Here is a 72,089-nt window from a genome sequence, read left to right as displayed (position 1 = left end):
TTTACAGTTAGACTAATTACAACTAGTTTAACCAAGTCAAACTGAACACAACTCCATCAACTCCACAATCAACTCCACCAAACTCAACTGCTTGAGTTCTAACTGAAGTCTGCATGCAACAACTCAACTAACCCACAAAGAAAGCGTATTTCCTTATGACAGCTGCATGTGCCACATCTGTAGCTCAAACTGAAGTGCTCTAAGAGGATAAGATAAAGTTTATAGTCCAAATATTATTATGATACGATAATATTAGACTTTTCTATTTTTGACTAGCAATCTAAAAATAGACTTTGATCACTCCTGCTGTGATCAAAAAATAGAAGTCCATCTATTTTTCCCAACATGACCAATCATCCATAAACAACATTCTGCAGCTCATAGACCATGATCCATATGTCTAAAAATAGACATAGTCTAAAAATAGACTTTGCGCCATAATTTGCCTGCGGGCCCACTTAGTGAAGGCGACTCCTTTCCACTAAGCTCCATCATCTTGTTGCATTCTCAACACATAAATATATCATTTTATTTGATTTAAAGGCATCGACATTATCTGTAATAATTTTCTATGGGAAACTAGATTTGGACAAAACATTACCTTCCAAGAACTGAACAATCACTGTGTCTGTAGCTTGTCTAGTTCGAAATTCCTCGATCCACTTGGTGAAATAATCTGTCGCATTTAGTATTCATTTGTGTTGTCCAGATGAAGTATGATGAATTTTAGCAACAAAATCGAGTCCCCATTGCTGAAATGGTGACTCGAATGCTATGGGTTTCAGGGGCAGTGAGAGCAATTTATTCCTTCCTTCAAATATTTGACATTCCCGATAGGTAGCAAGTTTTTTATACACATCAAAAAACAAGGTCGTCCAATAAAATCTAGCCCTTAGGATTTTTTTTGTTGTGCTCTTCCAAAACAAGTGCCCACCACAATCCCATTTGTGAAACTCCTCCATTGTCCTTTAAGCTTCATCTTCCAAAAAAAAAATTAACAACATTTCGTCGGGATCCTTCCAGTACAGAAATTGATCTATGATGAAAATTTTTACTTCTTTCAACTTGATAAAATGAGCTTTGGTTTTAGGCAAATTTGGAGGTGCTTGTAGATGCTATAAGACATATAGAATATCAACATACCACTTAGAGGTAGCAAATTTTTCTGGAAGTTGTTGAGTTGAACTTGAGTTATCTTCTTCCGTCAGGACAACTAAGAAATTAATTTGAAGTGAGTGCATATTTGATTCAACCATCATCCTATCCAATCCTTGTCATTTAATCAACCTTGTGGGTTTGATTTTGATATCATACTCCACAATGGAGGGAATCCACTTACCCCTCTTCCCATCAGGATCATTCTAAGTCAGAATATCTTTGACTGCGGTACTTGGTACATAAGAAACAATATGTGAGTGCATAACATAAACTCGAAAATCCTTCAAAGCTTTCATGAGAGAGAAGGCTTGCTTTTTCATAATATAATATTTAAGATCAACATCTCTGAGGGTTCTGCTAAAAAATGAAATTGGTTGTTCCACTCCTTGCTGATTTTTCCTCATTAAAACAACATCAATATTGTGCTCTAGAGCAAAAGAAAAGATGATAAATTCACGTGTGTAATCTGGACTAACAAGTGTAGGAGGATGGGACAATTTAGATTTAACTTCATCAAAATATTTAATACTTTCTTGATTCCATTTCACTTCAATGTCCTTCTTTAACATGTCCGCAATTTTCCCTAAATTTTCTACCAGATTGGGAATAAATCTTCTTAAAAAACTTATCCTGCCAAGAAAAGATTGAATCTCCTTACTTCTATGGATATCCATTTTCTGAATGGGTGAAATTCTGCTCAGATTAATCTTGATGTCATCTTTCAAAATTATATCCTTCATCTAGACCAAACAAATAGTTTTTGGGATTTAATGAAATTCCATATTTTCTACAATTTTCGAGAACTTCCCTCAAGTGTTACAAATGGTCCTCGTCTGACTACGAATAGGCAATAATATCATCAAGATATATTACTAGAAACTCTTCCTTCTCCTCTGCAAAAGCTATATCCATAGCTCGTGTAAATGTCGCTCCCACGTTCATCAAACCAAATGGCATCTTGGCATATTTGAAGGTCCCCCAAGGTGTAGTGAATGCAGTCTTATCTTTGTCTTCCAGATGAACCAAAGTATGGATACACCCTGAAAAACCATCCATAAGTGAAATTATCCTTGCACCCACCAGTTTCTAAAGGATTTCATGCATTTTTGGAAATTGATAGTTGTCCTTGAGTGACACCTTGTTCAAGTTTCTAAAATCTACACATAATCTGATTCCTCCTGTCTTTTTTTTTACTAGTACCAAGTTAGATAGCCTTTTAGAAAATCTGAGAGGTACTATAGTGTTGGCATCAAATAATTTTCTTACTTCCTTGTTGATAAAGGAAACATAACTGGGTTTGTCCTTCGTATCTTCTGTTTGAAATTATTTTGATATTCTTTGATTGGTATCATGTGTTGGATGATGTCCTTATGATACACTCTCAAATCTTCATATCCCGAGGAAAATATATCAAAAAATTCTGTCAATAAGTCCAAATATTTCTGCTTCATTTCCAGACTCAAAGTCTTGGACAACTTTATCATCTTTGGTTTATTTGTGGTGCCTATGTTGCATTCTTCCACTACATCCCCATTAGGCACCAACTTTGGCCTCTTGGCCACATCATTCTAATGAAAAATCTCTTCCAAAGGTACTAGCCCTCGTGGAATGACATTTTATTTTAGCTGCAACACTTTCAATTCTATCCCTTTCTTGTCCAATTCTTCTTTCATCTGATTTATAAAGCTCTTCTTATCAACATATTCCCATCTGTAGTCCTTTTCCAACCTCATCTTGGCGAATTATTCCTTCATCAACACGAAATTTTCCAATTGCTTATAATTCTCAAAGACTTGCCAATACTTCATGTTATCTAGGATAGTGGGTATGTATTTTACTTCTACATTGTACTTTCCCCTAATACTATTGTAAATTTCAAAATTAGAGGCCAATGTAGCCAATGCATCTACAACAACATTCTCTTTTCTAGGAACAACTGAAAAATTATATTCAGAAAAATTCTGCAAGTAATCTAGGACAACATTCCGGTAAGCATGCATATGGGGATGTTTTGTATGGTACTCAACTTTAACTTTCTTGACAACTAACTCTGAAGCCCCATAGATAACTAAGGTCGCCAGATTGGTACACTAGGTACATCGCTCTAATGAGTGAGCTATTTGAGACAGAACCATCCTCATTCGAGGAAGCAATTGAAAAGCTAGTGTGGGTTGATGCCATGGTAGAGGAATATGATTCCATATTTAGAAACAATGTTTGGGAAGTTTTCCCAAGACTAGAGAATACATGAATGGTAGGTTCCAGGTGGATCTACAAGGTGAAGCAAGCAGCAGATGGAAGCATCGAGAAGCACAAGGCCAGATTTGTGGCCAAGGAGTTCTCTCAGGAGGAGGGAATTTATTACAAGGAGACCTTTGCTCTAGTAGCAAGGTACTCTTCTATCATATCAATTCTAGCACTTGTAGCACAGATGGGATGGAAGATACATTAGATGGATGTGAAGACAACATTCCTCAATAGAGTGATTGAGGAAGAGGTGTACATTGAGCATCCAGAAGGATTTGAGACCTTTGATAGAGAGTCACATTTGTGCAGACTCAAGCAAGTGTTGTATGGATTGAAACAAGCACCCTGTGCTTGGTACACTAAGATCGATAAATAATTCACTAGGTCGGGATTCACCAAAAGTGAAGTAGATGCAAACCTTTACCATATAGTGGTTGAAGGAAAATTATTGATTATAGTATTATTTCAATGATTTAATTCTAAAGGTGATGAGAAGTTGGTCAAATCTTGCAAAGAGGATCTTGCAAGAGAATTCAAGATGAAGGACCTGGGGCACATGCATTATTTCCTCAGTATGGAAGTATGGTAAGAAGATGGGGAACCATTTGTCTCTCAGGGAAAGTATGCCAACGAGATATTGAAGAAGTTCCACATAAATAGAAACAAACCCATGGCAACTCCTCTAGCAGGGAATTGGAGGAAGGAAGATGTTACTTCAGGTGAAGTAGTGGAGGCTACTATTTACAAGCAGCTTTTGGATTCACTTATGTATTTCGTGAACAAACGAACAAATGACCAAACATGTGTTATGCAGTTAACCAACCTAGTCAAGAAATGGTTAAGCCAACCAAACTTTATTGGAAGGCAACTAAACATGTGTTGAGATACCTCATAGGCACCACTTAGTTTGGTATTTGGTACAAGAGGATAGAGGGAGTGAAGCTGCAAGGCTTTAAAGATGAACATTAGACAGGTAGTCCATCAAACATGAAGAGCACATCAGGAGGCATCTTCAGTATTGGGTCAACAACAATTTCTTGGTACAGTAGGAAGCATAGTACATGGCTACAAGTCAAGAAACTTGTGAAGCTATATGGATGAGGAAGATTCTTGTTGGGTTATTTGGTCAAAGATGGATCATATAATGATTTACTATGAAAACTAAAGTTGTATCAAACTCTCTGAGAATCGAGTTTTTCATGATTGATCCAAGCATATCGACATCTGGTATTTCCATCTACGAGATTGTGTGCAGAGGATAATCACGTTGTTGGAGTACATTCCTATAAAGGAACAAGATGTAGATATTTTGGAAAAATCATTGTCAAAATGCAAATTCGAGTTCTATAGAGGTAGGATCGGGGTAGCAGATAATCCCTTTCTTGTTGAGAGGGAGTGCTGAAAATGGCAACAAGAAAATCCTAATTTAATTTTCCCTTGAATTAAATTAGGAGAAAAATGTAATTCCACACCACAAGACAACAAGAATGAGTTAACTAAGTTAATTTCACTTCGTTGGCTCAGTTAATTTGAGTTGAGGGCTTAACTTGAGTCATGTAGAGTGGTTCCTAAATTTTAGGAGCCTAGGTTGGGTTTAATTTGAGTTGTAATAGTTTAATTCAATTAAACTTAGTTAATGTCAATTAAACTAGTTCCAACTATTAGAGGAAATAGTAGAAGTCTAATAGTGGGGTGCAACTTCATGTGTTCAACTAGTTAACTGATAAATCAGCCATAATTAATTCACACATCCATGAAATTCAAGTTACTCAGTTGATATTGGAGTTCAAGGGAAGTGTACTATCAATTGTATAATTTTCCGAGTTATACAGGTGGTGCATGCAGTCAGAGAAGGGCCTATAGGGATTGCATAATTCAGGATGGTATTTCCCTAATTAATAGGGTGATAATTTCTTGAGAAACAACGCAAGGAAATATGAGCTTGGCATGCATCAGAATTGGCTAAGTATTGGCCAAAGTCAGCTTATGAGGTAATGAGATAGATTGTACTTGTGCAGAGATTGTTCAGGTTGAACATACATTGTATTTTCTTCTCTATTATTCTAATCTAATGCAATATACAAATAGGAAGGGGTTTTGAGCAGCAAGTTTTCCTCTTAGATAAATATCTAAGCATATGTGATTAAAATTTTGCTGAAACAAATTACATAAGTAGTTTGAATCTACAAGGAATTTCTACATCTCCAAGTTGGGAAAAAAGGGTTTGGGATACTATCCATAAGCAACTCTCGATTAAAAAGATCCTTAAAATAATCAGCAAGAGGGTCCATCCTGACCTTTTGACCCCAACATTCTTTGGCTTCCATGATTAAATTCAATTACCCACAACAATAATGTGTTGTATATCCAAAATGACACATCCATTGATTCTATCCCAAAAGGCTTTCTTGTTGTTGTATGGGGTATAAATATTCAAGATACGAACCCTAAAACTTGTTCCTATACAATATCCTGATAAAATGATGCCTACATAGGTCATGTAGGCTTTGAAATTACATCTTTTGGGATTCCACATGACAGTGAGTCCACCTGATATACCAAAGGCAGTGATGGCACAAGTAATCCACGAGGAACACAATTTCAGTAATACATCCCAATATTTCTCCTTTATGCACATGGTTTTCTATAATATAATAAGGTTAGGGTCCTTTAGTAGTATATTTTAGTTTGGGGATCTTATCATTTAGGGAGATCCAAACCCCATAATGTTTAGAGACAATATCTTCATTAGGAAGTTGAAGACCCGAGAGACTCTGCCCTAAGATCCAAAAGTTTTCCTTTCCCTAGTGTGGCTCTGTCTTCATTGGATGGTCTGAGGTCAATGGGCGGGAATAACAACTCCTCAATGGCCTCAAAGAAACATTCATTCAACACAGATTTGACTCCCCCACATAGAGAGATATTTTTGAACTTGACTTCCTTTTTCTTTCTTCATCTTTAAAGTTGTTATTCTGTCATGGTTGGATACTAGTGCTTTGATTGGACCTCTGAAAGAGAGGTATTTATTTGTTTAAGCAAGGATTTTGAAACCCTTAGCAACAGTTTTTATTTAAACCCCTTATCCTGATGCTTTGGCACAATTCCCTAGCTAGGAATTATCTTCAAAGGAAAACAAATTCCAAGAATCACTTTATATTTAAACTACAACACACATTTTCAAAGCAATGGTCAATGAGACAGACAAGACTTGAAATAGAAAAATCACAAAAAAAGAAAAAGAAAAATCGAAAGTACTTCTTATAAACATACATTTTTCTATTATTCTAAAAATAATAAAAAGATAACCGCTTTTAGAAAGTATTATTCTAAAGAATAAAAAATAAATACTATTAATATAATTACTTCTCATACATATTAATAGAGTTTTTTTTTTTTTGTTTGTAAGAAAGATTAAGAAAATTAATGACACCGAATCATGTTGTCTGAAACATTCTAGTAGGGATGTCCAAAAAATACATGGGGATATAGTTAAAGAAGTAAGAACTAGTGAGTCATAAAAATAGCGATCCATACAAAAATGTGCATCAAATGGATGTAACATTTTTTTAATAATGTGTAATTAGAGAGTTTATTGCATAAAATGCTAATTTAAATTATTTTGTTTTCATAGAAAAGAAACAACTTGAATGATTTGAAATTAAAAACTTGAAGGTTTTTTGAAAAAGTTTGCAAGCTAGTTTTCTGTCTTGTGGACAATGCATAAATTTGCAAAAGCACATACAATTATTTATTTTAGTTAAATTTAGAAGATATAGCAAAAGAAAAATACACAATATGTAGCATCACACAAGCAACTATTTGATGACAGAGAGACCCAAGGGTTAGCTTAGTTGGTCAAAGTCAGTGCCTCGCCATCGGGAGGTCACAGGGTCCAATCTCCCCGAAGCCCTTGGGGTCAGGCCTTGCTAGTGGGCCGCGGGGCTAGATTCCCTTTGGGGTCGATCAACCCATATGTTTCTGTAGACGTAGCACCACCGGTTGACCAGGGTGTCCATGAACCACAACCTAAGAAAAAAAAACACTATTTGATGATAGAGTTCACCCCTCCTGGATTATGCCTTCAAGGTCCAACTTCCAATGTTGGCCCTTTATATTATATGCTCAAAATGTAAATTGAATCAACATACAATGCTCAAATCACAAAAATAATGCTGCCATTGTGTCCAGAACACCCAAAAACCCTTATGTAGGTTCTTCTTGGGCTCAAAAAGGCTAAAGAATGACCAAGTTAGGCCTCCTTTTGCATTTCTCTGCTATTTGTCTTGCAAAATGACCAAGCTGGCTAACTAGACAACGAAACCAGCCTTTGGCAGGTTCGCTAGGTGACAATTTCACTCGGGATAGACGCTGATTCTCCCACCAACGGTGAAAATTGTTGGATGAATAAATGCGTCAATAAGGCCTGCTCTTGTTGCCTTTGGCTCTAGGTCATATGGTTAATAATATGATTGGGGGTTGGGCGCAAAAGGGTACCACATGCCTACCCTTGCCTGAATCTCTGCCAAAGGTCCTATGGTGGTCATATAACCCTGGGTTAGTTGTGGACCAAGTGCCACATGACCCGCCCTTTCATCTTGGCTCTCAATCATGAGTTTCACCATGTGGCTTGGGGCTGGGCCATGCGCCTGCCCCTACCTCCTTGTCATTTGGTCATGTGGTGCCATGAAACCTAGGGTGAGACCACATGCCCCACCCCATCCCCCAACTGCCAAACTCATATTAACTTAAAAATAAAATGCCAACATATATTTAATAAGAACCATGTTTGGCACAATGGTAGGACGGGTGCTTTGTAACTGACAGGTCATGGGGTCGAATCCAATGAAGGACGGTTAATCAACCAATTCAAATTTTGGCACAATTCTTGAGGTCCACATGTTGCCCTCTCATTGGGCCACGTGGCACCTCGTGATTAGTCCACCTCAAAATGTAACAACCAATCACAATTCACCAAATGTCCTCGTACGACTGGGCCACATGTCAGCACACGATTGGCCCACTTCTCTACTGTACCTTCATGGTCACCTGCTGACGTCAACGCCACATAACCTGCCTAGTTAGCAGCCCAATCAACCCTGCAAGTTGACTTTTTAGCTATTTTCCAAAAACTTTAGAATGCGATAACTTTCACATACTGTGTCAGATTGAGGCGATTCAAGCATCGTTGAAATAATAATGATGAGATCTATGATTTGGCACTAGTTTCAAGTGATTTTGAGTACTTTTTGAGCATATTTTTGATTCCCTGGATCAGTGAAAGCCTTTGAACACATAAGATGGGATGACAAGGAAGAATAGGTCTGACAATAGAATTTGTGAGGACTTCTTCTCTTTTCTTACTTGACATTTCATATTTGTAGTGATTATTATTCATTAATTTATAATTTGACAATGGACGTTTTCTATTAGGTGTTCATGTTCAAAGAAAATCTCGACACTACATTACATAAGTATCCAGGGTTAATATAAGTAGTTATGTTGTTTTACATGCCTTATTTTATAAATATTGGAACAACAAGAAACTTTTAGTTATATTGATACTTTGTCATGGTGTCTAAAACTTTCAGTAAACAAAATATGGAGTTGAGCCACTGAAAAATGCGTTATGAGACAACATGAGGTAGGACTTAGAAAGAATGTGTATTAGTTAGAGGCACTCACTATTATCGTACAATTATTTATTTGCACAATAACACATATTATACTATACATGTGAATACATTCATTACACTTTATTTCTTATGTTTATAAATGGAACATGCACGGAACATGATACATAATAAAATTAAGCCAATAAGTAAAACATTGCAAATATCCAAGTGTAATATCCCAAAAAGGTGATGAAGAAATGAGATATGCAAAAAAACTTGAGAAATGGTAACACTTCAAGTAATAAATGACAATGAATATAATTGAATACTATAAGTTTTATATTTCGAAATGTTTGACCCAATTGATATGATGATGGGTTACCGCTAATTGTAACAATTATTTTATTGGCATTATATTTATCATGAATCTTTACACTATCTCATTTTGTAGGATATGTTTCATTATTGTTATATAATAAAATGAGTCTCTTATTACATTGTTGTAAAAGTTATGTTTCCAATTAAATATATGGATAATTTACATTATTATTTTTTTCCATGGGAAAAATCGAACATTTTATTAAGAGGATAAAAAGTTACATAAGTAGATGCAGTTAAGCATTCATGATCAAGACTGTGAATCCACATTACATAGAAAGAGAAAACACAACATACTGAGAAAAGTGGAAAGAACATCACTTACTCAATACCAAAAAGCACAAAAAGGCATATTAAGTCTGATACCATATAACCGGGTCTCTCCAAACATTGGAGAAAACAACCCATCCATATCAAAAAATATTTGGTCAAATTATTCATCATAGTCAGAAGGACATATACATATATCATTTAGAAACAAGATACAAAAAAATGATGTTCGGTCAAGTTTAGCCAAAAAGTAGTGGCTGAAAGAGAAAAAAAGAGAAAAAAAAATTGTGCAATTAACCAAGATTTGGCGGTTGATCCATCTCTATGACCTGCCCATCCATTGATTCAATTATATGCCAGATGTCCAGAGCCTACTGTAAACCTTTTTTAGAAAGGAAATCTGCTTCAGCATTCCTCTCCCTATAAATGTGATAGACAAAAAAATCAACAAAACCAGATTTTAAGCATGTAATTTCTTCTAAAATAGGAACCAAAATAAGATTTTGACAATGTTGCACATTGTTTGTCCAATTTATCACATTCAAAGAGTCACCAAATATTTGAACTGTGTCAATCCCCAACTGTCTCAACCAACACAAAAGGAGTTTCAGAGTTTGTAATTCTGCATAGTTGTTTGTTCCTATACCAATGCCCACTAAGGCTTTGAGGGATCTGTGATCATTAACATGTATGATTATGCCAGCCCCACATCTGTCCTGAGCATCTGAGGCTCCATCAAAATAGGCCCAAGGAACATGGGGTCTGATTTGTTCTTTGAAATGTTCCTTGGGATCAAGATGGGGGTGGTTTGAGGAAGCATTTCAAATATAGAGGCACATTTCACTGCAATTGGAAAAGGAGTTGAATCTTGATCCTAGAAAACTCCTTTGTTCCTAGCCAACCAGATACCCCAACAGATAATCGGGGGTATGTTCCTTAAATGTTCTTCATTTGAATTAAACCACCAATTTTTCCAAGCTTCCACAAGAGTGGGACCATTCCAATTGTGTCTGATACCCAAAATATTCAAGAAAACCTCCCAAGTTTTTATAGTAAAGGGGCAACTTAAGAATAAGTGTGAGGAAGTTTCTTTAGAATTTTTGCATAAATTGCACCATCCTGGCCCATGCTTGTTCCTTTTTTGCAAGTTGTCCCAAGTAGGCACTTTGTTCTTTAGGATGCACCAGAAGAAAAGTCTAGATTTAGTGGGACAATCTAATTTCCAAAGTGGCTTATACCACCACACCCGATCCCCACCATCCCTTCTGTTCATTTGAAGATTATATCCAAACTTCAGAGCATAAATACCACTGGGGGCATGAACCCACCGGATTTTTTCTGCCCTATCCCTGATTCTAACATTTTTTCTTTGCAATTCTTTGGTATAGGCATTCTAGACAACACCCCAATGGAGCTCAAGATTTAAGTCCTCAGCCGACTTCCATCCTTGATTCCAAAACGAAGTATTTTCCTCTTTTACAATTTGATTAAGATAATAAATTCCCTGAGCACTAAGATACTCCCTCAAATCCCTTGGAAGTGTGTAGACCTCGCTGCAACCCACCCAGGGGTCCACCCCCACTCTAAGCCTACTGCCATCCCCAACATGCCAAGAAAGACCTTCTGCAATAAGATCAAAAGAATCTATGGTGGCCTTCCAAATGACATAAGAGTTTTTGGATTTATTGTCAAGGCTGTGTAGGAAAGCATCCATAGCAATTGGATCTACATATTTACTTTTTACCACTGATGTCCAAATATTTTCATTAGTTAAAAGATGCCATCCAGATTTTGTCACTAATGAGCATGCAAATTTTGTAAGGTCCTTAATTCCCACCCTCCCCAATCCTTTGGGCGAGCAATTTTCTCCCAAGAAACCCATGGGAGAACATCATCTTCCTTTGATCCTGCCTGTTACACAGCAATTTGTCACCGTTTGTCACCATCCCTTTTACCCCTCACCCGTACACTGGAGGACTCATTCCGGGACCTGTGAGAAGTGACATGACCTGAAACCACTTGCATCATATTCCTCTAAGTATGAGCTTCATTTGCCCTGAAGACATCTCCTGCAAAATCTCCATGAAAAAAGCTCTTTTTGCATTAGCGCGGGTCCTCAGTTCACTGCCCGCGCCAATGAGGGAAATCCTCTAAAAAGGGCGCGCTATTGGCGCTATGTCTCAGAGTCGCACTCGCGCCAACCGAATTGAGTAAAGTTTTCAACCAACAAACTCCCGAAGGTTCTCTTCAACCCATTCACCAACTGAATCTATGTTGAGCTAGGATGGTTTGGCTTCGAATCTCCATAGAAGGGAAAGTGGTTTGCCACCTTTCATGGAAGTTTCCAAGTGATAAAGCCAATCCCATGAATAATGTGGTTGATCCTATCTCTTTCTTCTCTATCTATAAAAGCTTGCCTCTATGCCTTGAGCAAGCTAGTCATAGTCATAGTCATAGTCATAGTTACAATAGCTCCAGTTCTAGCATAGTGATAGAGAGTTTGAAGCTGCAAGAGCCTTCTTTGCACCCATAAGGCCAAATCTAAGTAAGGAGATTCTTGTCACCCAAAGAGAGAGAGGCTTGTTCCTCATCCCAACAAGCTTTGCAAGACTTGTGTAGCTGACTACCCAGCCAAAGGAGGATTTGACGTCAGAACAATGGTTGTATTATTCTTTGTTATTTATTAATAATATATGACTATCATTATGGTTCCACTCTCATTGTCTTATGATTGATGTTGAGTTATATCTTTTCTGACCGATATATAATTGCATCTACTAGATTTTATGCTTGTATTCGTGTTGTTCTTTGCATGTGTAGGTGTCCGATCACGGAGATCGTGGGGATCGTGACCGGCCAAAGCAAAGGAACGAGGGCGACATCTCTCCTACGAACACTAGCGTTGGAATCCAAGTAGGTTCTCACCATCTACTTTGTATTTGCAATTAGGAACTTGCGTGATAGCATTGTGTGATTTTTGCTAGACCCGGTCTGGGCTAGTAGGGATCGTCTCTGTCCGCAGAGAGGATTTACCTCCACAACAATTTGGCAACTCCACTGGGGAAATCTTGTTGTTTGATTTGTAAACTTTAGACGGAGCCTAAAGTACGGCCAGGTAGCCTTCGAAACGCTATTGCTTTGCATTAGCAAAGTAGATCAACGCCACTTCAGTCAATCTCCGGTTTGGTTTATGGACTAAACAACTTGGAGTTTGTCTTGTCTCTTTGGTTTCTCTTGTTTTAATTGCTTAGATAGCTTTCTGGGTTGGATGCTTTGTTGTCTATTGCTGCCTGGTCTGTCTGGATACTGTCGACCAAGCCTTGGACTACTTGTTTTTATTTTTAAGCTAGCAAACTTGATTGGCACTCTTTTTTGCATGACAGTCGCGCTAATTGGCGCCACTTGCTAGTGTACAGCCCGCGCCAATCCTCAATTGGTGCTAGTTTTCCACCTGACAGTCGCGCCAGGCCTATGAACTTTTCCAGTTTGCTTGTTTGCAGCCTTCCAAGCTTGGGTTTTGTGTCTAGCTACACCTTTTTCAATCACTTGAGTGTGTCAGAGTCTTGTTTGACTGGTTTTGAGTTTTTTTGGCAAATTATTAATTTGATTTCCTTTGATCATTACTTGGAGGTTTGTCTCAGTCTTTTCACAATTTTGCGTCTTTTTGCTTTTGTTTTTTCCTGTGTATGAGTGTTAATCGCCTTTGAGTGTTTTCATTTTATGATCTTTGGAACTCTCACCCGTTTTTCTTGATTTGCACTTGATTGATTCTTAGATTACAATCATCTTGTGTTTGAGAATTCTCTTGCATAGATCACACTTGCACAATTAGAATTCTCATTTTCAGGATATGAATGAAAAGTGTGCATAGATTACATTTGCATACTTTGGGTGTTTGCCATTTTCTATCGGTTTCACGTTTTAGCCCTAGGACATCTAGTGGCTTTGCGTGTCGAATTTTTGGTCTTCTATCATTCCAGTCGACTTTTTGGTTACTCTCTTGCACTTGTTCAGTGGTTGTTAAGTATTTTATTGCGTTATTCGAGTGATTTACTTCTTTTTCACTTGGATTCCGCTCGACTTCGTTTTGGGCCTAGATCACATGGCTCATTGAAGTCTTTGGTGTTTTTCTTCGTTTTGAAGGACTGCCTTGGTATTTCGGGGACTTGATTGTGTTCTCATTGAGTGAAGTTTGTCTCTTTTATTCGGTGTTCTTATCTCTCAAAATTTGTTTAGTGAACTTTGCCATTGAAAAGAAAACGAACAGTCTCTTTTGCGTTGAATTAGTTAATGGAAATTAGAGCTTTTCATTGATTAGTGACTTTAAAGAAAAGTTTCGTTCATTGCCATTAGCTGCATTAGAGTGGTTCTTGATTGTTTATGGTCATTTTGTTTGATTGAAAAGTTCTCAACTCTCTCATAGTTAGTGTTCATCGAACGAAATGATACTTTTTGGCATATAGCTTGCATTTAGGGAATTGTGAGAGATTACATACAATAGGACCTGGAAATCAAAACCTAATCAAAGATCAACCATAAAATGAACTGAATGAACTTAAAAATGCATTGGAACATAACGCTCACTGATTAGAGGTATAGGCTAGAGACGTGTTCCGGCGTCGTTAAACCTAGTCACTGTTGTTTCACATTACAGTTGGGTGATTCCTCCTTTTGTGACTCGATAGTGGTCTAGCACGGACTTGAGCTCCCATGTACCGTCGCGTATATATGGGAGACCCCACTAGGTTATCATCCTTTACCCACAGGAAGCCGTGTCTGCCGCCTTACAAGCCGTAATGCACCGAACACAGCATTTGGGAAGATTGACTACCGTATGGGAAGTCCTTGGTTTTCATATGACTACCAAGGTGTATATGCAGTTTTACGGATTTGTTTGGTAAACCTTTTTGCCTAGCTCTCCAGAGTAGTCACTTTTGATCCTTTTCAAACTCCTTAAACGAAAAGGCTCATCTGATCATTTGTCACTTCGGGCTCACTAAACATTCGAAGGAGACTAGAGTCATCTTTTTGTCCTTTTCTCGACTCTTAAAACATGAAAAGGTCAAGTTGTGTCCTTGCGTCTTAAAATTTATTTGGCCGCGATTAACATTACCCGGTTAGATCTTGTTTGTGTTAGCTTGAGTAGGCTTCTTTTCGTTCTCGATGGCAACTTTTCCGGGGTTCACCAACCCAGGGATCCCTCTGACGGGAACCCTGGTCATTTAGCTCCTTTTGGAAGTGTTGGTGCTCCTTATATGGCAACGTTGTCCCTCCTAGGGTTAACTGTTGGGTTGCCGGTTTGGTTGTTCTCAACCTCTTTGGTCCCTGCCATCTCACCATCTGATCAATCAGTCCCTCCACCTGAACAACATCATGTTGATTCTAAGGTGGACCTCTCCCCTTCTACGCCTACTTCTACGTCCTCATCTTCTACTTCACCTGGTGAAAGTCTCGATTCGAGTAACCCGGTGGCTAAGAAGAAGAAGAAGAAGAAGGCTCCCAAGGGAGAGGCTAGAAATACAGCTCTTACTCTGAGTACACCTGAAGTCGGGCCACCTTTTGCTCCTCTGCGGAAGGTCAAATTTCCTTCTCGATTGTGCAAGAAGGACCATCTTCTTCGCGATTGTCCTGGCATTCCGAGGGTACTAGACGTATGGTCTCGCGATCCGGCCCCCCCCCTCATCATCCTCTGAAGCTCACAGCGATGCTACCTTATCAGTTGGGAATGGCAAGGGAAAAGGGAAGATTCAAATCCCCTATAGACTTTGTGAAGGCAATCATCCCCTTCACCTTTGTCCACTCATGGATAAAGCCTCCGTTGTCTTGGAAAGTCTTACAGCTCCTTCACCCCAACTTCCCGTTGGTTATCAACGTCTCTCTGTAGCCGTAGATCGTTCCCCTACTGAAAAAGAGATTGATTCATATTCTTCTCTTTTCCAGGCCCCTCTTCCCGAACTCGGCTGTCCCTAGCCTATTCCAGACCAACCCTTGGTCAGAAAGAGTGTCGACTCGCGTCCGCCGCTCGCTCACTCTACTTCAGAAGAGAATCACGCCCATGTTCTTCTCGTCTCTTTAGATTCTCCTAAGTCCCAAAATGACTCTCCTAACCCAGCTGCTCCCAAAGGTTCTCCTTCGGTTCCTTTAGCACGTGGGGGCAATCATATGATTCCCCCACCAAGTAGTCTGGTCGCTTCCTTTGATTGGAATCGCCGGTCGCCTTCCATCCCATATGCCTTTCCAGATCACAGTACATGCCTGTGCTAAGGTAGTACCTGGCACTGTTTTGGATGAAGGGGCATCTGTCAGTCTTATGCCGTACACTACTTGGCAAGCTTTAGGTTCCTCGCAGCTTGGGCCAGTCACTCAGCATCTGTTGGCCTTCGACGGAGGAGCCTGTCCATCTCTAGGAGTTCTCCCGAAGTTCCCTATTACTTTGGGAGGCAAAACCATCTATATAGATGTCTTGGTTACTCAAGGTGTTTTAGACTTTAGTCTTCTCCTTGGTCGCGACTATGTTTACGCCATGGGGGCCCTCATTTCTTCGCTTTTCCGTGTGGTTTGCTTTCCGCATGATGGAAGAATTGTGACTATCGATCAAGTGTCATTCGTTAGTCCCTCGCTGCCTCCTATGCCGTTGTCGTTCCCTCCTAGTTTTCATCCACCAGTTGCATCTACCCCACCACAGATCAACTACGTGGCCACCTATCCCATGTTTGGATCCAGTGATGCCACCATCGTGCATAGTGTCCTGGGGGCATTGGGCCCTGACTTCCAAGATGTTTCCCTTCCACCGGGAGTGGCAATATTCGAAGCCCCGACTTTCTATTCATTATGATGAAGTTCGGGTGGAGCATAGTTCCTTTCCGGTGTCAAGCTCCTTAAAAAATGAAACTAGGTTTGGTCGGAGCATAGTTCATTTTCCTATGTCAAGCTCCTTAAAAAATGAAACTAGGTCTGGCTGAGGATAGTTTTGATCTTGTGACGACCTCGTTAAAAAACGAAACAAGGTGTTCGAGCATAGTTCCTGATCTTATGTCAAGCTCGTTAAAAAATAAAACAAGGGTTACGGAGCATAGTTCCTGATCTTGTGTCAAGCTCGTTAAAAAATGAAACAAGAGTTATGAGGATAGCTCTTGATCTTGTGTCAACCTCATTAAAAAATGACACAACTCCCTTTCCAAATCGAGTCTTTTGATTAAGATCTCGTAAACTACAAGTCAAGTCTTTCATCGATCTCGAGAGTGAACCTTCATTCCATCCACTTTGTTGAATGCAATGAAGCTTGGGGGGCATGTACCTCGATTTGCATCATATGATGGGGGCATGCGAACTCATAACAAGCATAGTTTTTCGTTTCAAGCTTGTGTAAACATGAAACAGAATCCAAGAAAAGTTCTCCATGGTTCAAGCTTGTGTAAAAATGAACCCATACCCGATTTACATCTCGTGATTGCCATTTTTATCCGTTGAATTCTACTAGATGAGCCTTGGTTGTTTCTTTCCATCGCCGCCATCTCTTTGCCCGATCATATGCTTTCACTTGGTTGTTTATCCTTTCCTGAGGAACCGCAGCGATGAGTGGTTTTATTAGCCAGCCTCTTGACCATTACATGTTTTGAGCAGTTCCACCATTACCGGAACCAGTTGCTACCCTTTATACCACTCGTTCCTCTAGGACGAGTCTCCTTTAAGCTCTTTTATGACTCGTAAAAGATGAAAAGATTGCCGAGTATTTTTCCCTTTTTGACTCGTTAAAGAGAATAAAAATGGAGGTCTGCTTTCAGCTCTTTTCCGACCGTTTAAAGACGAAAAGTTTGCCGAGTTTTTCCTCTTGACTCGTTAAACGTAAATAAGAGGCGGTCATCTTTAAACTCTTTTCTGACCGTGTAAAGACGAAAAGATTGTCGGGCCCTTGTCATTTCAGGCTCGTTATCGGTTATGAAACGACGTGATTTCGGTCGCTTTTTTACTTTTTCAGGTCGATGTCACTACATATGAAAAGTACTCCTCAATCGTCATGGTTGAGCAGTTCTTTCGAGCATTGTTTTATACTTTTTCGGGCTTGGGAGACACAACTTTATGAAAAAGGACCCCCCTGGAGTTCGCTTTTCTGCTGTCTTTTCAGACTCTCTAAATAGGAAAAGACACCGAGTTCTTCCTTTGTCAGACTCGTTAAAACTTAATGACATCGGATTCCGTCGTAATGACGCTCACAAGCATATGCTATCCCCGTCAAGCTTGTTGATAAAAATAACTGGGGTACTCGCCAGCAATGGTGGGGAAAATGGAACCATAATTATTGTCGTGTCGGCAGTATGTCGCTCTTGAACATGGCACTAGTCTGCATTCATGTCTGGGTGGGAACATCTCATCTTGTTTTACACTAGCCTCTGTGGGTTTGGGTGATCCTATTTGACCTCTCATCTGCTCATTGCCTTGTCACCATGACCTTTGCTCATTTGATGTCAGATACTGCCAAGTCCACTATCGTGCCGCCGATATGTTCAAGAGAAGTTGACCTCTGCAGAATTACAACCTCCCTCTAATACCTCACATAATTCTGATTCACCACAACATTCTTCCTCTCTCTCGTGTCAATGATGTGGGAAACACTATGGCCCACCTTTGATCAAGGTCACTTCCTGTCGACTTCAGCTCATTATCCAGGAAGTTGATCTAGAGATTCCCTTCGGTGCCTCAGAGCCTGCATGCCTCAATGGCAGGTTCTTCGTGTTCGACGAGAGGTTTTCATCATTGGCCTCCGATCGAATGATTCTACGGGTGTTCAATGCCAGCTCATTGATTCACACGTCGTAGATTGTACCTGTAGTACCTTGAGGGCCATTTTCATTATTGGTGGAACCTCTCGCGTCTGTTAACAGTTTTCATCATCGACTGGTAATCAGACGATGTTCATGCATGTTCGACTTCAACTCCTATATTCACGTGCCTGGACTTGTACTCTGTTCGGGTCGAGATGGAGCGCAAGACCCTGGATTTTGTTTGTTGGAATCCAGGCTGCGATTTGTGGCTTATTATGATCATTACATGACTCATTCACTGGATGGCTGCGACCATGCCTGAGTCTCTTTATCGATCCTCACTGGATGGCTGCACCCATACCTTGGATCTAGTTTATTGTGTGCTCTGTTATGGATGGCTGCGCCCATACCACATTTATCATGTATTTGAGATATCAGTTGTACTTCTTCACGCAGGTTCTCCAGTGGCCGTGTTTTCAGTCACGCATGTTCTTGTAAAGCATTTCACCCCTCTCTCTCTCAGGCCTCATGCTTTAGGGGGCATCTGTTACACAGCAATTTGTCACCGTCCCTTTTACCCCTCACCCGTACACTGGAGGACTCATTCCGGGACCTGTGAGAAGTGACATGACCTGAAACTACTTGCATCATATTCCTCTAAGTATGAGCTTCATTTTCCCTGAAGACATCTCCTGCAAAATCTCCATGAAAACAGCTCTTTTTGCATTAGCGCAGGTCCTCAGTTCACTGCCCGCGCCAATGAGGGAAATCCTCTAAAAGGGGCGCGCTATTGGTGTTATGTCTTAGAGTCACACTCGCGCCAACCGAATTGAGTAAAGTTTTCAACCAAAAAACTCCCGAAGGTTCTCTTCAACCCATTCACCAACTGAATCTATGTTGAGCTAGGATGGTTTGGCTTCGAATCTCCATAGAAGGGAAAGTGGTTTGCCACCTTTCATGGAAGTTTCCAAGTGATAAAGCCAATCCCATGAATAATGTGGTTGATCCTATCTCTTTCTTCTCTATCTATAAAAGCTTGCCTCTATGCCTTGAGCAAGCTAGTCATAGTCATAGTCATAGTCATAGTTACAATAGCTCCAGTTCTAGCATAGTGATAGAGAGTTTGAAGCTGCAAGATCCTTTTTTGCACCCATAAGGCCAAATCTAAGTAAGGAGATTCTTGTCACCCAAAGAGAGAGAGGCTTTTTCCTCATCCCAACAAGCTTTGCAAGACTTGTGTAGCTGACTACCCAGCCAAAGGAGGATTTGACGTCAGAACAATGGTTGTATTCTTCTTTGTTATTTATTAATAATAGATGACTATCATTATGGTTCCACTCTCATTGTCTTATGATTGATGTTGAGTTATATCTTTTCTGACCGATATATAATTGCATCTACTAGATTTTATGCTTGTATTCGTGTTGTTCTTTGCATGTGCAGGTGTCTGATCACGAAGATCATGGGGATCGTGACCGGCCAAAGCAAAGGAACGAGGGCGACATCTCTTCTACGAACACTAGCATTGGAATCCAAGTAGGTTCTCACCATCTACTTTGTATTTGCAATTAGGAACTTGCGTGATAGCATTGTGTGATTGTTGCTAGACCCGGTCTGGGCTAGTAGGGATCGTCTCTGTCCGCAGAGAGGATTTACCTCCACAACACTGCCCATAAGAAATGACCACAAACTTTCCTAATCTGTGCAATAACGCCTTTCGGAACCCATGTTAGAGTAATCCAGTATACTGGAATTGCTATTAAGATAAATTTTTATAAGTACTAGACACCCTGCTCTTGATAACCACTTGTAGCTCCAATGTTTAACACGCTTTTCAATTTTTTCAACCAACCATTTCCAATCAATTTTCCTGTAGGAATCAGGCTTTAGGAAAAAGTCTAGATATTTGAGGCTCTCCGTCATAGTTTTAGTTTTGAAAGGAAAAATTGATAATATTTTGTTGATATCCACCCCCGAGAGCCCATTGTATGCAATAGTAGATTTTTGAGCATTTATGCTCATCCCTGTCGCTTTTAGAAACAAGTCCAAAACTAATTTCAGCTAGTGTAAGTCTCCCCTTGATCCATCACAAAACAAAAGGATATCATCTACAAAGAGGAGGTGAGTAATAAAGAGGTTTATAGCAACTTCAATTCCTTTGAACTCTCCCCTTCTATTGGCTGCATGAATTAGTTGGCTTAGCCCTTCTGTTGCAAAGAGGAACAAAAGGGGAGACAGAGGGCATCCCTGACGGAGGCCTCATTGGCTGAAAAAAGGGGGAGGCAACACCATTTATAAGAACTGCAAAGCTCACATTTGATATACAACCCATGACCCAATTAATAAATCCAATGCCAAACCCTAAGTGAGTCAACAAAAGACGCAAGTACATCCAACTAATCTTGTCATAGGCCTTTGAAAGGTCAATTTTGACAATCATTCCCTTTTTGTTGAACTTTTTAATACTATGCAAAGATTCCTGTGCTACACCGATAGCTTCATGAATTTGCTTGCCATCTAGAAACCCAAACTATTCCTTGGAGATGTTTTTAGAGAGAATAGGTTTGAGGCGGTTTGCAATGGTTTTGGAAATAATTTTTTAAGTGCAATTGCAAAGGGAGATAGGTATGAAGTCATCAAAACTATGGCGATAATCAGATATACGAATTAAGGCTAGAAATGTAGCATTGAGGGTCTCGTGCACAAAACCTATGATCTTGGATTCCTCCACCACAAATCATCTCCTAGAAGCTCAAAAAAATGTGATGAGCACTAGTATTGCAGCAAGAATGTTGCAACTCCTGGGGCTACCAACTTTACTTTATTAACCTGGGGTTCGTACAAACTTGGAGGTGATAGTGTTGTATACACAAGTAAATGTGATGGGTCCGCTCTTTGTCACTGCTAAGCTGGTGAGAGACCACTGAGGTTTTCAAACCAAACTTCTATTGATTCAGAAGAATTTTTATTACCAATGAGGAAAAGAGAAATCTACACTAAGAGAAAGCTTGTCTACTGCAGTAAGGAAAAAGACTAAGATCAAATGCTTAAACACACCATTTTTCTAACTAACTTCTAAGAGGCTTGGCTTCAAAACAATGCTAAGTGAACATGTATGCAATCCTACTGTCCTAGGAATGCAAATTGAAACATCAAACATTCTACTGTTGTGCATGTAAATGAACAAAGTAACTCTGTTTTTGCTTTTGTCTTTTTTTGTGTGAAATTGGGAAAGCTAAATTCTTTTGGTGATGTGGCAGGTGGCTTAGGGATGATGGTGAATGGTCAGAAGGCTTGGGAGGAAAGTAGGAGTCCTTTTCTTGCTCCCTAGGGGCTTTATCCACATTTCAGCCTCAAAACATGCCACTAAAGGTCAACCTACAGGATGTCCTAATGCGTTCTACAAGATGTCCTGAATTCCTACATGATTCCTTGTATTCCTACAGGATACAACCGTGAGCAAAAGGAGGGATATTGAAGGTGATGTAAGGCTTAGGGAAGGTGGATGGTGGATGGAATGAGGCAAGGGAGTGCCTAAGACTCCTTCAGAGCTCAAAACCAGAGTTGTGAGATGGCTGGATTTGCTCAACAAGCTTGGAGAAGTATTCTTGTGAAATGATGAAATTAGTGAGGGTTTTAGTGAAAGAAAGTGATGACCATGGATGGATGAGGTTAGAATGGGGTTGCTGATCATGAAATCCCTATGTACTACTGAAACTCTTGCATTGCATCAGCCATTGACATTTATCCATAAATCATGTAAACAAGAAGGATTTCAATTAACTAAGTAAAACAAAATTTCATGAGCGAGTTGCCTATTTCATGCACGGGAAGAACATGCAGAATAATATGAAACATTGATTAGATCTAATGTAAGACTAAAGATAGAATAAATGATAACTAAATCCTATTCCTGCAAACTAATCAAATGTTGGCCTAAGTAACAAAAAACCCTAAATTCCATGAGAAATCAAAATTATGTCTTTTTGGGACTGCATAGGAGTTCTTTCCTCAAACCATGATCCCTGAAGGGAGGAGTGAGGCCAAATCCACCTACTGACAACGTTTTCATATTCCTTTATCTCTTCTAAGCTACTACTGAAGTAAGGCACGAATGGAAGAAAACTAATCAAATCCACAACTACTTGCAATGAAATAATGCTAAATACAATTCAACCATTAATCTATGAAATCAACTAAGCATACAAATACAAGAAGAGGAGCCTTTGCTGGTAGGGTTGGGCCCTAACCAAAAAGCTTCAGCTCTGAGTTAACTCAGTGTTGGATCAAGGAAATGCTCATTCTCATTATCAGAACATAAAATTACATCACAATGTCTTCCACAAGTCTTGAACTCGAAAATGACTAGTGTTTTTACAAAAAAATACAAATCCAAATGAGGCTCTAGGCCTCCTTATTTATAGAACTGAAGTATCCAATGACTTCCTTAAATATAGGGAGGATCGGCTCACAAACTCGAGATAAACTGGCTCTTTAACTGTCACTGGCTCAACTAGCTTTTGATCTCTATGACTCGATTGCTTGTAACTCCGAGCTAGTGTGATTGATGGAGGAATATTTGAACGAGAGAGGAGTAAATGAGGAAGATCTATCTCCTACATTCTCTCCTCCTTGTCTCATTCGAGTTTCAGCCCTTAATTAGCCAAAATTCCATGATTTTCTCTCAAAAACTTGTAATCAATGCACATTAGTCCACTAGGCATAATATCTCACTTTGACTCATCTCGTTAAGCAAGATACAATCAAAATATGTAAGAAATTATGATAAGAATTGATTTGAATAATCTAGGAGGTGTATTAAGGTCCATATAGTTACCCAATGATGAGGCTCATCATCAACCCCGTACTAAAAGTGTTGCTCATCCTCTAAGAAACTCAATATATATCCATGTCTTTCATTGCTCTAGTGGCCTCCCTGATATTCCATGCTTCTACTACAGTTTCCTCTTCCTATGCATAGAATCCCACCTTCCTTTCTATCTCCTCCCACTGCTTTCTTTCTTCCTCTTCCTTCCTCCCTTCCAACATTCCTAATAGTAGTGGTGGACTGAGTCTCAAGCCAATCCAATTGACTTTTAGTCTTTGGAGATCTTGCTTGTACATGGGTGTTTCTGTTCAGTGCTTCTCTCATTCTCTGAGGAGAATGGTACTCTCTAATTTTCAAGATGTAGGGAAAAGTTTCCATCTACTTTGGCAAGCTTGCATGATGTCATCCCCTAACAACCTGAATATATCCTCAAAGTGTGTGATTGCTTTCTCTTGGGAAACAAGGTACCTAGGTGCAAGTTGAGGGTCATTTGCAATCAAGTTATGGGTGCTGATGATAGCCATTGGATTTGATTGCTCAACTCTTATCATGAGGGGTTCTGTTTCTTCCCTTTCCATTACTTTCTTCATCTTTGCATCCCTTGCTTCCTCATGATTCATCCATGATGCCAAAGCCATCAACTAGAAGTCCCCTAGTTTTGAATTAGGGTCAAACACATTCAGATATGTCAATGCCAAGTTATGTAGGTAGAACTCAGATATTTTAGCCCTATCCTCCAATGTGCTTTGATCATAGAGATCAATGAATTGTCTATAATACTAGAATGGCATAGTGCCTCTCTGTGCTAAATTCTTGATTTGGAACTACAGCCATTGTTCCTTAAGATACAATGCATAGGAATTTGTTGGCATCCTGCACTAGATTGCCTCTAAGGATAGACTAGCCATGGATGCCAATTGATTCTCTCTCTCTTGTAGCTATCCCCTTAACTAGGAATTCTCTGCCTCCAATTGAGCTTTCATCATTACCTCTTTGTCCCTCAGGCTACTTAGTTATCTGCCCATCTCCTTTACTTTCTCCTCCATGTGACCTATGTCCTCCACTCCTTTATATTTGGAAATTTTCATCCACCTATGTGTTCTTGCCCTTTCTTTCTCAAGCTCAAAGAATAACGGGACGGAAAATTTATGTGGAATGACCCTACCCCCTTCAATGAACTTGTAGTAGGAGTCAAGGTTAGGTTGAGGACTAGGTTCCCTCAACTCTAGATCCTCCTTCTTTGTTTATTGCTGCATGCACCCTTCTTTGTCCAAATTATGAGTTTCTTGTAGGTTTATTAGAGTTTCCTATAGGATGGCCTCTGCTTCCTGTAGGTCCTTCTGTGTCTCTTGTAGGAGGCCTTTTCCTTTGGATGAGGTAGATCTAGTGATAGGCCTCCTAACATAAGTGATAGGAGACTTGGGAGAGGCTTGTCTTGATGATCCTTCTCCTTGATTGTTCATAAGAGGAGTTATATTTTCCTACTGTTTTGGTGAGTCTTCAATGGTAATAGGAACCTTGGTGGGAGTTTGAGGTTTTCCTTGACTTATTATTGTACTTTTTCTTGTCCTAAAGTACAATGGAGTTTGTCTTTGTCTCTTCCCTTTTTGCTTGATAGGGGTACTAAGGGCAGTGAGGGTAGCTGTTGCCTCTTTCTCAATGGGTTCTAGAGATACCCTGGGTGATTCCTCCCCTTATTTTCCTTGCATTGTAGACCTATGTTCTTCCTTTTCTTCTTCCTCCGCTTTTTCATTCTCCTTTTCACTCTTGTCTTTTTCCTCTTCTTCTCCCTCTAGTTCCTCACTCTGTTCATTAGTTTCTTCCTTTGCATTTTCTTCTGTCTCTTCACCACTTTCCTTCTCCTTTTCTTCCTCTTCTTCCTCCTCTATTTCCTCTTCATCTCTCTATGTTTCTTCTTCATATTTCTCTATTTCTTCTTCATCCCTTTCACTGGCAGTGGGGCTTTTTTCATATTCAAGGGCTTTTATGTCTTCCTCTGTCTGCATGTCTCTGAAAGTTTCCCATGTGATAGGGAGTCTTAGGTTTTGGAGGGCATCTTCTATGATAAGTATAATTAACCCATGATGGGCTAACTGTTGATGGTTTCCTTCCTGCACCTTAATGCTCATATCTATCACTGATTGAAGAAGAAAGTAGGGTATGCTTAGTCTATTTTGAGGAGGTGTGTCTGCTCCAAACCTCATCTCTTAGAGAAGCCTAAAATGGTATCCATATACCACACTGTACCTACCTTCACATGATACATACTTGATAAGGTGGTAGATAATTTCATTCCAAGGATATGGTAGGCTTGCTCTTCTGACCCCATTTTTGTCTTCCGTTGCCTTCTCTCCTTCTAAAAAGAGTTTCTTCTTTGCAATTTGGCTATTACCCTTATCCTCCTTTCTCCAAGGCATCCCTAAAGGAAGTGTGGTGATTCTGTCTATGATTTCAGGGGTGATTTCTATAGAGAGGCCTTTCACCACAACAATAGCATGGGTCCTAGTCAATGGAATGAGGGAGAGAGAAAAGTCTTTGGCCACTGCATCATCATATCCCCTCAATTTTTCAAAGAAACCCATCCAATTGTGCCTTGTGAATATCTCTAGTACAGGAGGGTGCTGATGAATCCTCATTGTGTTGGTGGGTTCCCTCTTATTAAATCCCCCTGTCATTTTTCTCTGATGGATGGAGGGTTGTATATGTCTAATACCAAATTTAATGGATGAGGAATTTTTAAATGAAAATTCTGTGTACAATTCCCCTAGACTGCAATCTTTTCAACAAAATAGAAGGCTTTTCTATATGCTTTTTACTTGAAAATTGTGGGAAAGTTCATAACCTACCTCCGTATCACTACCCAATGAAGCCAACCTCTGGTTTCTTTCTTTAAAAATGCTCATTGCCAATCCTGTAGGTGTTGTTATGTATCCTGCAGTTTTCTGTAGGATCGTGTAGGTGCTCCTGTGCTGGAAAAAACACTCACTGGCTTTCCTGTAGACTACTTCAGGGCCAAGAGAAACTTTTCTTTAGTGTAGCCTCGAGTTTGCAAATGCCTCTATGCATGGGAATCAAAGTTTTATTTCCTCATATGGGTGATTTGAGTGAGGTGGTGTGTTGGAAGCCGAAGTACGAGTATCTGTTTTTGGACTATTGGTCCCACTACCACATCATCATTATCCTTACCTCATAATCAACTCCCACTTCGGGCATCCGTAGCTTAACTGCTTTTGACCTCATCTCTCCTTTCTCCTGACTTGACTACTGCCATGTGTGAAAGAACTAACTGTATTCTCCTCATTGACTTAGTGAAGGTGGCCAAGTTAACTGGCCACCTTTTGCTTATAAAACCAATTCTCTCACAACTTTACACATTTGATCATATTATGATAAAAAGAGAGTGGAAGCAAGATACATACCTATGGTAATGATGCCTTGATGTTGTTTGTTGAAGAGTGAATTCCTTGTTGAATATTAGCTGCCTGTGTTTTTCTCTCTTTTTTTATTGTCCTCTAATGTTTTTCTTTGATGTGTACGTACTGGATGGTGATGCTGATGATCCTGATGTTGTTGTTAATCTCTGGAGGAGCTTCTTTGACCTCTGGATCTCCATGCTGAAGCTGATTGCAACATGTGATTTTTTGTTTTGTGAGATAGACTGCTACAGGATTTCCTACAGGATGTCCTGTTGCTGCCTCTCCTTCAATTTTTTTTAATCATTCCTTCACTTCTGGAGCATGAGGATGGTTGTCATGGGTAGAAAAGGGGTCTAGGGATTGGTGAATGAGAGGTATAATCTTCAAGCGTTGTCCTCTTGCTCTCTATCTTCATCCTCTTTTATCTGTTTTTTTCTCTGAAAACTGATTTATTTTTTTTGAAACTGACTTTATTGGATGAATGCAAGGGTGATCATGGTGGAGAGAGGCATGATGATGAGATGGTGAAGTAGGAATTTTTGTTTTGACATAAGTAGGTCATCCCCTTGCTCTAGGGTTAGTTTCTTTGGGATTCCCAAGCCACTGTAATTCCTACAGGATCTTCCTGTAGGTTTACAAGGAATCCTGTAGAAAACAAAAAACCCTTGAAAACTGAGCTAAATGAGTAAAAAATGGAGGGAATGATGGAATGATGAAGGACATGGAATGGAGAAATGGGAACATGGATTGTATAGGTCCCTTTTGATCCTTTCTTGTTGCTCTGATCCTCCTCCTATTGACCTGCAAACAATATTTTCAAAGTTTACTTTTCTATTACTTTTTTTATTTTTGAAAGCAACTAGTCTGCCTCCAAGAGGTTTCCATCCTAGCTGCTTGCCCTGGGTGCCTCAAAAGAGGTTTTCACCCAAAGATATTTTTATTTCTCTTTTTTTTTTTTGACACCATTGGGTCGCCTCAACAGGTTTTCACTTGAGTCTCCATTATTTATTTATTTTGTCTATTTTTTATTTATTTATTTTATTTTATTTTATTTTATTTTTTTCAATGACTTGATGAGGTGGCAGTTGAGACTTTCTCCACCACCATCACTGTCTTGCTAATTCCATCAATGAATTCTTGCTTTGACAAGGGCTTCTTGTAAACCTTCAATCTGTGCCCATTAACAAGCAAAGGAATAGCCTCTGCATCAATGGTTCTTATTTGCACTGAACCATTATCATGAAATTTCTCTATGACATAAGGCCCTTACCATCCAGTCCTTAAATTTCCTTTAAAATATTTGTATCTAGAATCGTACAACAAAGCCCAATCACCTTCTTGAAATTGTTTGTCCTTTATGTTATTATCATGCCAAACCTTCCTTTGAACTTGAGTCACCTCTGTGTGCAGGAAGGCATACATTCTAAACTCATTTAACCCATTCAGCTGGAACAATCTCTCTTTTTGTGCATTGGTGAGATCTAGATCTAGTTGTGCTGCCATCCTTAATGTATTGTACTCAAATTCAATGCACAACAGGGCCTTCTTCCCATATACCAACTCATAGGGAGTGAATCCAGTGGTGGTCTTCCAGGTGGTATTGTAGGCCCAAGTGGCCTCAACTAATCTATTTGCCCAATCTTTTCTATTGTTGCTAACCACTTTGGTCAGAATGCCCTCCAGCGCTCTATTGGTCACCTACACTTGCCCATTAGATTGTGGGTGGTAAGGAGTGGATGTTCTATGGTTGATCTTGTGATGGCTTAACAAGTCTTCAATCATGTTAGATGTAAACTGGCTGCCTTGATCAATGACCAGTTCTCTAGGGTACCCAAACTTGTAAAATACATTTTCCCTTAAGAACTCAACCACTTTCTCCTCTGTTGCTGCCTTGATTGCCTTGGTTTCAGCCCACTTGGTCAAATAGTCAGTGCACACAATGATGTACTACTTTTTCCTGGATGGAGGGTCAATAGGTCCAATGAAATCCATGCCCACTTGTCAAATGGCTCGAAAGTCACTTGAAGTTGTAGAGGAATTTCATCCCTTGGAGTAGGCTTTCCCATCCTCTCGCAATGATCACACTGACTAGTATACCTTCTCACATCCTGATGAAGAGTGGGCTAATAATAACCAGCTTGTAACACCTTGAATGTTGTCCTCTTGGCTGCAAAGTGACCTCCACAAGGCCCATCATGACAGGTCAGAAGGATGTCAAATACTTCCTCCTCCCTGACACATCTTCTCAAAATTTGATTTGGGCCTAGTTTGAAGAGGTTGCCCCCAATCCAAGTGAATGGGGCGCTTTTTGTCACAATCTTTCTTTTCTCTTTGGAGGAAAAATTTGGTGGGAACTGTGCAGACACCAAGTAGTTTGCTATGTCAGCAAGCCATGGAGAGAGAAATGAAATGGTGAATAAGTGTTCATCCGGGAACTGATCATCAACCATTCCTTCCTCCCTTGCAAGAAAATTTAATCTGGACAAAAAATCTGCAACAACATTCTCCTTGCCAGGCTTATCAATAATAGTTAGATCAAACTGTTGTAATAAAAGTAACCATCTAATAATCCAGGCATTCACATTAGGTTTATTCATCAAGTATTTGATTGCAGCATGGTAAGTATGTACAAATGTTTGGTAACCTGTAATGTAATGCCTAAATTTGTTTAATGAATGCACAACAACTAGGAGCTCATTTTCGGTCACTGTGTAGTTTAGTTCGACCTTTGGCAGATTCTTACTGATGAAGTAAATGTCATAAGGTAACTTGTCATATATCTGGCCTAGGGTTGCTCCTATGGCTTTGTGAGAGGCATCAACATGTATATGAAAAGGAAGGGCCCAATTTGGTCCTCAGAGAATAGGTGCAGTGATCAACATGTCCTTCAGGGTGTCCAAGGCCTCTTGACAACTTTTTGACCATACAAATTTAGAGTCTTTGGCCAACAACCCAAATAAAGGAGAAGCTAACTTGCTGAAGACTTTTATAAACCTCTGATAGTATCCAGATAAACCTAGAAAAATTCTGACATCTCTCTATTTTTGCAGAGGTGGGACCCTCTGGATGATGGCTACCTTATTTGGGTGTACCTGCAGTCCTTTTTGGGATATTGAATGACTTATAACAGTCCCTATAGTCATTAAGAATTCACATTTTTCGGGACTAAGGGATAGATTCATGTCAATGCATTTGTTCAACACCTTACCTAAGTTAGATAGAGCTTCTTGGAGATCACATCCATAGGGTGTAAAATCATCCATATAAATTTCTACTGCATCATTGACTAGATCAGCAAAGATACTCACGGCTGCTCTCTGGAAAGTGGGGCATTGCATAGGCCAAAAGGAAGGACCCTATAGGAGAAAGTACCCCAAGGACAAGTGAATTTGGTTTTATCATGCTAATCTGGATTTGATTGTACCCACTGAAACAATTTAGAAAAGAGAAAAACTTTTTCCTTGCCAGGCCATCTAGCAATTGGTCAATGAAAGTTAGAGGGAAATGGTCCTTCTTTGTTGCCTTATTTAACTCTCTGTAATCAACAAAAATCCTCCACTTCCCATTTTTCTTTGGAACCAACACCAAAGGAGAGACCCACTCACTTTCCAAGATAGGGTAAATGAATCCTACATCAAGCAACTTTTGCAGTTCGTCTTTGACTATATCCTTGAGAGCTAGATTCATTCTCCTTTGGGGTTGACGAATTAGTTTGCAACCTTCTTTGATATAAATGTGGTGAGTACACACCAAGGGGTGCACTCCTTTCATTTCCTTGTAACTCCAAGAAAAATGCATCCAGGTGTTCCTTTAGCATGTTGTACAACTTTTTTTCTTGGTGTACAGAAAGAGATGAGTTGATTTTCAAATTTCTTTCAGGGCCGAATTCTATGGTTTTGACACGGGTAGGGTTTGAATCTGTTAACCATATATCAATCTGATGGTTATTTTGGGTTTCCTTTACTACTTCCTCTGAGGACAATGTGCTGGGAATTGGACTTTGGAGTATGTGTTCAATCAAATCATCTTCATTCGGTTGTCCTCCTCCCATGGAGGCTTCTAAGGTATAGAGTTGGGCTGAGTAGACTTCATCTTCTTCCTCCTCTTATAGCCATAAAGGTAAGTCATGTTCTAGAGATGGCTGAGCAGGAGGGTACAAGACTAACTGCTTGGACATATGCCCATTTTTTATAGTCATATTTCAGCCCTGCAACTAATGTAGGCATCGACAGTGGCTAACCAGGGCCTCCCAAGGATGAGAGGGTAACCAATAAGCTTAACCTTAGGCTGGAGAACTAGGAAGTCTACAGGGTACTCCCAAGAGTCAATGGAGACAATGGCATCCTCCACAATCCCCTCAGGGGTCACTGTGGAATGGTCTGCAAGTTGCAAGACTGTTGTGGTATTTCTCAATGAACCCTAGAGATTGAGCTTGAGCATGGTGTCTTTAGTCATTACATTAATGGTAGCCCCAAGATCAATCAAAGTGTGTGGGATAATGGTGCCATTGATGTGCATATCTACTACAGGGCTTCTAGGGTCCAAATACTTCGGTCAAATTACCTGCCCCAGCATTAATTCAGACAACTGTCTAATGACATTAATGGTAAGGGTGTCTCTTTTTCGCCTCCCTAGATGTTTGAAGCACTTCTCCTTAATCAACTTGTTGTAAATATGTACATCCTTTATGGCTCGGAGAAGTGGAATTTCGACACATAGAATTTTCAATTCACCTAGATGTTCATCCTCTTCTGGGGTAGGCTGGACTGGATGAGTTAATCTCTCAGTAAAGGGTGGTGGATTTACTCTAGGAATGCTTCCTCTCTTTCCTCATCACTCTCCCTAGGTTGAGGTAGAGGTTGGTTGTCTGGGAGTACTCTCCCAGATCTCAGGTTTATTTCCTGAATCTCCACAACATAAGTAGGATAGGATGTCTCTCCACTATATACTTGTTATGCATGTCTGTTGTTTGGGTTCGGATTTGGCTAGGCAGGCATCTAGGGTTGTTTAGGTGGAGCAGGGTGTAAAAGCTGTGGTTGAGTAGGTGGTGAAGGCAATAAATCTAGAGCTTTGTTGTATGGGGGCCTACACCCCCGGGGTGGTGCATTCCATTGAGGTTGTGGCAGAGCATATGGCTGAAATGACTAGCTGGTTGGCTAGGAATGGTACTGAGGTGAAAAGGACCAAGGAGGAGGTGTAGACTAGGAAGGATGAGCAGGGGCTCCCAAGAGGGAATGGATGTGGTCTAGTTATGGTTGTAATAAGCATGGGATGACCTTGCATGCCCTGTTGGTATGGACAAGGCCATGAGGTCTCCTTTGATTTATGTAGCAGAGTTGTTCAATCACCCCGTCAGTTCCCTGATACACAACTTTTAGTCTAGGTAGAGAAGGGAACTTGTCTTTGGAGTGGTTTTCTTCACAGACTGGGCATACTTCAATCAGATTCAATGGATATTCATTCGTAGGGTGCCTCCTTGTGCATCTAGGGCAGAAAACGGCTAAGGCTCTCTCTGCTTCCTCCTACTTCCTCTTGATGTGCATAATGTCCATTTGTAGGGAAAGGTTTTGCAACATCTCACTCTTGAAATCTTCCAACATATTTCCAATTTCACCTTTGATGGATGTATTGGAAGAGGATGGACTTACCATTGGTTGACTACCCCTACCCTTTTTCCTAGCTGCCCTAGAATGATTCCTAAAGACAATCTTGATATCTTCATAGGGTAGCTGGTAGATGCCCCCTCCTGCTAATAGGTTTAGGATATCCTGAAGATCTCCCCTTATGCCTCTAAGCGGGACTAGCTTCAGTGACTCAGGATCAAGTGTGCACCTAGACCTTTTGTAGCTAAGCTGGAATCTTTCTTCATAATCCTCTAGGGATTCATCATGCCCTAAGGTCATCCTAAAAATTTCCTCTTTAGTGTCTTTGGACCTATAGTAGTCTTGATACTTGTTGTTGAAGGCTTGCTGCATATGAGCCTAGGTCAGGATGCTATCCTCAGGTAAACCCATGAACCAGCGCAAAGCTACATCCTTGAGAGTGGATGCGAATAGTTTCAACTTCTGCTCATCATTGGTGCAATCATAGGTTCTATATATGACAACAAACTCAAACAAGAAAGTGTATGGATCTTATGAGGTCATGCCATGGAAATGAGGAAGAGAAGATGGGCTCATATTCTTCATCTTGGTATCCCCATTAGTCTCTCTGATGGAAAAGGTGCCCTTAATTCTTTCTCTATTTCCTCTATCATTTCTATTTTTAGACATTGGGTCAGTTGGAATGGGTTCTACTTCTTCTTCTCGCCCTGTAGGTTCCTCAAATATCTTTGGTTTCTCACCTAAGGGGTCCTCCAATTCACAACCACCGAAGAAGAGGGAAGGTTGGCTGTTTGAAGTGGTGGGGGTATTTGGTAAAAATTTCCCTAAGTTATTCCTATTCCTACAAGGCATGAAAGAAGAGTTTTTGTTTTGTTTTGTATTTTTTTTCAAGCTTTGAGAATAATTGTAGAATTGAAATTACAAACTAAATGGAAACTAACTAATTGAATGAAATCTCACTTGCAGAATGGAAAATAAAGCAAAATAAATTACTTTTGTAGAAATGAAGCTAATAGCAGAATGTCAGAGATAATAAATGGAAGAAAGAAAGCAGAAATCACATATTACTCAAACACCTCTCTGACAATGGCACCAAAAAGTGATGAGAACCAATATTGCAGCAAGAATGCTGCAACTCCTGGGGCTACCAAATTTACTTTATCAGCTCGGGGTTCATACAAACTTGGAGGTGATAGTGCTGTAATACACAATTAAATGTGATGGGTCCGCTCTTTGTCACTGCTAAGCTGGCAATAGACCACTAAGGTTTTTCAAACTAGACTTCTATTGACTCAGAAGAAGCTTGATTACTGATGAGCCTCATCATTGGGTAATTATATGGGTCTTAATTCACCTCCTAGCTAGTCAAATCAACTATTCTCACAATTTATTACATGTTTTGATTATATTTTCTTTAATGAGATGAGTTAAAGTGAGATATTATGCCTAGTGGACTAATTTGCATTGAATGCAGGTTTGGAAGAGAAAATCAAGGAATTTTGGCAAGACTAAGGTTTGAAACTCGAATGGGACAAGGGAGAGAGATTGTAGGAGGTAAATCCTCCTCATTTACTCCTCCCCCATTCGAATATTACTCCATTAATCACACCAACTCGGACTGCAATCAGCCAAGTCATGAATATCAATAGGTAGTCGAGCAAGTGATAAACAAAGAGTTAGTTCATCTCAAGTTTGGGATCCGAGCCTCCCTAGATTTAAGGAATTCGTTGGGGAATTTAGTTGTATAAGTAGAGAGGCCTAGAGCCTCATTAGGATTCAAATTTTTGTTCTAAAAATAGTAGTTATTTTTGAGCTCTAGGCTTGTGGAAGACATTGATGTAATTTTCTATTTTGATAATGAAAATGAGCTTTTTCTTAATCCAGCACTGAGTTAACTCAGAGGGATGAAGCTCTTGGGTTAGGGCCCAACCCTAGCAGCAAAGGCTCCTCTTCTTGTATCTGTATGCTTAGCTTAGTTTCATAGATTCATGGTTAAATTGTCTTTAGAAGTATTTCATTGCAAGTAATGTAGATTTGATTAGTTGTTTATTAGTTTGCTTCCATTTGTGCTTTACTTCAATAGAAGGTTAGAAGGGATAAAAGGAGCACCACAATACTGTCAGTAGGTGTCTTGGCCTCACCTCTTCTCTCAGGGATCATGGTTTGAGGAAAATACGCTTATGCAGCACCAAAAAGACAGATTTTCATTTTCTCATAAGATTTAGAGTTTACTATACTTGAACCAGCATTTGATTAGTTTTACAAGTGTAGGATTTAATTACCATCTCTTCCATATTCAATCTTACAATTTTGGCTTGTTGGGGCCTGACCCGGGTTCAGAGATGATTTAGCCAAGTAAATCTCGGTACTACTAGCCCTTTCGGTAACAGTCTACGGAGTGTGGACTGAGGTCTCACCCGAAGTAGTATGGGAGGGCGCTAGAACCAGGTTTTCGCACCCTGGAGATGTCTAATGGTTTCAAGTGGTCCACGGTTCGACCCTGCATGCACGTCACAACGCACACTTACTCGTACCTCGTAGCCTGAGATGTTGCCTTCGTGCATCCCTACTCGAGGGCCGAACAATGGTATTACCCAAGTCCTTACTAGTAACCCAATATTACTTGATTACCTTAGCGTATTTGTATGCTTTCAGTTATACTTAAAAATATTCACAATTCATATAAGTGCGCACAGTAAATAAATAGTATAATTGCAAATGACATCAAACATGTAATAACTCAGAACAGACGCACATAATTGGTAACAAGGCCTTTCTTTATTAATCTTCTCTGGTTACAGACTCAACTCTACCTTGCGCACTCAACTGCAGGGGTCCACACACTCAGTTGCGGACTCTACTAGGCCTCTGTGCACTCAGCTGTAGAGTCTCTTCCTACTACTACGACCCAAGATACACTTAGACACTTGCTCTGTAATTCTATCTCATACTTTTCTCTAACTTCCTAACTTCTCTCCCTTTTACACTTAGAGCTTTGCTCTATTTATACAATCCCATGGTCCGCGAACCATGGGTAGGACGACATTACATTCAAAACTTAGGGCGGACATCCCTATGACTCTAACATACATGTCGTGCCCGCAATTCATGAAGCTTTAGAATAATATCACTCAAAACTTGGGCTTTGAGCCCCAAAACATGCTGTGGGGGGGATTCCATGCCCAACAGGCCCCCAACACAAACATCGTGACTTGCCCTCGAGTCACTCTTTCGGCGCAACAATCTTGGCGCGGAGTCTCTCCAACTATTCTCGTTTAGTGCTGATGTCGGCAGCACGTTGTACGGCTGCTTGCTGAATCTGTTGCATTGTTCTGAGACCTCCGTGTATAAATTATGTCCTTACATCTGTATCGACATTTGTTGCGTAAGTTTATAGTCCCACGCCCTTGTTCGGCTTCGTGGGTCATGAAGACTGTGCTCCGGCCGGCTAGTCAAATAGTTGGCCCACCATGTAGGGCTTCAAGCAGCTGCCATTTACTTTGCCTGGGAAAGGTTCTCCATTCAGTTTGACTAGCTGGACCATGCCTCTGTCTGTGATCTCCTTAACCACGTATGGTCCTAGCCAATGCATTTTAAATTTTCAAAGAAAATTTTCAAACTTACTGTCATACAACAGCACTAAGTCATTTACCTTGAAGTTCTGCAACTTGATATGGTGGTCGTGCCAGGTTTTTTCATGCTTCTTTTGTACCTGCTGATGAAATCCAGCCAAAAATCGTTCCTCCTCAAGTTCTTCTAATTGCGCGAGCCTTTTCTCCAGAGCTTCACGGTCCGTCATCCCTGTGAGCGTTGCTATTCGCAAACTAGGTACGATATATTCCATCAGCATGACAACTTCCACGTCGTAAACTAACTGGAAAGGTGTCTGTCCCATCAATTTCTTACACGTTTTCCTGTAAGCCCATAGCGCGGTAGGTACGTGCAGGTCCCAATCATTTTGCTGCGCATTGCACACTTTGGTTAGTGTAGTATCTAGTATTTTGTTGAAAGCTTCTACAGTCCCATTGGCTTGTGGGTGGTATGGTGTAATTTTCTGATGATATACCTAGAATTCTTCTGTGAGCATGCTGAAAGTTTCATTCAAGAAATGGATTCTGCGATCACTTATTAAGATTTTCGGACAGCCAAATCGGGTCAACACATTTTCGAACAAAAAAATCGTAGTCATAGTGGCCATGTAGTCTTTGATCGGTTGCGCTTCTGCCCATTGTGTCAGATACTCTATTGCGATTATGATGTAGCGTGCGCCCGTATTTCCCTGAGGATTGATCAGTCCCACAAAGCAAATTGCCCATTTCTCGAATGGCTACAATGTCATTTGTGGATTTAATGGCATCTCGTCCCTTCACGATGGTTTTCCAGTCCTTTGACATATATCACAGGCCTTACAGTGCGCTTTCGAATCCTGGTGCAGGGCTGGCCACCACAATCCTTACGTGAAGAATCTTTTGTGCATTGCTCATCCTACATAGTGTCCTCCTGCAGCACCCCGATGTGCTTCCACGATGATCTAACTTCGTTCAAATGCAGGTGCATATCTTCGCAATATCTCATCATTTCCCATTTTTTATAGGTGCCCCATAATGACAGAAAAATCTACCGCGCGCACCACCAATTCCTTCTTTTGTTGGACAGAGTATTCCTTCAGCGCAGTCCCTGTTGTCAGAAAATGGATTATATATTCAAAGTGCCCATCCACGATGTGTACTGCAAAGAGCTATGCATCAGGTAGTCCCTCCTCCAAATTAGTGGGTCCCTCGCCCGTATCAATTCGTGACAAGTGATCCGGTCCTACGTTCAGGCGTCCCAGCTTTACTATGACCTCAAAATCATATTCTTGGAACAATAAGAGCCACCTGCATATGTGCCCCCCCAACACAGTATTATTGACCAGGTATTTCAACACGGAATTGTTGGTATACATCTTGAAATGCCCTCCGAGAAAATAGTGTCGGTATTTTCGAAGCGCGTACACCATTGCCAACCCCTTGCACTCGGTAGTGGAATAGTTCTTCTCTGCTTTTGACAAACTCTGACTAGAAAATGTGATAGGGTGATCCAAGCCTTCCCCACCCTCCTGTGTGAGCATTGCTCCCAGTGCGATACATGACGCATCAACATGGACATGAAACTCCACATCCCATTTTGGGAAGACCAGGATTGGAGCGGAGGCCAATTTCCCCTTCAGGACATCCAAAATTTTCATGCAATCATCATTCCAGCAAAATGTAACATCCTTTTTCAATAGTTTTTCCATCGGTGTGGTGATTTGGGCATAGCTTTTGATAAAATTTCTGTAGTATCTGATGTGTCCCAAGGTAGCACGCAACTGTTTAACACTTTGCGGTGCTTCCAAATTTAAAATAATGACAATATTCGTAGGGTCCACCATCAGTCCCTGTTTGCAAGCCGCATGTCCCAACAGGTTCCCAAAGGGAACGAGGAATGTGCACTTCCTAAGGTTCAGCGAAATCTGGTGTCGTCGACAAGTATCTAGCATCAAGTGTAAGCTTGCTACATGGTTCTTAACTAATCTAAAGACAGTCCAATCATCCAGATAGACCTCCAAGAACTTGTGGATGTATTCTTTGAACGTAGCAACAACGATGCATGAAAAGATGGCTATCACGTTCTTTAATCCAAACAACATAATAGTGTATTGAAAGCAGCCCCGTTCCATTGTGAAGGTCATTTTGCTCCTATCTTCCGGTGCGATCTTGATCTGATGGTACCTGAGAACCCATCCGTGAATGAGTATGCTTCTTGGGCGCCAACATTTTCCAATACTTCATCTGTGAACGGTGTCAGGAATGGGTTGTGTACACATGCGTCGTTCAACTTCCTGAGGTCCACGCATATTATTATTTCACCCTTCTACATTTTCTCCTGTACTACCATAGGACTTACCCAGTCAGATTCTTCCACTAGCTCAATAATTCCGACTGCGAGAATTTTGTCTAATTCTACGTGGACCTTTTCCTTGTATTTTGGATTCAAGCAGTAAGGCCTCTACTTAACCGGCTTTGCATCGGGTTTCAGGGTGATCTTCATCATCCCTAAGTCTCCAATGATCCCTTTTAAATCCGTAATTTTTGTCGGGAATAAGTCTTGGTATTCGTGGAGTAACTCAACGACCTTATCCACCGTGGCATCATCCCAATAGTCTCCAAGCATTGCATACTTTGGTTCCGCCTCTGTTCCAATGTTTACCTGCTTCATTTTTAGTGGCATTGTGATGTCAGGATCCTCAATTAGTAGCCCTCGAACCTCATGACAGCCTTCTATTTCTGGAATGTTAATATTTCCTAGGTCCTCATCATCCTCCTAAACATTTACATTGTAACACTCCAGCGTGCAGCTCAGCTGTGTTTGGCATTATGGCTCCTGGGGTATTTTGAAGATAGCTTCTTTTACCGCTTGTAGCACATCATCAACTGTATCCCACCTGTAGGTTCCTATATCAATAGGAGTCATAATTTTTATTGACTAAGGTTAAGCCTTGTAATATTGTACATACCTTTTCTTTCTACAAATGTTTTCCATATTAAAAAAAAAAAAAAAATTAAAAAATGTAAAGAGGGTATGTCCTAAAAGAATAATCAAAGGACAAAAAGAATGAAAAGGTAAAAAAAAAGAAAATATATGAACCCCAAAAGACAAAAGAGACCATAAAATTGTGTAAGCCAAAATTCCACTACTATTTACTTTTTATGCATAATAAATGATTGTGTGTAGCTTGTTACTTATGCCATAATCCATGATAGTCAAAATGTTTTGGCTATTCCATACTTTGAATTTTATGTTTATATGTAGTGAATAAATCTGACCAAACAGTGTAATCTTGGTAGATCATTAGATAGGTAGAGTGAATAAAATGATCTCATCAGTTTAATCTAGGTCCTTGGATGATATAAGGTTAGAATTAGATAGTTTGTTTTGTAAAGAAAAGAAAAATATTGATAAGGGTTTGCTAGCCTAAATGCACCCAAATAAAATGAAGAAAAAATGGTAGGATGTGTAAGTGGGTAAGTAGTAGAAAGGTTGCAGAAATATCATGTCATTTGATACAAAAAGCACTTATTTCATTGTTCCAAATGCATCATTTAAATATGCATAAGTGGTAAACAAAACAAAAGCAATGGTTCACAATTTGGTTTACTTAACATCCCCTCATTCATTTTAACCCCCATGACACTCACTAACATCCCTTTCATAATAAAAATATTAATACCTATAGTTTTTTAAGTCAAAAAGGGTTAGAGAATTTCTCTAACTTCTGGTGGGACCGACCCTCGGCTTGATGACTTAAGAAGGAAAAGTGTTAAATTCCCTTATAATTCATTCATTCTCCTCACAAAACCCCTTTTCCTAAGGTTAAGTACTTTTACCTAGGAAAACCCTTTATAAACATGTTTTATACAAAAACCCACCAAATACATGTATCCTAAAAGCACTAAGTGTATGGAAATCACACAACATTTCATATACCTAAGTGCAATAACCCTTTCGCTCATTTCACCACATATTAACTTTTTAACTTTATTATTTAAATTTCCGAGAAACCCATTGTCTCGTATATATTTAACTTCTTTATATAAATTAACGCCACCTCTTAGTTTATTTTATAAACTATATTACTACCCCATATCCCACAAATATATTCAATCCCACCCTCAATCCTTAATCACGTGTTAAAGAGTCCCCAATGAGATTAAGCTCCAAGTTAATCCCTTACCGCCGGTGATTAGACCCATGGACCCCCATGAAATTTTTTTGTATAAATCACTGTGCAGGTTCACCTCCCGTTCACCGTACAATCTCCCTACCCCTCATCCAACAACCCTCATCCATATCGAGCCAACCTGATGTCCGCCCTTTACCCGCCCGATAAGGTGGTTTTCCTCCCAGCCCCCGATGTTATGTGTCAATCAATGAATGGGATCAGGCGACCACCCCCCCCCCCCAATACCTCCCGCAACACAAAAGTAGTGTGATGGGCCTCCCAAACCACTTCCCCCTTTCAACTGAAAACCGTCACTGTTCATCAATCAATGAACCCGCCAAAAATTAACCATTTTTGCTATAAAAGCCCATTTACCCCTCTTTTCACTCTTTTCGCGCAATTGTTAGTAAGAATTCAGAAAAGCCATTGTGACACCTGCAAACAATGAAATTTCTCACTGACCTCCGCCATTACTCCAGAGACGTTGTAGACAACCCAACTCATCCATCAGTCCGTACCAGAACCATACGAACCTCTGCAACCACCATCAACCACCATTTACAGTCAATTCCACCCAATTCCAGGTATTTAACCATGGAATTCCAACTCCATTATCAAATTCAGAGTTAATTCACCCTCATAACTTTGTTAATTAAGGAAAAAATGTCAAAATTACTTCCGTTTTAACACTTTGAGCCATAACCATTATGCAAAACCTCTATTGCCCTAAAAACTCTGAATTACACCCCACACTCAAATCCACAAGAGCTAAGTATGGCTGCCCCAATTGCAATGAATGTAAGGCCCATCTCTACACCTCACTTGGACCTAGACCACCTTCCTTTAGCTGATAAGGATTTTCAAATAAAGGATACCTCTGCCCAAGAGCCCCTGCTCAAAGTACATTGCCAAAGTAGGGACAAGTTCCTTTACCATGTTGATGAAATTGGCCTTTGGCAGCCAAATTTTCCCAAGTACCAGTTCCCCCAAGTCCACATTTTTCCTGAGATTGTTCATATGTGGTATGCTTGCTACGTCCCCAGTCATAGAACTATCATGTCTCATGACCAGAATTTCCTTTTCACCATCACTGCTAAATCTATTAATGAAATGTTGCAGCTCCAACCAGGGCCAAACCTAACCCCACTCTCAATTAGAGACCTGTTGGACCTGTATCCCAAAATTAGCTCTGCAAAATTGGCCCAACTGTTCCAAACCTTCATCAGAGAAGAGAAACACATCCCTAAGGACTCCCCCCCCCATATGTAGCTATTATTTTTTCCCCATGGGGCCATAATAGTGTAGTCATGATATCCTGTATTTTGGGGTACACCACTAGTGAATACATTGATGAGTTAATCCTTGCCTTCATGTCCATCTACACTCCAGGACAACCTCCTGCTTTCATTTATGACTATGCCCAATTTATAGCTGATAGGATGCATGAACAGTTTATTAGAATGAATAATGAAATATTTTTCAAGTATTCTTCAGTTTTATACCATATGTTCTTATATTACCAACCTGATCAGTTCCCATTCACCCCTCAGAAGCTGGACACCAAAGGTCAGCCCAGGTCAGTCATTTTTTGGACCCCATTGATCCACCAATCCCAGTCTCCATACTCTTACTCTGATTTCATTGATTTATTTGTACATCTAGTCATGGAAATGTTGACTGGAAGCTCTCCTCCTAGAATCAATCCAGAAATAAAGAGAGTCCTTCAATTGTCTAAATAGACCAAAGTGGGTGACTGGTACCTTTACTAGAACCATACAGAAATTAGGATATATGGTTGCCTGCTTGCACCATATAAGTTGCCAAGGTACCTCCCCATGAGGTTGCTTGCCCTAGAATAGTATAGACAAATCATCAATGCAGATGAAGTCAACTTCGTCAATGCCAAGAAGAAGGCTTATTTCAAGATAAAATACCAACTAGGCCCTTCATATGCAACTCTAGGGAGGCTAGAAAAGAAGCATATTCGATATTGCAGAGAATGAAGTTCCAAAGGAGTTTTGTTTGTAGATATGACACTTTGGAATTCATCAAAAAGAAGAGACAAAAGGTCAAGCTAGGACCTTTCATTCACCATCCCATACCTGAAATAGAAGCATATGCAAATCAAACAAAATGGGTGGAAGATACCCTAGTAGATCAAGACAACACCAGAGTAGAGGTATAGAATGCTCTAATTCATTTAGAAAAGTAGCTTGATGAAAACTCTTTTCTGCAGGTACCAGAAGAACCAGAAAAAACCATGAGTACCCCTCCAGTCATGTAGAATCCTCAGAATGAGGAGAAGATCCCAAAAAGAAACAGAGAAGGGGCTTCCACTTCAGGAATGGCCACCTCTGATTTGCAGCATGAATCAAACAAGAGGCAAAGGCTAAATTCAACCTCTGAGCAGGAATATAATGAAGACTCAATTGAGGTCACAAATACAAAAGCAAAAAGAAGTAGGCATACCACTCCATCTAGAGGCATGCAAGAGCCTTCCACATCACAAACTCAAATGTTGGAAAGGCAGCTCAGTGTTGAAGTGCCTTCCTTTAGAATGCCCACTGACAAAGATCAAGATATCAAGGAAAGATACATGGAAATCAAATCCAGAAATGAGAGGCTTAAGGCCCAAACATATGCACAATACTAAACCTGACTCCCACCAATCAAACAAGGCTAATGTTAGCCTTTGACATTAAAAATGGAAAGTTGCAAATGACTTTTGTTAAACCCACAGCTTAACAGCCCAAGACAGCATCGGATTTTAAGAAGGTGGATTTTGAAGTGTTGGTAAGGCATATTCATCCCATAGACCAGATTGAACTACACAAATAGGCTAGAGAGATGATATACTCCACCCTGACAGGTAAAGCCATAGCTTCCCATCAGCTATAGAACTCTCTAAACAACATCTCAGCACAATTTCATTTAGAGAAGGCCTCCTCACAGGCCAAGGATACAAGTATCAAATCCTTAGAGGACTTAGTGATTGAATTGGGACATGATCCCAAGGATATAAAAGCTATAGAGCAACTTATTAAGAAGAAAAATGATGATATTTCTACACTTAAGGGGCAATTTAAAATACCCCAGCTGCATCATCCTCAAACTCTAGAAGTCATAGAGAATCAAACCAGACATGAGGAATTGATGGACTTGGTCCTAAAGCTAAACGATCAACTAAAAGAGACTGAAAAGGAATTGGGTGCTTTGATCCAATTAAAACAAGCAGATGTGACCACTTCTTCAACAAATTTTATCCCTACAGTATCCACAGCAGTTCCTTCAGCACTGGCAGCATCACTGGCACCCACTGCTCCACTTGCCACAACATTGCCAGTAACAACAGAATCTACAACAACAACAGGTGCACAAGGAGAAAAAGCAGCACAATTGATTAAATCCATGGAATAAATGTCTATCCATGCTACAGAGATGAAAAGACTAAAGGAAAAGGTGGCAAGTTTGGAAACTAACTACAAACTGACCCAACTCAAGCAAAAAGAAGAAGCACAAAAGGCCCAGAGAATGGGTGAGAGAATCAAAATCCTAGAGAAGGATTTAACACTGAAGAAACCACTTGGACAAACCAAGGAAATGTTGTGGGCCAATGTCATTGACTCTGTCAATGATATTTGGCCATCAATCTATTGTAGCCAGCAACACCCCCCCTTATTCAATCAAGTATCAACCATGATACTGAATGAATGGGGACCCTTAGTTAATTTTTAAGAAAAGAAAGAGTTTCTTTTTGAAGTCACAATCATACGCTTAGAAAAAGCCTCTTGGATATTTTAAAGCCTAAGTCTATGATAAAAGAGAAAACCTTTAAGGTCGTGTTGCAAAAGTATAGGAAACACCTTCATTTCCCTTTTTATGCGCAACATCCTCGTGTTAATAATGACATCGCATCGCAAATTGGTAACGCTCATAAAGAAAAACTTAAATATTCGCCAATTTGCGATAATGCCGATCGCTAGATCGCATATCGCAGAAATGAGCCAGGCAAGATTTGGTGAACATCAAATTCCTGCGATCTGTGATATTGCGATCGCTGCGATGCCACATCCATGCGATCTGCGATCATGCGATTTGCGACGGTGCGATTTGCGATTGCACGACATGAGAGGGTACGTCAGCAAATCATAAACCACCTTAGTACGAATCCTTCGAGCGCGCCATTCAAAGAAAATCCACTTACTATAATCTGACCCGAAATCATGCGCTTTTAATGATAGTAAATGAATTAGTTTTCAGTTATTAAATGGATTAAAGACGTGTGCCTTGGTAGAGATTTACTTCACGTAAGGTGGCATATTTGTTTTATCTCTTGCATTTAAAACTGTCACATCACCTTTCTGGATCAGTCATTTCCATTTCACTCGTAATCTGCAGGAACAAAATGCTAAGACGTCTCAGACAGAAACACAAAGAGAAATGGGAAAGAAAAATAGAGCTCAAAGCTCCGAAGTGAGGGAGAAGACCAAGGAGATGGCGCCCCTGTACACAGACACAGCCTGCAACAAAGACGTAGGGATATCAACATGGGAAGGCATGTACAGGCTGCTAGACAAAGAACAACCTAGAATAATGAAGGTGACTGCTGTCGCGGGCGCACCACGCTCTTCTGAGGCGTCCTTGGAGGACCTAGCATGTTCATTCCTTCACAGAATAGCGGCAAGACCCAAAATTCTACCATACACAGACATGATCAAGTGGATATTGGATGATGCAGAATTGAAGGGCAGACAATTCAAAGTTCATGGACATGGGCTCGTGGGATCGTTTGCTGCCCAAGATCTGAAGCTTATGTATCATCTTCCTGAACCACAAGCGACCTATAATGCAGAATTTGTTAAGAAGTTCGCGGTAAAGAATCCAGATCTATCAGACACCACTAAAGAATGGTCTAGAAGAGATGAGTCGTTAAAAAAGGACAAAAATGGTATGTACAACACTGGTTCCCTTACCTCTCCATATTGTTTTGCTGCAGCCATGCTTTGTAGGTTATTTGGTATGCCCGATATCAACAAGTTTTCATCTGAATGGTTGCCATTAATTGATGCTGCCACTAACACCGACATCCTAGATTGGGCCAAAATCCTTTCAGATACTCTATACACGACTGTTCTCAGTTACCGGTCTAAAAGATCCTTCTCTCAAAGGGTCTATCCTCATTTTTATCTGTCTGCCTATATTATGGATTCTGTTTGTCTTGTATCTAATTTTCCTGCTATGGGTTGGAAATGGACTACCCAAGACCCATTGCCCATCCATGTTTATCATAAGATCTTATGGGATTCCCAGTTTGCTCCTCATTTTTACCAGATTTGCCATGGGGTTATTTTGCCCCTATATAGAATGATATACGATAAGGATCCCCCAAGGTGCTCCCCCGAGGCCCAAATTGACATCATCCCCGTCGCAAGATGGTTTGGGGAAGAATGGTTTACTTACATTAGAGTTTTTGGAAGCACTGTACCTCCGCATGTCCTACCCCTATATATCCCTGATAAACTTTTGGCCCGGGAAATCGCTTATCAAACCTATTCTGAAGGCGGCTTGACCAAGGACCTAAAGGACAAGAAGAAGGCCATTTGGCCTCAATTTCCTATCACTTGTGGGGCCTTCTCGTTGTTCGATGTAGGACACGCTTTTGGCGAGGTGGAGAATGTGACGTGTCTTCAATTATTTAAGTTCCCAGCGAGGCCATTCGACCCAAATGATGTGGCCTAAGAATTCACAACGAACGTCAAGATAAGAGTGTTCTCTGGAAAGAAAGATCTGTTTGATGATCTCTTTCAGAATAAGAGCTCGCTCAAAGAAATTTTTCACGAAGCTCAGTCGAGGTTGTCTTCAGGTGACCTCCAGAAATTCACGTTATACAGAGAAAGAAGGCTGGCTAGTATTCCACTAGAGAGGCTGCGAATACCTACTAGAGAACCGACTCCGAGCATCAGCCTCAGTGAAAACTCCAGCACTTCCAGATCTAAGTCCAACGCCGCCCAAAAAGTATCTGAGCATCCTGAAGAGTCTGGTCACGAACAAAAAAAAAAATGAAGAAACAACCAAAGACACAGCTCAGTCGAGTACAATGTCTCAGCAGCAAGTTGTTGCCTCACCACCAAGAGATGTCCCCCCTCCTGTCATCGAAGCACCACTTGTCACGACAGAGCTAGATAAAGAGTGGGAAACCTTCAATGAATTGATCAATCTTGAAGGGCAAGTCCCGAAAACACCTGTGAATAATACACAGGTGGTGCAAGAAGTCGTTTCGACCATGGTCAGTAGCGCCACAGAAGCTGAACACCTTCCTATCGCTCCAACCTCAGAACTTCTACTTAACGTAGAAGAAATTCCCCCACTGGATGTATTCTATAGTCCCCAACACAAAGCAGTTGTAAGGAGACAGAGAAAGAAGAGAAAGCTTGAGAATACACTGTCTCAAAATGCTGAACATTTGGACGTCTTGTGGAAAGACCCAAATAATAATCCGACCGAAAATCTCACGAAGCTGTCTCAGATTGCAGGAGCATATGCTTCTGCAACTATTGACAAGGCCTCTGAAGTTCAGCAACTTTTAAAGGAACAAGAAAATCATATAAAACTGCTACAACAACAGTTGCAACAAGCCAACGCGAACACTGAAGCTTCCATACAGCTCGAAAAGCTACAAGAAGACTTTCAACAGATGCAGATAGGCTATCAAAAAAGTCTTGAAGAAAAAGAAAAACAACTACAGACGGTGCAAGAAATGCATAAAGATGAGCCTAAGCTGGCAGAGTTTATTTCAGAGTCCATCGGCTTGAACGAGCAACTACTGCAGCAACAAGAAGATTTGGGACGTAAAATATCACAGTGGAGGCACTTTTGTGAGCTGAGCGACAAAATCACCAGTCAGGTGGTGGAATTGCGGAGCGACTATGATCAGAACGACAAGAGGGTGACAGAATATCTGACTTGGCAAGATGATGAGGAAGGGAAAAGAGCAAGGGCACCCAGGATTAATGAAAATCATAAGGAGCTGCTCTTTAATAAATGGGACGAACAAATCACGCAGGCGGAGCAAGCAGCAGAGACAGCGGCGACACAGGCAAGCATTCTTATCGACTGTGTAAATGAGAATTTACACAGGGCCAATTTGATTACAGAAACCACCCCCGGGTACCTACCAAACAAGTTGCAACTGGAGACAGAATGGAGGCAAAAAGCGCAGGCAAAAGGGAAAGCAATCCAAGCATTGGCTAGGCTGAATTGGGAAGGTTACTGGACATACTTGGTTAAACCGCACAGCCAATGGATGACGGTGAAGTGCATTACAAACGCAGCCGAGAAGGTAGCGCCAGCTCTCATAGATGCCGTTTTCGCAGCCCAGCTCAGCGCAGAAATCAGCCAGCCGACTCTTCTCAAGCCTATGCTGGACACTTGCAACTTCAAAGACCAAGTTCACAAATGATTTCATTTAGAATGTTGTTTTTTTTCTTTTAACTAAATTAGAAAAAGGACGGTCATTTGAAAACCGTATCCTAAAATTTTGTAATGATACTATTATTAGAATTAGGAAGTAGTATTTTAACCCTTCTCATTGCATTGGAGAAGGGTCCAGAAATTTGTCAAAAACTTGTCCTCAGAACATGCACTTCTGCACCCTCAGAGGAGGTTTTGATGAATGGAAGGATCGAGATTTATTTATGTTTGCATTTTAACGTCCGCTACTGATGTTGCACTTATGTACTCTTGGTAGATGTTAGAAGTAAGTAGAGATGAATCGTTATTGCTTGAAGTTTGTGAGTGAAAATCAGTCATAAATGGTACTTTTACCTCTTGACAATTTTTTGCTTATATTCTTAAAGTGATATGCAGTTTTAGTTGTTTATATGTTAATGTATGGATGTTTGGGTTACCATTTGGCACTTCTGTACGGTGGAATCACTTGTTTGTGCTTGACATATGAATGACTTATTATGCGATATGCTGTTCACAACTGTTTTGCCTAAATTTTTATGCAGAATGGTTCATCTTAATTGATTTATATTCTTATGATAGCTGAATGATCTTTATTACCAGTTATTGTTCGAAATCTTTTTAGATCGCATGATAGAAGAGTTATATCCCAGGTTAGCGTAGATTAGATGTGTTGTTTTCATTAGATTATAATAACATAGATTTAGTTTATAAGTTAGATTTGAGTTAGCTCTAAAGTACTTCCAGAATCAACATAATCAAACTCTACACACACACACCCTTTAGATTGGGAAGCTGGTCCCATTATCCCCAGTCGGACCCGCTACACCAAACGGGCAAGGAGCCGCCAACCAGGTTCCGGACCGGGTGGGTATCCCCCTTGTTGTTGACCCGATTTCGGGGCCCTCAACATATTTGGCGCTAGAAGGAGGGCCTGAGCATAGTGTCTGTTGGAATGTTTTCCAAATTATAAATCTTGAAACAGGATGGCTGCTCATAGAATTCCTATTTGGAGTTGCATCCATGTTCCTACCTCTTCCAACACTCCACCAGATGTGGTAAGGCTCTTGTCTCAGGTAAAATTCAACGGTAAGAATAATTCTTCTGCATTTAATCATGCCCTCCAGTTCATTCAAAAAGTTTCGAGTTCTGATATTCAGAGAATTGATGAAGGCGTTTTGTGCAGGATTTTTACTCTTACATTCACAGCGGAAGCTAGAAAATGGTGTAGAACCCTCCCAGTTGCATCAATCCACAGCTGGGACCAATTCGTTAGGACTTTCATCTTGGAATTTGATTGTTATGACTACGACCAGGTATATGATGAAATTGATTATCTACAGAAACAAGATGAACCCTTAAGGGATTTCAATATGCGATTTCATCTTAAATGTCTACAGTGTGATCTCGAGGATGAGCTCACAGATGAAGAATCTTCAGATTATGATGAGTATTTCCTACCTCCTATATCTGACCAAGCAGAAAGTAGCTCGACCTTTGTTTCGTTTTCTTCTAATATAGATGAGCATTTCAAGTCAAATACACAAATCATCCATAATGAAGAAAATCTGCAAAACCTAGGAGTCATGCATGCTCTAATACCATAAAATAAAGACGAAAATGCTGAAAGGGAAACTACCTTGGAACCAGAAGATGACTCTGACATAAAGTCAAACAATATCATTTCAAATCAACGAATGCTGATGCCAAGGTTAGATCAACCAACTGTTTCTCTTTCAAAAAGTATCAGCGCACAAAGGTATGATCTAAAGCCCGATGTTTATGATGAATCTGATGAACAAAATTTTTTCATGATGTTTTTAAATACATTATTCCAGATTCACATTTTTCTCTTTATCCCGATGTTTTTAGCGATGACAATTTTTCCCCTCTCAATATCAAGCATATCTCAAAAAACACAGAGGGTTATTCAAACGACTCATCATTAGGTTTTCAAGATAAAGAGACCGCTTTAGCACAACCTTTGATCAATGTCAAACAAGAGCTTCCTGACCTCCCTTGTCTGAAAATATATAATGAAAAAGAGGAACCTAGGGAAATCTGTAGAGTCTTTTGCGATAGTTACTTTGACAATGATGATGTTGTTGAGTTATCTCAAGTAACTCAACTAGGGTCAGATAATAAGGAACATCTTAAATCAGAAATCATATCAGCCGACCCTCATCTCAAAGTAAAAGCTCATTTGAATAATTTTACTATCCAAGACAATACCCCGATCTATGATTCATATCATGAGGAAAGCTTCATCCCTGTTCGCAATCATAACTTAGTTCCTGATTCACAAAACCTGGCCAGTTCTTGTGAGGAGCAAGATGTTACAAGTAAATCCCAGTTGTGCTGTAACACTATTTGTATAAATACCCAATCATTTCTTTCTCACTTGCACTCATTTTGTACAAAATCGGATTTCTTTTTAAATTTTCAAACTTTTGATAGATTATGTTTTAGCGATTTATATATGAGAACTTTCATTTCAAACGAAATCGCTAAAAACTCAGCGTTAACAAACAACAGGTTACAAGCCATTGAAACTAAAAAAACATTTTCACAATTTGACTTGTTATCCTTCCTATTGAGAGATCATCAATTCATAACAGAAATTCATCCTAATTTTTATGATCCAATAGGTATCCAGTTGGAAAAGAGCTCTCATGAGAAAGGAAAATCAGACAGAATTCCAATTGAGGTTGTATGTTCTTATTCCACAGCCAATATTTATGATCCAAGGAAAGTTTGGTTCTTTTTACTCATGCTTGGAAGATTCATACGGCTAGGAATAATAATGAATAGATGGTTCCATTGGAAATATCATTTCACATAGTTATTTCCTGTATATAGCTAGAATAGGAGTAGGAGTAATTTAGCTAGGTTATTAGGTTTGCTTTTAATAAATCGATAGGCAAAGTTATTCATATTCTCTACATAACCCTAGGGAATGTGTGCCTCTTATAATAATGTTTGTTTTGGTTAAACGGCATTTGACATTTACTAAAGACACCTTGTCTCTGTTAAAGATTTTGAACTTCGGCTTCTATAAACAGCAAATCTTTTGGGAATTTGATCTTTATTATCAATAGAACTTTAACCCAGATATGATGATAGTTTCAACTGCCGAACAATTTAAAGAAAGCTATCTCAGTGAAGGATTTGTTTTAGGTCAGCACAATGAAAGGTATCAATATTAAAATAAAAATTCTCTGTGAAAGCAGCCATTACCAAAAACAGCCCTATCATTATCGTCCAGAACTTTCTTAAGGAAAGAAAATTTGACTTCCTCCCTGCTAAAGGAAAACACAACATTCAGAGGAATAATCTAAAAAGACACTATATCTCAAAGAATGAGAGGTCTCATCACGAGCCAGCTTATCACGAGCCAAAACTGTCTACCAAAACAGGGCAATGACTCAAGATTGTTGCAATCAATAGGCAAGGGGTCTCCTCACGAGCCAGCTTGTTTAGCAAAAGTGTAAATCAAGTGAATGACTGTGTCATAATTTGGCCACCAAACCAAGACATTGTTCTTTAGAGAATAAAAAGGAAAAAGTGTCAAAAAAGGATTTTCTCTGAAAAAGTTGTAAATAACCTTAAGCAGGATAAAGGATCATCGCTGGGTAATAGGTAACCCTGTCGAGGCTATGGATGCCTGCTGGCAGCAGAGGCTCTACCTGCGACAAAGGAGCATATTTAAAAAAGATCTGATACATAGAGAAGACTTTATTTTATGTTTTACAAGACCAAGTAATGACTGATTTAAATGCAAACCACAAGCTGAAGATGCAAGTAATTGAAATAGAAAGAGGTTGAAACGAAACATCATTGACAGTTTGAAGTATCATTTGCTTTATCTTTTTATAATAAAGTTCAAGTTTTTCTTTAAGAATTTTTTTTTTTTCAGGAGTTTCAAAGTGTCAATATAAAAGCAGAGATAACTGGTTCTCCCAAGTGAATCGCCAATTGTTGTAGCTAGCAACACCCCCCCATATTCAATCAAGTATCAACCATGATACTGAATGAATGGGGACCCTTAGTTAATTTTTAGGAAAAGCAAGAGTTTCTTTTTGAAGTCACAATCATACGCTTAGAAAAAGCCTCTTGGATATTTTAAAGCCTAAGTCTATGATAAAAGAGAAAACCTTTAAGGTCGCGTTGCAAAAGGATAGGAAACACCTTCATTTCCCTTTTTATGCGCAACATCCTCGTGTTAATAATGACATCGCATCGCAAATTGGTAACGCTCATAAAGAAAAACTTAAAGATTCGCTGATCTGCGATAACGCCGATCGCTAGATCGCATATCGCAGAAATGAGCCAGGCAAGATTTGGTGAACATCAAATTCCTGCGATCTGCGATATTGCGATCGCTGCGATGCCACATCCATGCGATTTGCGATCATGCGATTTGCAACGGTGCGATTTGCGATTGCACGACATGAGAGGGTACGTCAGCAAATCATAAACCACCTTAGTACGAATCCTTCGGGCGCGCCATTCAAAGAAAAGCCACTTACTATAATCTGACCCGAAATCATGCGCTTTTAATGATAGTAAATGAATTAGTTGTCAGTTATTAAATGGATTAAAGACGCGTGCCTTGGTAGAGATTTACTTCACGTAAGGTGGCATATTTGTTTTATCTCTTGCATTTAAAACTGTCACATCACCTTTCTGGATCATTCATTTCCATTTCACTCGTAATCTGCAGGAACAAAACGCTAAGACGTCTCAGACATAAACGCAAAGAGAAATGGGAAAGAAAAATAGAGCTCAAAGCTCCGAAGTGAGGGAGAAGACCAAGGAGATGGCGCCCCTGTACACAGACACAGCCTGCAACAAAGACGCAGGGATATCAACATGGGAAGGCATGTACAGGCTGCTAGAGGAAGAAAAACCTAGAATAATGAAGGTGACTGCTGTCGCGGGCGCACCACGCTCTTCTGAGGCGTCCTTGGAGGACCTAGCATGTTCATTCCTTCACAGAATAGCGGCAAGACCCAAAATTCTACCATACACAGATATGATCAAGTGGATATTGGATGATGCAGAATTGAAGGGCAGACAATTCAAAGTTCATGGACATGGGCTCGTGGGATCGTTTGCTGCCCAAGATCTGAAGCTTATGTATCATCTTCCTGAACCGCAAGCGACCTATAATGCAGAATTTGTTAAGAAGTTCGCGGTAGAGAATCCAGATCTATCAGACACCACTAAAGAATGGTCTAGAAGAGACGAGCCGTTAAAAAAGGATAAAAATGGTATGTACAGCACTGGTTCCCTTACCTCTCCATATTGTTTTGCTGCAGCCATGCTCTGTAGGTTATTTGGTATGCCCAATATCAACAAGTTTTCATCTAAATGGCTGCCATTAATTGATGTTGCCACTAACGCCGACATCCTAGATTGGGCCAAAATCCTTTCAGATACTCTATACACGGCTGTTCTCAGTTACCGGTCTAAAAGATCCTTCTCTCAAAGGGTCTATCCTCCTTTTTATCTGTCTGCCTATATTATGGATTCTGTTTGTCTTGTATCTAATTTTCCTGCTATGGGTTGGAAATGGAATACCCAAGACCCATTGCCCATCCATGTTTATCATAAGATCTTATGGGATTCCCAGTTTGCTCCTCATTTTTACCAGATTTTCCATGGGGTTATTTTTCCCCTATATAGAATGATATACGATAAGGATCCCCCAAGGTGCTCCCCCGAGGCACAAATTGACATCATCCCCGTCGCAAGATGGTTTGGGGAAGAATGGTTTACTTACATTAGAGTTTTTGGAAGCACTGTACCTCCGCATGTCCTACCCCTATATATCCCTGATAAACTTTTGGCCCGGGAAATCGCTTATCAAACCTGTTCTGAAGGCGGCTTGACCAAGGACCTAAAGGACAAGAAGAAGGCCATTTGGCCTCAATTTCCCGTCACTTGTGGGGCCTTCTCTTTGTTCGATGTAGGACACGCTTTTGGCGAGGTGGAGAATGTGACGTGTCTTCAATTATTTAAGTTCCCAGCGAGGCCATTCGACCCAAATGATGTGGCCCAAGAATTCACAACGAACGTCAAGATAAGAGTGTTCTATGGAAAGAAAGATCTGTTTGATGATCTCTTTCAGAATAAGAGCTCGCTCAAAGAAATTTTGCACGAAGCTCAGTCGAGGTTGTCTTCAGGTGACCTCCAGAAATTCACGTTATACAGAGAAAGAAGGCTGGCTAGTATTCCACTAGAGAGGCTGCGAATACCTACTAGAGAACCGACTCCGAGCATCAACCTCAGTGAAAACTCCAGCACTTCCAGATCTAAGTCCAATGCCGCCCAAGAAGTATCTGAGCATCCTGAAGAGTTTGGTCACGAACAAAAAAAAACGAAGAAACAACCAAAGGCACAGCTCAGTCGAGTGCAATGTCTCAGCAGCAAGTTGTTGCCTCACCACCAAGAGATGTCCCCCCTCCTGTCATCGCAGCACCACTTGTCATGACAGAACTAGATAAAGAGTGGGAAACCTTCAATGAATTGATCAATCTTGAAGGGCAAGTCCCGAAAACACCTGTGAATAATACACAGGTGGTGCAAGAAGTCGTTTCGACCATGGTCAGTAGCGCCACAGAAGCTGAACACCTTCCTATCGCTCCAACCTCGGAACTTCTACTTAACGTAGAAGAAATTCCCCCACTGAATGTATTCTATAGTCCCCAACACAAAGCAGTTGTAAGGAGACAGAGAAAGAAGAGAAAGCTTGAGAATACACTGTCTCAAAATGCTGAACATTTGGACGTCTTGTGGAAAGACCCAAATAATAATCCGACCGAAAATCTCACGAAGCTGTCTCAGATTGCAGGAGCATATGCTTCTGCAACTATTGACAAGGCCTCTGAAGTTCAGAAACTTTTAAAGGAACAAGAAAATCATATACAACTGCTACAACAACAGTTGCAACAAGCCAACTCGAACACTGAAGCTTCCAGACAGCTCGAAAAGCTACAAGAAGACTTTCAACAGATGTAGATAGGCTATCAAAAAAGTCTTGAAGAAAAAGAAAAACAACTGCAGACGGTGCAAGAAATGCATAAAGATGAGCCTAAGCTGGCAGAGTTTATTTCAGAGTCCATCGGCTTCAATGAGCAACTACTGCAGCAACAAGAAGAGTTGGGACGTAAAATATCACAGTGGAGGCACTTTTGTGAGCTGAGCGACAAAATCACCAGTTAGGTGGTGGAATTGCGGAGCGACTATGATCAGAACGACAAGAGGGTGACAGAATATCTGACTTGGCAAGATGATGAGGAAGGGAAAAGCACAGGGGCACCCAGGATTAATGAAAATCATAAGGAGCTGCTCTTTAATAAATGGGATGAACAAATCACGCAGGCGGAGCAAGCAGCAGAGATAGCGGCCACACAGGCAAGCATTCTTATCGACTGTGTAAATGAGAATTTACACAGGGCCAATTTAATTACAGAAACCACCCCGGGGTACCTACCAAACAAGTTGCAACTAGAGACAGAATGGAGGCAAAAAGCACAGGCAAAAGGGAAAGTAATCCAAGCATTGGCTAGGCTGAATTGGGAAGGTTACTGGACGTACTTGGTTAAACCGCACAGGCAATGGATGACGGTGAAGTGCATTACGAAAGCAGCCGAGAAGGTAGCGCCAGCTCTCATAGATGTCGTTTTCGCAGCCCAGCTCAGCGCAGAAATCGGCCAGCCGACTCTTCTCAAGCCTATGCTGGACACTTGCAACTTCAAAGACCAAGTTCACAAATGATTTCATTTAGAATGTTGTTTTTTTTCTTTTAACTAAATTAGAAAAAGGACGATCATTTGAAAACCGTATCCTAAAATTTTGTAATGATACTATTATTAGAATTAGGAAGTAGTATTTTAACCCTTCTCATTGCATTGGAGAAGGGTCCAGAAATTTGTCAAAAAATTGTCCTCAGAACATGCACTTCTGCACCCTCAGAGGAGGTTTTGATGAATGGAAGGATCGAGATTTATTTATGTTTGCATTTTAATATCCGCTACTGATGTTGCACTTCTATACTCTTGGTAGATGTTAGAAGTAAGTAGAGATGAATCGTTATTGCTTGAAGTTTGTGAGTGAAAATCAGTCATAAATGGTACTTTTACCTCTTGACGAATTTCTGCTTATATTCTTAAAGTGATATGCAGTTTTAGTTGTTTATATGTTAATGTATGGATGTTTGGGTTACCATTTGGCACTTCTGTACGGTGGAATCACTTGTTTGTGCTTGACATATGAATGACTTATTATGCGATATGCTGTTCACAACTGTTTTGCCTAACTTTTTATGCAGAATGGTTCATCTTAATTGATTTATATTCTTATGATAGCTGAATGATCTTTATTACCAGTTATTGTTCGAAATCTTTTTAGATCGCATGATAGAAGAGTTATATCCCGGGTTAGCGTAGATTAGATGTGTTGTTTTCATTAGATTATAATAACATAGATTTAGTTTATAAGTTAGATTTGAGTTAGCTCTAAAGTACTTCCAGAATCAACATAATCAAACCCTACACACACACACCCTTTAGATTGGGAAGTTGGTCCCATTATCCCCAGTCGGACCCGCTACACCAAACGGGCAAGGAGCCACCAACCAGGTTCCGGACCGGGTGGCTATCCCCCTTGTTGTTGACCCGATTTTGGGGCCCTCAACACAATCCAAGTTATTTTTGAACAAATAGAGTTAGTAAAGATAGCTACAGAAGCTATCCAGAAAGTGCAGGAGGACTTGGGAGACAAGCCAGAAGATGCAAATAAACTCATCCACTTCCTAAACAACAAGAATAGATATGAGATCCATGAGCTAAATATAGAAGATAGGACTACGACCATTTTAGAATAAGGAAGGTCATTTCCAAAAGGAACCTTATGCTTAATTTAGAAGAAAAGTGCCGAAATATGTAGGTAGCCATTGATAGGTTCATGGCTAAATTCCATATTTTAAGGGAGAAAGGTCTGCCCAGTCCTATGGTTATCAATGACAAACTCATGACATAGTTGGACTATGGTGATAGACTCAAAAAATTGTCTAAAGAACAGGCCAGCTCTTCATCCATGAAAGCATTTCCAACAGGAAAAGTGTTGTACAACACATTTGAGAACTTGTTTTTTCTTGAGCATGAGGTCAAACATTTATTCCTCACCAAGCCCAATTTTGCCAAGTATACTGAAGCCGATGAGGTCTATAGGAGGATGATGAATGTAAAATTACCAGATGCAGAATGGTGGGAGACTATGACTGATTTACTGTGATGAATTTACAGCAAAAAGTTACTACATAGTAAAAACAAAGCAGCCAGGTAAACAGGTAAAAACAACACATCGGGGTCAAAGAGTATCAGGGTTAAAGACTATCATATGAAAGGTAAAAGTGAAAGAAGACTCCAGCATGAAACACTACAACAACAAGCCAGCATAAAGGGCTACAAATCCAACCATAACAGCCAGCAGTACCAAATAAAAAGGTACAGCATGAAAACAGTTCATTATCTGTCTCTATCTTCTTACAAGAATATATTTATATTTCCTAAATTGAATCTCAAATCAGTTTGAGATATTTTGTAATAATTTTTTGTATAAATACTTCACAAATCAAAGTATGTACTGTGGCTTCTTAGACATTTCTATAGATTTTTTGATCGAAGACTGTAAGCTAATGTATCACTATTTGGACCAGCAAGCTGGATTAATGAATAAAGCAAAGACATTTCACTGGATTCATGTGTAGTGCGAAGAACAACAAGTATTTTCTCTTGTGATGTTATTTTCTTTATAAGTTTTTCATACTCTTAAATGTATCTGAAATCTGAATGTTGTAATATGGAATGATATCTCAGAACTTGCTTCATTGCACTTTGTTTTAACTATTATGCATTTTAATGTTTTCTGCTAATTATCTAAGTTAAGGAATTCTTGATTGCTCCTTAGTTCAGGTAGTTTCCCTCTGATCTATAGTAAAGGATTCTTAATTGCCCTTTTCTCATGATTACCCTATGTTCCTCCTTTTAATCCCAATTTGAGAATTCTTAAGTGCTCTCTCACCCTGGTTAAGATCATTTCACCCATTCGACCTAAAAACATGTGCTTCACTCTGCTAGCTTGCCCATTGAAAACTCCCTTTAATTATTTAATCCCAGTTCTATTGCCCTTCTTTGAATCCATAGCCCAATAGCCAAAGGCATCATTCTATCCATATGTTTAAGGATTCTGCCATCCAACCTCCAATACAAATCGAAAACCCCTTGAACTTTAAGAACTAGCCTAAAATCTCAGCAAACAAAGCTAAAACATATAGAGAGAGCCCTCTCTGAGTAATAGGTTGGCTAGAGCCTATACTTAAAATATTGGTTTGTGGTTACCTCGGTCTTTTCCTTCTTCTGAAAAGTTCTAGGGAAAATTTCTGAGTGATAACATAGTAGCGACCATACTGGGGAACAACCCTCAGTCCTAAATAATCTTTAAGAAATTTTCAATTCTGTATTTTGAGCCTGTTAAAGTAATTTATTAGATGTTATTTCCCACAAAAAGAAAACAATTAGAAAAATTCTGAAATTCTGGCTTCGAGGAGAACTCATTATATTAGGGCTAACCCATATCCAAACCCTTCCCCAGTAGTTGATAATCCCAACCTAATTTCAAGAAAAACCAAAAAAGAATAAAGTTCAACTAGTCACACACCATTAGTTAAAGCTAATTCATGCCCTGATGAATTGCTATTTTTAGAAGATCTTCCCTTTGATGAGAAATTTGATTTGTAATTATTTAAATCAAAGTTTGAAAGTCCAATATACGATACTATTCTAGACCCTGAGTTCATTGCAAACCTTGAAGTCCAAAAGGCTAATCAGTTAATTGATGAGTACATCCTAAATTCACCACAATCATCCCTTAGTACTGCCAAGATCCCTGAGTTTTCTGAACAATTATCCACTACTCTTATTCACCACTATTCCCTTCAACTTCTGAATTCCATTCATACCCTCACTCCCTTACCAGCCTAGCACTTCTCATTTACCACTACTGTATCATCTCCCAGTGCCTCAACCCCACATCTTAGCCCTTCCCAGCTTATAGCCATGGAAAATAGATATGCTCCCCTTGTATTACCCGCTCCACTTGGTGCCATGCTAGCAGATTACCAGAGTAAAATCATCCAATTTGATGGCATAGGACACTACACTACACAACACCATGTTAATAATATGACAGACTACTTTGGACTTCATGAAATTGATATTATGGATGTCCAAATCAGACTATTTGCTCAGACTTTAGCTGGTGATGTTAGGAAATGGTTTAGATCACTGCTTGATAATAGTATTGATAGTTTAGAAGTATTTCATCGGCCATTTTTTAATAGATGGGAAAAAAACGAATCCTCTACAAATCCTTTTAGAATATGAAAATATTAGGAGAGGACCCAATGAAATTGTTCAAGATTACTTAGACCCCCAATGAAATATAAGCGATTCAAGTTAATCTTAGACCCCCACCTGACTTAGCATTAATAAATTTCCCTGATGGTTTTGACATAGACATGGCATTCCAGCTCAGGGAAAGAAACCCCCCAACCCTAGAAGATATGTAGTGTAGTTGTAAGTGTAGAGGCTAATTTATTAGCTAAAAGAGTTAGGGTTAGGTATGAAAGAAGAGGAACAACTAAAGATGAGCCTTCACCCTCTGACATTAAAATAGATAGCTTAGTGAAAGGCATGGAAAAGTTAATGGATAGAATAGAGAATATAGAGAGGAAAGCTAGTGGATAATCAACATGCACCTCTAGTTAGAAACCCAAACTTTAGCAAAAACCAAAACCAAAACACTAGAAAAAATGGACCTGATCAGAATATTAGGCCTCCTTTCTAAGAAAATTATGCAGAAACATCCCATCCTGAAGACTCAGAGCAAGACACACAGATTAACCTAGTGGGATTAGATGATGAGGGTGCTATTTTTTTGACCCAAGATGATCATGAATTGCATATGCTGCAGTAATTGTAAATCTAGTCTGGAGACTCATTTGATTATAAACAAGGTTATGATTTTTCCATCTTTGAAGCACATAAACAATATAACCTAAGGAGTAAAAAGAATTCTGATATCCCTGACCAAACCAAGAAAACAGTGTCAAATCAACCCAAGAAAATTAAAGAAGCCCCGGTTTCTAAAATCCTCCAGATTCTCCCCAGACAAAACCAAAATCCTTCTGGCCCCATCATTGTAGATATAACCCCTAATCAACCTTTTGATGATCAACCCTCTACTTCAATTCCCCCTAAACAACCAATGGACACACCTCAAAACACTAGATTTGAAAACTCACAAAAAGAGGTCCCCAATAAAGGAAAAGAAGACCATCCCACTCAAATCCCTTCTGTGAAAGTTCGAAACCCTAAAACCGAAAAATCCCCTTTGCCATTCAATTTGGGAGCAGAGGTAGCTAAGTTAAATATTTCAGTCCCTTTAACAAAGTTAATCAAGAATGAAACCTACAAAACACAGATAAACCAAACCCTGAACATTGATGAAAATGAGGATTCAGTCAACCTGTTCGATGACCAACCAGAACTTATATTTGGTCTTAATGTTAATGGAAAACCACTAGAATGAGGAATACCACCCTTCTACATTAGCCTGAGCATCCATGACAAAATTATTCATAATGCAATGTTGGATTCTAGGGCCTCCCACAACTTAATGCCCAAATCAGTAGTGGAGAAATTAAACCTGGACATTACAAGGCCTTACAAGGACTTATTTTCATTTGACTCAAGTCAAGTAAAGTGTCTATGGTTGAGTAAAGACCTGTGTGTTACCTTAGTTCAATATCCTACCAAAAGCATCCTTATGGATATTGTGGTTGCTGACATCCCACCGAAGTATGGCATGTTGTTATCCAGATCATGGGGAGCCAAACTTCAAGGATCTTTACAACTTGATATGTCATATGCAACAATCTTTGTTTTTGGACAACCCAAGAAGCTGTACCGAGAAACTTTAATGAAATACATGGTAAGTAGCCAGGATCGGCCTCAAAACTTTCCTATCTACTCTGTACATTCAGACATTGATTCTTTTATCTTGTATAATGCTGATCAAACACAAGAAACTCTTTAAGATAGTGTTGATGTAGAACCAAAAGAAATTGCAGTTTCAAAACAAGAGGAAACTATCCAAACTTTAGAACTTCCCAATAAACAAGGTAGCCAAACTGCTTTAAATGAGGAAAAATTTGTTGCACCAGATGATGAAAATTATGAACATGAAATATTGTGGCATCTTGAGTTTGTTTGGAGCAGGAGGAGGAGTTTGGATATATAATCTGGAGAATAATCACTCAGAAGGCCATGCATATAGACTCAACTTTAAATGTACTAACAATATGACCAAGTATGAAGCACTAATTTTAGGTCTTAAATTAGTTAGAAATCTAGAAGCCAAAAGAGTCTCTGTCATGGGAGACTCTGAACTAGTTATAAAGCAAATTGATGTTGTATATATGACAAAGGACCCTAGGTTAAGTTTTTATAGAGGAACCATTGTAGAAATACTAAACACTTTCTTAGAAGCCAAGCTTGTTGTATTTCCTAGAAAACATAATATGCAGGCTCATAGTTTAGCAATGTTTGCTAGCACTTGCAAGTTACCCTTTCAACCTAACCATCAATACACTATTGAAGTTAGGCATAGACCTGCAATTCCAGATAATTTGAAGAACTGGAAAATATTTGCTGATGACAAGTAGATAAACAACTTTTTAATCTCAGAAGAAGAATTTGTAAATAGCAATATAGATACTGACACATCAATAGATCCTAACATTAAAAACAAAATAGAGATAAATGAGATAGAAGGTGAAGATATAGATAGATTTCATCCCACTAACTTTACGAAATCAGATGTAGAAAACCTAGAGTAAGTTGAGATTGATGAAATAATTAACAAAGACACTGAAGTAATCAATCTCAAAGACAATTTCTTACCTAAGGGATTGACCCCTTTGGAAGATTTGTTTGATTCTAATGATGTTACTAGGAAACCTAAAATGGAACCTTTGAAATCTGATATAGAGGAGTGTAATATAGGAACTGATGAAAATCCAAAATTGATCAAACTTTTGAAATCACTACCTCCAACTGAAAAGGTGAAATACATTGAGTTATTAAAAGAATTTCACGGCATTTTTGCCTGGAGTTATGAGGATCTCAAGTCCTATGACACCAACATAATACAACACACAATCCCTATAAAAGAAAATCAAAAACCTTTTGGACAAAAACTTAGAAGGATTAATCATGTCCTATTACCTTCAATTGAAAAGGAAATCCAGAGAATGTATGATGCTAAGATAATTGCACCAATCTGATTTTCTGATTGGGTTTCAAACTTCGTGCCAACTAGGAAGAAAATGGGCAAGATCAAACTCTGTGTGGACCTTAGAAACCTCAAAAAAGTATCACTTAAAGACAATTACCCTCTCCCCAAAATGGATCATATTTTACAAAGGGTAGTTGGATCAACCAAAATCTCATTATTGGATGGGTTTTCTGGTTACAATCAGATTTTGGTTCATCCTGATGACCAAGTAAAATTTCCTTTACTACTCCTTGGGGCACATTCATGTATGTGAAAATGCCTTTTGGACTAATGAATGTAGGAGCCACTTTCCAAAGGGCTATGGATATAACCTTTTCCAAAGAAATTCATGACTTCCTTATGATATACCTAGATGACATTACTGTGTTTTCAAAATCTGACAACCAGCGTTTGGATCATCTAAGGTGAGTTTTTATTAAATGCAGGAAATATGGAATTTATTTAAACCCCAAGAAGTCTTTGTTTGGGTTAGAAGAAGGAAAGTTACTAGGTCATATAATTTCAAAAGATGGTATCTGAATAGACCCTGCAAGAATAGAAGCCATCTTACAGATACAACATCGAAGGAACATTAGGGAATTACAAGCTTTCGTAGGGAAAATTAACTTTCTTAGAAGATTTATTTCTAATCTAGCAGAATTAATTAGATCACTGAACAATATGTTGAAAAAAGATTCGACCATAAAATGGATTGTTGAGGCTAAGAAGTCCTTTGAAGATATCAAACTAGCCTTAACTAAAACACCAGTTTTGATCAGCCCAAAATTTGACAGAGATTTCATCTTATTTTCCTTTGCTTCTAAGCACACAATTGTTGTAGTTTTACAGCAGAAAAATTACCAGGGCTATGAACAACGTATTGCTTTTTTTAGCAAATCTCTGAGAAATTCCCCCTTAAAATATAACATAATGGAAAAACAAGCCTTTCTTTGATCAAAGCTATCAAGGATTTTAGGGTATACATTTTATATTCTCATATAGTAGCCTATGTTCCTAATTCAGTAGTCAAAGACATCCTAACTCAAGGTGGTCCAGATGGGAAGAGGGGAAAATGGATTACTACTATTCTAGAATATGATATAGAAATCAAACCAACTAAGTTAATCAAGGGCCAAGGTTTAGCCAAGCTCATGGATGAATCGAACTGCCAGGCCTTAGATATAAACTTCATTGCAGTAATAGATGAGGAGGAGGAGATGGCGACTACACTAATCAGCCAAGCCTTTTTTGAATCACCATGGTATGCTGATATCATTTATGTTTTACTGAATTTACAAGCTCCTCCTGAATTATCTAAGACCAAAAGCATATTTTTAAATATGGAATCCTTAAAATTTTGTATATTAGACAATGCTTTGTTTTGGAGAAATCATGAAGGTATTCTTCTTAGCTTCTATTAAAAGATGAATCTGACAAATTATTACAAGAGTTTCATGTAGGTGACTATGGAGGACACCTTTACTGGAAAACCACTACCGATAAGATTCTTAGAGCTGGTTTCTGATAAAAATGGCAATGTTTGTATTAAGAAATAAAACCCACTGGTCAGCTCTACGAAAGAGAGTCTGAACGAGGAGAGTCTAGCTCTACATAATGCTCTACATTGTTCATCAACATTACACATTAAATAGAATACATAGTTTTAGGGAAGTTAGAACAACATCCTAAGAAATAGAAACTAATTCCCATCCTGAGGCTACGTGAGCCAACTCTACCTATTCTAAGATATTCTCCATTATCTTCAACACTCCCCCTTAATGGAGAATGGTTTCACATATATGCCTAACATCTCCCTAAACATTTGAAATTTTACTTTTCCAAGTGGCTTAGTGAAAATGTCAGCAACATTATCACATGTATTACAATATTCCAGATGAATTTCTTTAGATTTCACTTTCTCCCTTACAAAATGGAATTGAGTATAAATATGTTTCATGTTTTTGTGAAACACCGGATTGTTGGCCAACTGGATTGAACTTTGATTTTCACATCTGATTGTTGTTGTGACTGTCTGTTCTTCCCAACATCCTGGAGAAGTCTCCACAACCAAACCGCCTCGCACGTTGCTGCACACATGGCTTGATACTTTGCTTCTGCTGAGGACAAGGAGACTGTGTTCTGCTTCTTGCTGCTCCAAGTGATCACCCCAGATCCAAGACTAAATGCATAACCTGTTATAGATCTGCGATCATCTACATTCCCTACCCAATCTTAATCTGCAAATCCTGCCAGTCTAACATCAGAAGAATCAATATAAATAATTCCATAATCTACAGTACCTTGTAGATACCTCAAAACATTCTTCGTTGTATTCCAATGGCTTTCAAGTGGCTTAAACATAAATTGGCTTAACACGCTGACTGCATAAGCCAAATTGGGTCTAGTGGTGATTAGGTAGATCAGACTCCCAACCAGCTGTCTGTAAAGCGTTGCATCAGCCGCTTTTGAGCCATCCTCACACTGCAATTTGATGTTCTTCTGCAATGGTACCAGTGCAGACTTACACTGATCCATTCTAAACTTTTCTAATAGTCCTTTGACATACTTTTCTTGAGACAGGAATGTTTGACCTGAATCTCTCCAGATATCGCGACCTAAACAATATCTAAGTTCACCGAGATGCTTCATCTCAAACATTTGTGACATCTGCCGCTTGATTTCATCAATTAGATTTATAACATCACCTGTAATTATCAAATCATCTACATATAAGGAAATCAACACTACACACCCTTGTTCATCTTTCATGGTGTAAATATTAGGGTCATTCTTGCTTCTATTATAGCCAGCTTGTAGAAAAAATGAATCGATTTTCTCATACCATGACCTGGGAGCTTCTTTTAGTTCATAGAGTGCTTTCTTCAACCTACAGACTAAATTTTCTTTTCCGTTCTGGACAAACCCTTCCGGTTGTTCTAAATAAACCTCTTCTTTTAGTTCTCCATTCAGAAATGCAGACTTTAAATCTAGTTGGTACATCATCCAATGTTTCTTAGTATCTAAAGCAATTAACATTCTGATGGTGTTCAATTTAGCTACAGGGGTGAAGGTTTCTTCATAATCTATCCCTTCTTTTTGTGTATACCCCTTTGCAACCAACCTAGCTTTCAGTTTTTCTATAGTTCCATCTGCATTTATTTTTGGTTTATATAACCATTTGCAACCTATGACCTGTTTTCCTCTAGGGAGTTCTACCAATTCCCAAGTGTTATTTCTGATTATTGAATCATATTCCTATTCCATGACTATTTTCCATTCATTACTTTCATTGCTTCTTTATAACTAGACGGTTTAACAACATTCATCATACTAGTTATAAATACATTTTCCCTATATCTTGCAGGCATTTGAGCTTTCCTACCTGATCTCCTGAGTGGTGGAGTGGTGGTTTCAAACCTTATTTCTTCCTACTGCTGCTGCTGTTGCTGTTGCTATTGCTATTGTTGCTGTGATGTAGGAAAGTGTTCCCTCTGCGGACAGAGGCAACCCCTCTAGCCCTAGAGTGGGTCTAGTCACAAACAAGCACAGATCAACGATAGCTTTCCTTAAACAGTCATAGTTGGAGGTCTACCCCAACTGGTGGTCGATGGAGTTTCATTGCGCTGCTCCAGCTTCTGCTTCCTTCTCCTAATGAGTAATCAACCTGAAACAATGAAAAGGAAATACAACAAAGCACGTAACCAGAAACAACAATGATCTATTTACTCACAAAGTCAAGAAGTCATGAGCTATCAAGTACATTACATACAAGACATAGGAAAACATCATTGATTGCATTAATAATGAAATAAGAGTAAGCTTACAACCAAAGTCTTGACGTCACAAGCCTTCTCAAAGGGATCCAGCCAGCATGTTCCTCAAGCATTCACTCTTTGAAGATGGATCTCCCAACATACAAGTCTCTCTCACTCACAAGTTTTACACAAGATTAAGGGAACTTCACAACCTTCCACAAGCCATGAACAAACCCACACTAGCTATCTAGCAAACTTGCAAACACTAACAGCACTACTCCACTAGCCAACTATCAACAAATATTCCAAAAACTATCCAAAAAACTAGCAGTGCATAGCAATGGTGAGAGTTTAAATAAGAGAAGGAGTCTCCATGAAAGGTGGAAGAGTGAGCTTATCTCCAAGGAAGTTAGCACAAATGACGGAACAGCCATGCCAGAGAAAGGAGGGTGACATGAACTATGCCAACAACCAGGTCTGGAGTCATCTGGAAGGCCGACTGTTGGAACAAATTCACCCAATCTAGATCATTGCAGGTGCATAACTAATATTCTACGCTGACATCGCTATTGAATAACATAGCTAGTCAGGTCATCACTAAAATATTACAAGCAACCTCACGCTGGCACATAAAATCAAACTATCGCGGGAATCAGGTGTACTTCCGTGATGGCAGCGCTTCTGGATTGTTTAGGAGTGCCCTTCAACGTGTTTATTAAGCCAACAGACACGATGAGGAAGATAACTTGGGAAAAGTGGGTCATTTGGCAACATCAAAGAGCATTTGTCTAACATGAGCATGAATGACTTTGGAAACATGACATAGTAGGAAGACTGGGATGAAGATAGTGACAAATTACTGTGTAACAGATGCCCCCTAAAGTATGAAGCCCGAGAGAGAGGGAGGGGTGAAATTGTTTACGAAACTGACTGAGCTGTAACACCATCTGGAAGAACCTGCACGCAAGTACAACTGATATCTGATAATGAAGTACATGTAGTCTAGGCATGGGCGCAGCCATCCAAAAGACATACGAAATAGGTTTGTGGTATGGATGCAGCCATCCAACTAATGAGACCATGATGATGATAAATATATGGTTGCAGCCATCCATGAAGACTCAGGTATGGTTGCAGCCATCCATTAATGAGTCATGCAATCATAAACCAATCCACGCAGCCCGAACATGTGTAATCTGAGTTCGAGGTCTTGAACCCATCCGATCATAGTACAGATTCCAACATGCGAATAGATGTGCTAAGGTCAAGCATGATAGAAAGCCGCTTGATTATCGGTCAATGATGAAAACCGTTAACAAGCGCGAGAGAAACCACCAATAATGCCAATGGTTCTCAAGGTACTATCTAGAACAATCCATGAAGTGTGAAAAAGGAGTTGGAGTCGAACACTCATGGAATCACCCAATCGACGACCAATGATGAAAGTCGACCGTCAGGTGCGAAGAACTTGCCATTGAGGCATGGAAGCTCTAAGGTACCAAAGAGGATATCTAGATCAATCTCCTGGATAATGAGCTGATGTCGACAGGAGATGGCCCGTCGCAGGAGGGCCATAATGTTTCCCCCATCAACAACATGAGATAAGGAATAAGTGGTAGATGGAAAAATAGAGTATCAGAGGAGACGATGAAGGTGTAAACTGCAGAAGGATTATACTCTTGAACATGTCAGCGACACGACTCCAAAGGGTGGTAGCATTCAAATACCAAGGGATCAAAGGCTTAATGGAGATGGCATGAATCAGATGGAACGAGGCTAAATGACAACCCAAACCCGCGGAAGGCCAAATGATGATGTATGGATGTCCCAACCTGACAAGAAGCAAAAGTGTCGATGTTCAAGAGTGACTAGCTGCCATAAACAATCAATGATAAACCTGTTGTTGAGTCCAACCTAGTAATAATTTAACGAGCCCTAGGAAGGAGAAGCTCGAGTCTCATCATGGTGACGAGTACAATGTCGTCAGGGTTTAACGAGTCCGACATAGGTAAAACTCGAAGTCTTTTTCATGTTTAGAGAGTTTGAAAAAGACACGGAAAAGAAAACTCCAGGGGGGGTCCTTTTTCTTAAGTTTGTGTCTCTCGAGCTTGAAAAAGTATAAAACGATACTCGAAAGAACTGCCCAACCATTACGATCGAGGAGTACTTTTTGTAATTAGTGACTTCGACCCGAAAAAGTAGAAAAGCGATCGAAATCACGTTGTTTCGTAACCAATAATGAGCATGAAACGACAAAGGCCTGACAATCTTTTCGTTTTTACACAGTCGAAAAAGAGCTTAAAGGCGACCACCTCTTATTTCGTTTAACGAGTCAAGAGGAACAACTTGGCTATCTTTTCATCTTTAAACAGTCGGAAAAGATCTGAAAGCAGACCTCCATTTTACTTTCTTTAACGAGTCAAAAAAGGAAAAAATACTTGGCAATATTTTCATCTTTTACGAGTCAGAAAAGAGCTTAAAGGAGACTCGTCCTAAAGGAATGAGTGGTATAAAGGGTAGCAACTGGTTCTGGAAATGGTGGAACTGCTCAAAATATGTAATGGTCAAGAGGCTGGCTAAAAAACCACTCATCGTTGCATTTCCTCAGGAAAGGAAAAACAACCAAGTGAAGGCATATGATCGGCCAAAGAGATGGTGGCGATGGAATGAAATAACCAAGGCTCATCTAGCAAAAATTTAGCAGATAAAAACGACAATCACGAGATGTAAATCAGGTATGGGTTCATTTTTACACAAGCTTGAGCCATGGAGAACTCTGCTTGGATTCGGTTTCATGTTTACACAAGCTTGAAACAAAAACCTATGCTTGTTATAAGTTCGCATGCCCCCAGCATAATGACGCAAATCAAGGTACATGACCCCCAAGCTTCATTGCATTCAACAAGGTGGATGGAATGAAGGTTCGCGTTCGAGATCTTGGAAAGACTCGACTTGGATTTTACGAGATCTTAATCAAAGACTCAATTGGAAAGGGGAGTTGTTTCATTTTTTAATGAGGTTGACACAGTGAAAAAGAACTATCCTCATAACCCTTGTTTCATTTTTTAACGAGGTTGGCATAAGATCAAGAACTTTCCTCAAGACTCCTTGTTTCATTTTTGTAACGAGGTTGACACAAGATCAAAACTATCCTCGTACCGTTGTTCATGGGCCACACGAGAACATGGCTCCCAAGAGGTCTTCGTGGGATGGAAGAGACGCACTCTGGGAGGAATACATGTCATGATGCACCAATGAAAAATCGGGTTCCAATGCACCCAGTACATGATGTACGAGACCATCTGCATGATCAGCAGCAGATGCAGAGACGGAATGGGTAGCCACATAATTGACCTATGGCAAAGAAGGTACTGCTTGCGAGCAAGAACCGAGAGGGGATGACAGCAGCACAGGAGGCACCGGGGGACTAAAAAACGATAATTGATCTATGGTCACCACTCTTCCGTCGTGTGGAAAACAAACCACATGGAAAAGTGAAGAGACAAGGGCCCCCATGGCATAAACATAGTCACGGCCAAGGAGAAGACTGAAATCTAAAGCACCTGGGACAACCATAACGTCTATATAGACGATTTTCCCCCCAAAGTAACAGGAAAATTTGGGAGGATCCCTAACGGTTGGTTGGTTTCTCCGTCAAATGCCAACAGATTCTGTGTGACTGGCACAAGCTATGGGGAGACCAAAGCTTGCCAAGTAGTGGAAGGCATAAGACTGACAGATGCACCCTCATCCAAGACAGTGCCAGGTACTGCCTTATCATAGGCATGTACTGTAATATGGAAAGGCACATGGGATGGAAGGCGGAATGTAGTCAAATGACTCTAGTCGAAGGAAATTACTAAACTACTTGGTGGGGGAATTGTATGATTTCCCCCCTGCTCTACAGGAACTGAAGAAGGATTCTCGTGATCAGCAGGGATAGGAGGGTCGTTCTTGGACTTAGGAGAATCTAACGAGATGAGAAGAACATGAGCATGACACTCTTCTGAAACAGGGTGATCAACAGGTGGTGAACCTAAGTTGACACTCTCCCTGACCAATGGTTGCTCTGGAACAGGCATAGCACAGCCAGGTTCGGAAAGAGGAGGACAGACAAGAGAAGAATCTAAGTCAAACTCTTTGTCAATGGGGAGAGGGTTTGAAGAGAGCCTCTGATAACCAATGGGAATTTGGGGTGAAGAAGCTGTAATACTTTCCAAAATGGCGGAAGCTTTATCCATGAGCAGACAAGCCATGATCTTTATACAAGCCATCTACAACCCCACACTTGTCACACCCACACCAGCTATCTAGCAAACTCGCAAACACTAACAACACTGCTCCACTAGCCAACTATCAGCAACTATTCCAAAAACTATCCAAAAAACTAGCAGTGCATAACAATGGTGAGAGTTTGAATAAGAGAAGTCTCCATGAAAGGTGGAAGAGTGAGCTTATCTCCAAGGAAGGTAGCACAAATGACGGAACAACCATACCAGAGAAAGGAGGGCAACATGAACTATGCCAACAACTAGGTCTGGAGTCATCTGGAAGGCCAACTGTTGGAACAAATTCGCCCAATTTGGATCATCGCGGGTGCATAACTGATCTTCTGTGCTGACATTGCTATTGAATAATGTAGCTAGTCAGGTCATCACTAAATATTACGAGTGACCTTGTGCTAGCACATAAAATCGGACCATCGCGGGAATCAGGTGTACTTCCACGATGGCAATGCTTTCGGATTGTTTAGGAGCGCCCTTCAGCACGTTTATTAAGCCAACAGACACGATGAGGCAGATAACTTAGGAAAAGTGGGTCATTTGGCAATATCAGAGAGCATTTGTCTAACATGAGCATGAATGACTTTGGACACATGACACAGTAGGAAGACTAGGATGAAGACAGTGACAAATTACTGTGTAACAGTTGTTGTTGTTGTTGTTGCTATTGTTGTTGTTGTTGTTGTTGTTGTAGTTGCTGTTGTTGTTCATCCTCTACCTTTTTCGCTGCTGACCCTGATTGTTCTCTACTTCCTCTTCTTCAAAGTACGCAATGTCCCATCCATCATCATGCTCATCAGTTTCTTCACTATCTTGCTCATGGAATTTAACATCTCTACTAACAAATATCTTGTGAGTAGAGGGATTAAATAATCTGTATGCTTTATATTATGAACAATACCCTATAAAAGTGCATCTAATGGCTTTTGAGTCTAATTTTCTTCTATCTTCCTTTGGTATGTGGGCAAATTCTTTACATCGAAATATTCTTAAGTGTTTTACTGCAGGCTTATATCCATACAAAGCTTCAAAAGGAGTTTTAAACTCAAGTCTTCTTGTAGGACTCCTATTTTTAAAATAAACTATAGTACTCACTGCTTCAGCCCAAAAACCATTTGAAAGATTCTTACCTTTCAGCATACTTTTCGCACATTCCACTAGAGTTCTGTTCTTCCTTTCTGTTACTCCATTCTATTGTGAGTATTGGGTACTGTAAACTGCAACAAAATTCCATGATCTTTACAATATCTGATCAGCTCATCTTTCCTATATTCTCCCCCTTGATCAGAATGGAGAATTTTTATCTGTTTCCCTGTTTGTCTTTCAATCATATTTTTAAACTGCTTAAAGTATTCGAATGTATGACTCTTCTTACTTAAGAAATACACCCAAGAAAACTTCGTACAATCATCAATAAACAGTAGGAAATACACTGCACCTCCTAATGATTTTGTCTGCATGGGACCACAAAGGTCTGTGTGCACTAACTCCAGTATATCCCTCTGTTTCTTTTCTACTCTAATAGGGAATTCTTCTCTATGCATTTTTCCTAAAGTACAGGCATCACAATCATTATGTACTTGCTTTAGCATAGGAAGATCTCTTACCATTTCTTTCCTCTGTAGTAACAACATATCATTGTAATTGATGTGGCCGAATCTCTGGTGCCAAAGCTCTTCTGTACATAGGCTTGCTACTGTTGATGCTTGAACCGGTGCAGGTCTCACACCCAACTTGTACAGTCCTCCTGTTCATATTCCTATAGCAATTGTCTTCATTCCATCTAGAAGATCCTTAATGTAATAGTTAGATTTTAAAAATTCAACTTTCAAATCTTGATCTATAATCATTGATACAGAAATCAAGTTCTTAGTTATGCCAGGCACATACATTACATTATAAATTTGTTTGATATTACCATTAAGTAGAATAACAGAAACTTTCCCACATCCTTTGATTTGATGGCTTCTGTCATCTCCTAGGTAAATCTGTGCACCTTTGTTGATCTCTTTAAAATCCTCTAGCTAGTGCTTGTTCCCTGTCATGTGTGTTGATGCTCCTGAATCTACATACCAAATGTTTGCATCAACATTTTCATCACGATCTACCATGAACAACCTCAAATTTTGCACCTAATCATTGTTCACAAGATGACCTGCAAGT

The sequence above is a fragment of the Pinus tabuliformis genome, chromosome 6 (assembly GCF_031772625.1).
Source record: "Pinus tabuliformis cultivar Carrire ecotype Pingquan chromosome 6, CPIR1, whole genome shotgun sequence".
Lineage (NCBI taxonomy): Eukaryota > Viridiplantae > Streptophyta > Pinopsida > Pinales > Pinaceae > Pinus > Pinus tabuliformis.
This window is presented reverse-complemented; position numbering follows the sequence as displayed.